Source organism: Pogona vitticeps, chromosome 2, assembly GCF_051106095.1.
Source record: "Pogona vitticeps strain Pit_001003342236 chromosome 2, PviZW2.1, whole genome shotgun sequence".
NCBI lineage: Eukaryota > Metazoa > Chordata > Lepidosauria > Squamata > Agamidae > Pogona > Pogona vitticeps.
Window position 1 is genome coordinate 55288376 of NC_135784.1, and position 72089 is coordinate 55360464.

Sequence of the window (72089 nt, forward strand, 5' to 3'; positions counted from 1 at the left end):
AGCGAAGATCGGCCATAGGAAAGCCGCTTTGCGAACCGCCGATTAGCTGTTTAAATCGCTGTCTTGCGAAGCTTAGGTCCCAAAAAACACCTGTTTGTGAGCGCGGAGGGAGCTGTCAAAATCGTCATCTAGTGAAAATCGGTTTGCGAAGCAGGGACCAAACATTGTCCAGCGAAATTCCCCCATAGGAATCACTGTTTTGCAAATCACTATAGCGATCGCAAAAAGCCAATGTCTAGTGAAAAAACTGTCATGCGGGGTAACTGTCTAGCGAGGCGTCACTGTAATTAATTGCACTTTACTCAAGGCAAATTGCCTAACAAGAGTCTGTCATTAGGTGCCTAAGAATTCTGTTGGTTTAAAAAATGACACCTCTTGAATTAAGGCTATGAAATTTGACATTAGTCCTCTACCTGGTATATTCTACAGCTATGATAAATTTCAATCCAAACTGCCAAAAGTTACAGCAAGTCAAGGGTTTTTGGAAACCGAAACATTTCAATTTTACAAGCATGTAGCATGATATCATACTTTTCTTTGAGGTTTTGCTGAAAACTCGCCAATATTGCCTGTGAGGCAGCATTAAAGACTTTGGCCCTCAGATCAACCCATTCTTAACTAGGACCAGAACACATTGGCTCAGCACAGATGTATTCATCAATGTGTTGCTTCTTTACAACCCTGGCCTGCCTCATCTCTGTGACATCACAGGACTCACCCCATGGCATCACAAAGACCTGCTCCCTGGCCTCAGGTTATGAAAACTAAGAAAATGGGATGCTGTTACCCAGCAAGCCTTTGCCTGCAAGTCACCAGAACTCTACAGCAAACAAAAGATGTGTTCTGTTCTCATTGCCTGATCCCTTCATCAATGAAAACTAAAGTTTTAGAAATGCTTAGCAGAAACTAAATTCTTGAATCCTGCTTACAAACCTGCAAAAAGTGTGCTGCTTATATACCGCTCGATAATGCTTAAATCACTCTCTGGGCAGTTTACAATTTTCTTTTTTATTATGTAGGCTACACCCCCACCTCCCAGCAAGCTGGGTACTCATTTTACCAGCATCAGAAGAATGAAAGGCAAGGTCAACCTAGGGCAAGTGGTCAGATCCGTTGGTATCGAATGCTGACCATGAGCAGAGTTTTGGCTGCAATACTGCAGTTTAACCACTGAGCCATGAGGCTCAAAAAGCATAGTGACAAAAATTGTTTGTTTGTTTGTTTGTTTGTTTGTTTGTTTGTTTTTTATATCCCGTCCATCTGGTCTATTCGACCACTCTGGGCGGCTTCCAGTGAACAGATATACAATAAAACGCAGAAAACTTAGATAAACAATAGTACTGTATTTTTGCAAACAAAATACAGTACTAAAAATAATAAAGAAAGAAAGAATAAAGGAAGTTAGGTATTGACAGGAGGGAAGGCCTGAGTCTACATCCATGTTTTAAGTTGTCTCTTAAAGGTGCCCAGTGTGGGGGCCGCACGAATCACCGGAGGAAGGTTATTCCAGAGGCAAGGAGCCACCACAGAGAAGGCCCGATTTCGTGTCTTTTCCTTCAGGGCCTCCCTCGGCGTTAGGCTCCTCAGCCTCATCTCCTGACTCATGTGGGTGATCCGGGTAGATCTTGGTTGGAGCAGGCGTTCCGCCAGGTATCGAGGTCCACCTGTGTTTCCATGGTGAGCATTGGGTCCAAGTGTATGCCCAGGCTGCAGACCCCACTCTTCGCAGCCAGGGTCACCCCCCTGAATGAGAGAGAGTCACCCAAACCACCAGCCACGGGGGCCCCCACCCTCAGAACCTCCATCTTGTCCGGGTTCAGCCTCAGTCCATTTTCCTGCATCTATTGCAGTACGGTCCCCAGACAGCCCTGGAGGGACAGGACGGCATCACCTGTATCTGGTGAAAAGGAGATGTAGAGCTGGGTGTCATCAGCATATTGATGACACGATGCTCCACACCCCCTGATGACCCCACCCAGTGGCCTCATATAGATGTTGAACAGCATTGGGGAGATAATTGACCCCTGTGGAGCCCCACAATTGAGAGTCCACGGGGCCGACACACTCTCCCCAAGTTGCACTACATGATCAGCTGTCAGAATGCAATGTCTGCCCTTATTCCTACTTCTCTTTGCTGTTTCTATCTACAAAAAATGGAGAAAATATAAAATGTCTTGTTCTTTGCAAAAGAAAACTTTCTGACTGAAAGAACTCCTTCCTGCCTCACACAACCACACCAAGCCTGCTCCTTTCCTCCTAACCAATATGCACCAGTCCTGTTCCCTTTGCAGCTCAGCTGCACCTCCAGTGATGTTCCATTAATAGTGTGAGAGAGCTGACAAATGTAATAAAGCTTAGGTATGAAAAAGAAGCATAGTTGCTTATGTCATCGTTGTATCTCACAAATCCTTCAGCTGGGCAAGGAGCAGTTTCTTATTTTGATGGTTATAGACCCCTTTGGAGTATGTAGAGCAATGAAGATGGACAGCTGAATTAGCAGCCTTGTTCAAACACATTCTTGTGCTTCCTCACACACCAGAATAGGTCAACATCAGCAGAAATGCCACGACTAACATTGCGTGAGAAAGTAATTCTCTCCCCCATCCCGTTAAAATAAAATAAACAAAGCCCATTGCTCCTACAGGCTCAACGTTATCAGGTACACACTAGGTATATCTGGTTTAGTAACATGCTCAGAACTAGGACACCACCTCTATGCAAAACAAATACTATTTACTACAACTGTTCCCAGCAGTTGGGTTACGAAAGAAACATGTTCACATTATGGTGGGTCAATCCACAGGTGGAGCTCTGTTGTTACCTCTTCTGGCTTCGATTGGCAGAAGATTGTTCCTGGGTGTACGTCTGGCCCCGTTGATCTGGTTTTTTTACTTTGTTGGTTGGTACTTCAGTCTGAATATCTTATTTAAATCCCCAAGCGGAGAATCTCTGGGTAACATGTCTAAGTAGAGCTAATTTTATTTTCACACTGTGGTTGGCTAAGTGGGCGGGCAGAATGAAATGGGATACGGAAAATGACAGTTATATTATGATGCCTGCGCGTAACTCCCAATGACCAATCAAAAATCAGAGGAGGCTAATGTGCAAACTACAGGAGGCTTGGAGAGTTCTTGTGATAAAGAAAAGTGATTGGGATGGAATTTGAAGGACTTTCAAATGTTAACTTAGAATTGAGCTTGTCTGTAGCATTGAAAAGTCGCTGAAACTGGCAGACAGAAAACCACAAGTGTTTTGAATCTTAAAATAACAGGAAGTCACAGAAGACATAAAAATTCTAAAATGGTAACAAGAAAGTAACCTTTTCAGCTTTTGAAATAATATATGGAGAGATGTGTAAAGGGGTGGAAAATCCTGCTTTTATCATAGAAACAACATGTTTTGTGAAAAATGCTAACTTTGACAGACTCTCAGTAAAACTCTTGAGGGGTCGTTGCTATCTGGTTTAATTAATTTCCATGAGAGCATATATTTTGCTCCCAAGATGTCTATTGCTTGTAACTTTGGCATAACTTCCTGAATTTTGTGCCTAAAGCTTAAAAAGGCACCGACACAGATAAAGCTACTAGTACCCCTTTAGCCACAGATGGGAAAAGAGCTATATATCTGAGAAAACGTGCAGTGTCTTTAATTTCTTGTGCAAAAGGCAGGATCGGCAGGAAAGTGACCTGAGTAATTTGGAGCTTGGTATGGTCCCAAAAGCCTTTTCTCCACGTTGTTATATAGACATGGAAAGGGAATGAAAAGTATGAATGGTGTGCGAAATAGAGCCAACTATTTCCTGTAATGAAAGATATAACAAAATTGTACCATGAAGATGGAACAGACTGCTAAGGCATTTGCAGAATTTTTTAGTCCCTTCAGTGTATTTTGGTCTGGGCTTTTCCCTACATAATTTCAAGAATCCCGCAGATGTTGCTAGGCTCCGATGGAAACAACTCTGATTCTGCGGCGCGGAGGTAGTGTCTGTTTTGGTGGAAGTGGCAAGGTACTGAATCAATATTGCCTTTGAGAAGTCTCATCACTGACTTAGAATCAACCAGTGCCTCGCAACATGATGTCATCCCTCTCCCCAGAGCCTCTGGCATCACTTCTTCACGGCATAACATTGATTCTGTAAGACTAAGGATGTCAGAGCTCAGGGACAGGTTCAGTTTCAAAAATAAATAAATAAATAAAAAGCAACAGCAAAGGTCCTGACCAAATGAAAGCAAATTGTAATGCCAAGTAGTAATGTAAGACAAAGCATTGTTGGGGGCAAAAACATTCTTCTGTGTAAGACCATTGACAGGAATGGTTCAGTTCTTCAATAAACCTGGGGTTTATGAATGTGGGTCGTTGTGCTTCTGTACCCATAATTCAAAAAGCAGGAAGATGGCTCGGTATTGCTGCACAGGAGCAAGCTGATGTTGCCGGCAGGAACAAGGATGTTAGGCTTCACACAGCAAAGTGCATTTTGAATGTTGACAACACCAATGGCAGCAGCCAGGACTGTCCACAGGATATTCTTTTGTGGTCACTACCATTCACAAAGAGTTGCCAAACAGGAAAAGCTCAGAAGCTGATTCCATTGCCCACCCAGCCTGGAATAAAGAGGCAAGATGCAGGTGATAAGATAAAACTAGGGCCCCACTTTATTAACTTGAACTTATTTAACATAATTTTTTCTGACTAAAGAAAGGGACGGTCATAGTGTGGAATGCCAGTTTGGAGCTGGAAGTCCCACATGATCTCCTCTCCCATCTTACACGGGTAAGTTCCAAGCCCCACAATCATCCTTAAGACTAGACCACTACTCCTGATTCAGCAAGCCTCTTGATCCTAGATGGGGAGGCCTCTAGTGCATCTGCCCCCCAAGCACTGTAATATCGGGATCCACAGCACTGAGATTCAGTGGGCTAGCACCTCCCTTGTGCTCCATCAGTGTCATGAGTGCTTCCAAAGACCTGGACCCAGAAGGGTTAACTGTGGCTGAAGAGAATGTGGAGAGATCAGAAACACCTGAACCACCTCCAGATTCTCCCTCCACAGCAGACAGGCTTTGGGGCAGGCTTTGGGAAAGACTCAGGACAAGAAGATCAGAGGATCGCTCAAAGGCTTTCCACAGAGACCTACGTTTATCTAGTCCTGAGTATTAGCACGATAGAAAGCTTTCCAGCAGCTCAAGGAGCTGTTTCATTATAAAACAGCTTCCAGTGAAGTCAGAAACTTCGTGGAAGCAAAGAGTCAAAACCTTGGCTTGTATCCACGCTTCTTGCATCTTGTTCCTGTCTCTGAACTCTGGACTTTGACCCTGGACTGCGCTGGTATTGGACTCTGGACTTTGGCCCTGGACTACGCTGGTATTGGACTCTGAACTCTGGACTCTGACCCTGAACTACACTGTGTATCGAACCCTGGACTTTGACATTGGACTTCATTCTGTGAGTTGGTTTCTGGACTTTGGCTTTGCATTCTTGATATCTCTGACCCTGGACTGGTTTATCAGACTTCGGCTATTGTAACCCCCGGGAATGTGACAATCAGAACACACTGATACTTGTTCTTTCCTTATATACTCAAAGCACTCTTTTGATAGTTTACAAGTTAATTATGCAATCTACACATTGATGGGGGGAGCACAAGCTAGGTACTCATTTTACTGACCTTGGAAGGATGGCAGGCTGAGTGAACCTTGAGCTAGCTATCTGGGATTGAACCCTGGGTTGTGGACAGAGTAGCTTCAGTACAGCAGTTTAACCACTGTGCCACAGGACTCTTTATGGCTTAGCTGTGCCCCATGTCCCTCACCAAGCTGATAATCTCAGCATGCAGGCCCCTCTGCAAGTCACCTTAAAATATATCCAGTCCCAACTCAGATAAGTGAACCCCACAATCTCTGTATAGTTTTGGTGTGTCCAATTTGATGTCTGGATGACCTACTACTGAACCCAAAACATTGAGGATGGCTCTGCTAACTTCCCTATTAACTTCTTGTGCAATGTGGATCACAATCTGCCCCCAAAACATGCAGCCTGGATTCTATCCACATAAAAAAGTGAGTGGGGCCAACTATTCTCTTTGAATATAAGAAAGATGGGGACATTCAAAGTTCCTTGCTTCTGTATTGGGGGTAAAACAGTGTTACATTTTTAAAATCATAACTTGAAACTTATTTGCCCAAATACCCCCAGGTTTGGCATGGAGCAAGAGTGGACTGTCCACTACTTCTGTTGCAGATTCTGTGTTTCAAAGTTGTAATTTTTTGTTTGAGCTGTTCCCATTTTTCAAATTGCTTTGTAAAATGTCGACTTGCGCTGCTGCATGATATTTCTATATTTGTGTGTTTATATGTTTGTGTGTGTGTGTCAATTGATGGACTTTTATACCTCACATCTAGTTGTAAGGCCACTCTGGGTGGTTTTACAATACAGTAAAACAAAACAATAAAACAATAACACCAACTTTTTTAAAAAAATCTGACATATTAGTTATACAAAAATCAAAATCAAGATAAAAATTACAGTATATCATCACAATAACCAAAACAACAGGAACACAAACATAAATACAAACAAAAACCAAAACAAAAAAATAATTTAAGTGGCAAGACAGCAGAGCAAAAAATAAACGTTGAGACTGCCACTGCATTATCACGAAGTAATCTCTGGGGAAAAAACCTGTCTAAAGAGATCGTTTGAAGATTTCAAGTGAAAGGGCCAGACGGATTTTGGGGTGGGAGGTTGTTCCATAGGTGGGAAACCACTGCTGAGAAGGCCTGTTTTCTAGTCTTCCTATACCCTATGTATATTTATATATTTTGATGTTTTATTTGTGGCTGGTCTTTGACCATAATAAAATTTTATCATTACCATATTTTCTGTTTCTAGGCCTCTCTCAGGATCATTAATTTCAGTGGCCCCACCTGGGAAGATTGAGTAGGTCGAGCAGATCTTGTCGGGAGGAGGCGTTCTGTCAGAGATTGAGGTCCCAAACCATTTAAAGCTTTGTATGTCAAGGTCATCACCTTGAAGCTGGCACAGGAAGAGAATGGTAGCCAGTGCAAGGCAGGCAGTGTAGGGGAGATATGTTGATATTTCTTCACTCCAATCAGCAATCTGGCTGCTATATTCTGGAACTTCTGGAGTTTCCGTAGCTGCCTCATGGGTATTCCTATGTAAAGAGCATTACAGAGTCTAATCTCGAGACCACCAGTGTGTGAACCGGAATAATGAGGGACGCAATAATATGAGGCAAAACACTGTTAGGCAAAGTTATGTTCCTTTGCAAACCCCACTGAAATAAAGCATTTTTCTAGCACCCATTCATTTTCATAGGATTTGCACTGGAGATGTCCCTTATCTATGGTGAAGCACCCATTCAGGTAACTTTCCTTGTGATCTTGGCCAACTTTCCATATGCACTATAACTTAGCTAGTTCACTGTCTCATTGAATTGTACTCCCTGTGAATTGCACCAAATGTGCAAGAACATGCTGTCATATTATGTTAACCAACAGAGGGTTGGAAAGTGTCATATCACCACATCACATCTTAAGTTGATTTGACATTATGATCACAACATGACAGCTTACTAAACAAAGGATAAAAACCTTGTCTCCTGATGTCAAGTTGAATTGTAAATGAGTACTAAGTTATATATTCATTTGTTTACAAGACATGCTGTTCTGTAGGATTATATTCATCTCATATCCTTAGGATGATAGTCCCACTTAGTCTTGGTGTTGTGATTTTTGCTTTATAGAGGTACCTCCAAGAAGTGGTTGCTGAGTTGCTTGTTAAATGATGGTGGAAACTGAACACTCCTTTTCATGTCTGTCTCTACTTGTATTTACCTTTTGCAAGACAAGTGGGAAACTTACATTGGTAGTATGGGAAACAAGACTAAGACCGATTTTTAATGCCATGTATCAACCTTAACTGGACCATTTAATGGCACTATGTATCATTTAGAGTGGATCGCAACTGCAAATTCTGTAGAAAGAATTTCTGGTTTCAGTGCCTCTATTTCATGCAAGTACCCCCTGCAGACTTACAAACGGTGCTTTGCATGCATTACATTGCTTGACTGGCTGTAAAATGCACAAGTTAGCACTGATTTATAATGATGGAATCAGTGCACAGTATGCAGCACCATTGTAGGTCTGACAATCAGTGCATGGAGTTGGCATTGTTGGGAAGGAGATTTGTCAGGGTTAGGATTTTTACTGTCCCTGAGGAACTGATTACCTCAAAATGATCAATCAATGCATACCAACATTATGACCTGCACTTAGTGTAACAGCAAAGCTTAAAAGACTACATTTAAAACAAACCAACAAGCGACATTCCTCATTACTTCTCAGCAGCCATGATGCCACCATTATTATCATTGCTCCAACCACCCAAGTTGTGTTGCGTGATATTAGTGTACTGCATTGCCATTGTCAAAAGTCTAGAAAAACACACAGAATATATCAGTTTAAAGTGCTTCCCAAAACCTCCTACAGTTGTTTAGGGTGGTTATATAGGAAGGTGCACCAGGACACGCATGAAGGCATCAGAAAAATGTCCTTACCAGGATATTAATGCTGCCATTGGAGCAAATTTCTGTGGTGTTCTCCTCAAAATTGAGGAGGAGTAACTCAAGTACCTGGATGAATGGTTTTAGGTGAGGAATCCATTACCAAGATGAAGAATTCAAAATCTAACATACCAGTGTGGCTCTGACATTCTGATGTAGAGACATGGCATAATGAAATGATAAGATGCTCTTTCCAGAGCTTGGTAATACAGATACTTCTGACAACTTGGTTGCTTTTTGAATCTAACAAGTAACATCTACAGTTCACTTCAAAAAGGTTGCATTTGGGAGTATCATTTGGAGTTTGGCCTTTTCCCTACATTCCCCTCCCCCCCAATACAAACCCAAAAAATGAACTGCAAACTGGTTCATTTTTGGGTGGTTTGTGAACGTTCATGGCTACCCACAAACCAAGAACCATCATGAACCACTGGTTTTCTAGTTCATGCCTGTAGCCAAATGCCAACAGGTGACGTCATTCCTGCCTGTCCATCACAGAAGTTCAAGAGGGAGGAGCCAAGGGAGGGCAGGAGGGGCGGAGTTAGAGAGAAAGTTGGAGATGTGGAATGGCAGTTAAGGTTTAGAAGTGAGAAGAAGAGGGTTAGTGAATTGAACTGAGAGTGTTAGGAGAGGGAATTGAGAAGTTTAAAATATATTGAACAAGCAGGAATGAAGTTATAAGAACTGTAAGAGAGACATTGATTAAAAGTATATATCAGTTTGGGATAAAAGTGATTGCATACATAATCCACTCTGTGTTAATACCTGATACAGTTCCTATGTGATTTACTTTTATGATTTACTTGACAATAAAAGAATATTTATTAACTAAACCTCTGATTCCTACGTTCAATAACCCTTAGTTTTGGCAGCACACATGTATAACATAATTGGTATTAGGAGAATACTTGGTGGCAGCTAGAAGAGAAAAAGGACATGAACCTTTGTGAGGGCCCAATAAACAGGGGCAACAAGGTTGATCGCCACAATGCCCATCTCAAGCCTAGGAAGTAGAATGATGGGTATAATAATGGAAAGAGATTCTGCTTAGTTTAGTCTTGTCTCTCTCAGGAAAATATGATATTCACCTGCTGCTTTGCTACCTGATTTGTACTCTGTATATGCTCTAGAATCATACTGAATTTAAATGTAAGTACTATCTTAGGATAGTTAGTTTTCCTATTTGCTGTGGGAACTCTTTTGGAATTGCCCTATCCTCAGGATCTTTTGAATGCTTATTTGCTCCACCACCTTTTGGTATTTTTCAAACTAACTTTTGAAACTGCTTGGAACTTTATTCTATTTTATTGCTTTTTGCAAAATATTCAGTAAAATAATGAAATGTTACAGTAATTTGATTATTTTAGGAAGAAAAGGGGGTTTGTGAAAGCCTACGTTGATCAACTACTGAATACTTTACATTTTGTGGGTATTTTAATATGCCTACCTGGCAGGGTTGGTGTACAGACATAAACACTCGACCTTATGAAATTTTGCTAACTCCCTTGAGCAGTGAGGAGTTGGAGTGACTCAATACATTGAAGGGGTACCAGTTACTAAGATTTGGACAGTGTGGTTGAGGGGTTTGCATGGGCATCTCTGACCCACCCATGATCTTGACGCAGATAAGATTCTTTGGCTGAACATATGTGCAATACTGTGATGAAAGGGAACCCTGATAAGGCAGACCCCTATTAACACATTCATGCAACTACCTAAATAGAATATTTAAAACTTCAGTTATTAAGAAGCAAAAGCAAATAAAGACAACAAATACAAGCTAGGCACTCTTAGTCCTTTGAAGACTGAATTAATAAATTCAGTAAAGTATTTGAATCTAATATATCAGTACTGTTTCCACCATTACCACTTACAGTAAGCTTCTCCCATCTGCCATGTGTGTTTAAATGTAGACAATTTAAATTAGATAGAGCTGCTGGATAGCTCAGTGATTTAGGCATCTGGCTGCAGAGCCAGAGGTTGGGAGTTCAATTCCTCACCATGCCTCTTTGACAGGGACTGGACTTCATGATCCATAGGGTCCCTTCGAGCTCTGCAGTTCTAAGATCAGAACGCTTAGACCAGAAAGGTACAATAAACAGAAGTCTGAGCTACCACAGGATCTTTAAGAATGCTGTGTCTCAGAACACGGGACCTCAGAAACATCCATGACCACCATCACCCCTTTGCTAAAAAGACCTGGCTTCAACCCTCCAACTATCTTGTGAAGAAATGAAGGTGTGGTGTTTGTTTTTCTCTCTCTCTTCACAAAGAGTGAAGGTGACATTAGAAGAGATGCAATGAAGAGAATGAAGATGTCTTGGCCTCTGTAGCACAGAGAAGAATGTTAAGCGTCTCAGAGACATTTGCCTTATGGTTTACAAGCTGCAGTATAATTGTAAATTTCAAAATGTGGGATCTCTCATTAGGGATAAGTGAGAAAATGATAGAAAAATCTTGTTAGTCAAAATACAGAGTTAGGCCTATCCAGTGTTGGCTCACACACTGTGAAGCAAGGATTTTGGAACTAAAAGTGATGTCTTAACAGACAGTTCCTGGGATTAGGGATGATAATGTACAATGTCAGCAATTGTGCTTGAATACAGCTTACCCTCCATGAACCCAAGACTTTGCTTTGATATTTGAGGCCAAATCCAGATGGAAAGTTGAATTGCCTGAGACCAGCAAAGGTGCCACACCTTGTCCTGATCCTGTATTGCCTTATGAATCATCTAAACCTTCATGGAATTAACAACATTTGTTTCATTGTTTATTCCCTGCCAGCTGGAGATGACTTAGTCTTCAATGGGTAACACAGATTTGTTAGTTTTTTTGTGGAAGTAAAATTTTCCAGAGCTGGTGCATTGATAGGAACCTATAGAGCTGCCTATTTAGACTGTCCTCAGGGACACACCATTGCTATTTGAGACTGACATAAGTACTCAAGCCTCAAAATATTATTGCATGTTCACTTTAGATTAGCACTACTAATACCTTTCACAGAACCTATGCGACTTTACTCTTGTCCATATTGCTTGACTCAGAAAGAAGCACTCTTCTCAGGTACAAAGGCCAGAGGTTTCCATAATTTGTTAATATAAATCCTGCAGTTAAATCTTCAGTATATTAATCAACCCAGTTTAGTGGTCAAAACTACCACATTCTCAAAGGCTTTCATGGCTGGGAGCCAATGGTTGTTGTTGTTGTTTTTGGGTTGTTTGGCCATGTTCAGGAGGTTTTTCTTTCTAACATTTTGCCAGTCTGTGGCCGGCATATTTTACAGCCTGCAAAAGGTCAACAAACTCTACCCAGCTACAAGGACTGGTGATCACTACACACAATAGACTAGCTAACAACACCCATTAATCACATCTCTCCCTTTTCACAACCATAACAGGAAACACCCTGATCACCATAATCACTCAATCTCCTGAAAAGGATAAAAATCAGATCCCACAGCTATAAATACACAACTGTCCAAACAAACTGCACCAGAGCACAGACAGAGTTCTGACTCCTGTCCTCTGAAGATGCTGGCCACAGAGACTGGTGAAATGTTAGGAAGAAAAACCTCTAGAACATGACCAAACAGCCCCCCAAAAAACCCTACAACAACTAAAACTACCACAATTTATTGCAGCGTTATATAGAGATGAATGCTTTACACATGAAATCCATCTTTTAAACCAAAGCAAGTATTTTCTCTTTTCTATAGATGTATTACTTTCCTTGGTTTTTATTATTATTATTACTTTCCTCGCTAGGAGACACCTGCCTGTCTGATGGGAAATTGAATTTTCATGCCCGGGTGTGTCAAAAGGTCCACTAAAACACCCTTTGTGACCTTGACGCAGATTTAATCTGTCACAGTGCACACATTTCATCTCTAGTCCCATCTTTTTGCCGTCTGGTCCTATAAAAAGTCAAGAAGATGTTTTTTCATTCACTTGCAAGGTATGGAGTGACCTTGGCAATGGTCTAATCTATCTTGGCAGATTCAAGATACAGAAACGAGCAATAGAGACAGAACTGCTGGGTTTTGCTATTGATCAGACGCTTGACTGAAAGCTCATTATGAGCTGAAGGAACGTGTCAGACACAGGTTCTCTGACACAACAACTGAAAGGAAGACCAATAAACACAAAGGTAGCAGCAATACTTCCTTTGAAAGAGATGACAGAGAAAGGTGGCTGAAAGGAGTTTATTCAGCACAAGAACTGTGCAACAACTGCATTAATTCCACCTCCACCCCATCTTAAAGAGCAGTGGTGGAAGTTAGTGCTTTTGTAACACATTCTAAAATATATGTTCTTCTTGAGGTTATGTGCTTCAAGTTTAAGAAGTTCTAATAGGGTTTCTGAGGTCACTGAAATCATCAAGGAAGAGATTAGCATTACCAGCCACGTGAGATTCTTTGGCTGAGCAGGGATCTGAATCCTACTTTTAACACTCTATCTGCTATGCCACACTGTCTTAATTTCTTATGAAAGACTCAGATATAAAAGAGCATTGTCGTTTGGTAGCACTTCTTCAGAATGATGAATAAATATAAAAGACATTTCAGAAATTTCTAAACCATGACTGATAGCATTGTGCCTGAAACAGAACTTCCAAATTTACTTTTAAAACCAGTTGTTTCCCAGTAATAGTTAAAATGTTCAAAAACCTTTCAACACTGTGTAGCGCCATTGCAGAAGACTTTTGTCATGGTGGAATGGTAGGGGTATATCAATGTTTTCTCTATGATCAGTTTATGATTCTCACAGGAAAGAGAATGGGACTGAGGGTTGCTTGCAAAGGTATGACCTAATGACCTCAAATGCTCTAGACAGAAGTTCAGAGTTGACCATCTGGTGATAAGAGTATTCAAGCAAGACAGCTATGGCATGTGTTTATGCTTAGATATTTTGTTCTTTTATCATTGCACATTCGTGAGGTGCTCTGCTATCATTTTGTCGGCTAATAAAATGTAAATATTTTAAAAAGTTAGCTGTAGATTGGAATGTTTAATGAAGAGGTGCACTTACGATACAGTGGCTCAAAGTATGAAAATGGGGTGGCCCTCTTATCTGGGGATCCTTGGTACAGGTCTAGATCATAGGAAGACACTGTTTCCTCATCTATCTTAAACTGTGATCCAAATGGTTTCCACTTTATATTCCACCCCAATAGGTCAAAATGCATCTAGCACAGGTTATACTCAGTTGATATCCATGTTACAGCATCACAGCCACTATTCCCAGCTTCACTTAGTAGCCTACACTGTCACCATGAACAGTGAGAATTATAGCCTCATGCAAGGAATCCTGACAATATTTACTGTACATATCTCTGAAGGGTCTAGAAATTATTGCAATAGCTTGGTCATCATTATGTCTTACTTCACCTGCCAGGTACTGAGAACTAGTCATCCCATTGCTTCTGTTTTTTTGCTTCCAGTACCATTAGACCACTAAGCATGTGTTGGACTGTTAATTGACTGATTCAAGATATTTCTTGTTAAAAAGGACCCAAGGTGCCTGACATTGTTGAAAGATAATATTTAAAGATGAAAACAGTGAGTATACAATGGTGGTTTATATCATTAAAAGCTAATATTTAAAGCTAAGAACAATGAGTATAAAGAGGCAGCTTACATCATTGTAAGACAGTATCAAAACCAAAACAATAAATAGACAAATATTTAAAAGGAACAAACTTTGAGAGATGGTAAACACAAGTAGTACAAAAGACCCAGTCAGAGCAGTAATGCATAACAATCCATCTAAAAGTCACATCATGTAGCCAGCCACTGAGGGAAAGCCTGCCTGAAGAGAAAGATCTTTGGCTGCTTGTGGAAGGACAACAAAGATGGGGCAAGTCTGGCCTCCTGTGGGAGAGAGTTCCAAAGTCTGGGATCAGCAACAGAGAAAGCCCTTTCCCATATCTCCACGAAACACACATTTGAAGGTGGTGGGACTGTAAGAAAGGCCTCTCCTGATTATTTTAATAGCCATAAGTGTTCCTACACCAATCAGGACATACTGATTATTGGGCAGTGTAGGTTGATACTGGAATGAAAAAAAACATGATTTTTCCTCTTTTCCTTTTTTTATTGGACTCCAGTCATGGTATATCAAATCACATGTGTATATATGGGGAGGGAAAAGTCAGCAGTCCTTCTGTCTTGTTTCAAAAAGGACAAGGCGGATCTTTGGGAACTCAATTACATTTCTGCAGAAAGAATAGCTAGCAAAGTGTTTAAAAATGACACGAAACCAAGGAAACAAAGCGCACATATTATATTACCTGTCACAGCAGGCTCTCATTGTTCCTCTCCCATTCAGTTGAAAGGAATAGAATTCTTTCTTCAGCAGTATTACCAGTGCCAGATGCAACACTAACACAGTGGATCTTTAAATGATCAACTCTTTTAAAATATATATGGTTTTTTAAAAAGAAACAAAGAGAAATTACCTAGATAAAAGTAGGTGGGGAAAAAAACAGACATCAAAAGGAAGAGAACTCGCGGAGCAAAACTCTAGGGACGAGTATCAAGCTTCCAAGTGAGCAGTCAGGTACTGCATGAGCTGCTGATATATCCTGTTAAATGTCAGTTTCATTAAAGGTCACTGGCTGTATTGATTTCTGAAAAGTTTTAACATAACCAACTCTGTCAAGCAATTCCTTCACATGTTGGATCAGAGAGCAAAACCATTTCAACGCAAATGGGAAAAACCAGGTGTGGAATTCAATTTGCTTCTAATGGTTGAAAAAATATTAAAACGTCACACAGGTGGCATATAGGGCGGGATACAGACTGAAAGTGCCTTTTTTATATAAAAATGGAATGCTAGAGACAGGATAAATGTTAAATTACAGAAAAGGCAGTGTTGGGATTAGAGCAGTGATTTTCAAGCTAGGACTTCACACCGCCTTACCGTGTTTCTCCAGTGACAATGCCAGAAATCATGGGGAAAGTGTCCAAATGGGTGGATAATTTTTGCCAGTAAAGGTAAAGGTAAAGGTTCCCCTTGACATTTAGTCAGTCGTGTTCGACTCTAGGGGGCGGTGCTCATCCCTGTTTCCAAGCCGTAGAGCCAGCGTTTGTCTGAAGACAGATTCCGTTGTCACATGGCCAGTGCAACTTAGACCCAGAACGCTGCTTACCTTCCCACTGAGATGGTACCTATTTATCTACTCGCATTTACATGCTTTCGAACTGCTAGGTTGGCAAGGAGCTGGGACAAAGCGACGGGAGCTCACTCCGTCACGTGGATTTGATCTTATGGCTGCTGGTCTTCTGACCCTGCAGCATACAAAGGCTTCTGCGGTTTAGCCCGCAGCGCCACCACGTCCCCTCAATTTTGCCAGAGGAGACTTCAAATGACACCCAAGTAACTTTCAACAGCCAGGCTCCTGTTGGGAAAAATGGAGGATGTCATGGCGATTGTGCAGTGGGTTTCCTCTTCTGGATTGCTCCCTGTCATGTGACTGAGTGCATGACGGGGAGGGGGGACAATCCTTTTCTTGTCCCTGTGAAGAGCACAGCAGACAAACAGCAGCGCAAGTAGGCGTTCTTGCACCACTGCTTACCTATGCTGTGTGATACCAACCAGACTCTGGCTTATGTGCCTAGTTCACAGCAAACCTTTTAAAAAAAACTAATAATAATAACTTTAGTTTGATGTGTACTAAAGCCAAAGGAATGGTATCTGACTCGGTATTTATTACATTACATTAGGTTTGTTCTCTTAAGAATGGGGTTATGGGGTCAGCATAGCTGATAGTGGAAGATAATGAGAGATAGAGAGCAACAGCATCTGGAGGACCACAAGTTCTCTGAACATAAATTACCTCAAAACAAGAACATTCATATTCCTTTCTCATCTATCTGACAAGCATGGAAATGAGTGATAGTAAGAAAAGAAAATACCTCCAAAGCCTTTATTCTGAAAAAAAGATATCTGCACGACAACTATATAGATATTTTAAATTTTAAAAATCTCACAGTTCTCCTGCTCTCTCTCTCTCTCTCTCTCTCTGTATACATTTATACACACACATACACACACATTGTACCTCTATAAAGTATAAACATAGTAAAATCAGAGCAGCCACTGAGGTATTATTTGCTTTAAAAACAATGCCAATTCTTCTGCTTCAGAGAGAGCAGTCCTCCATTTGGAGTCATGTTTGAAAACATTCTCTGTTTCAGAAACTCTCCAGCTCAAATCTGCAGTAAAGGTAAATAAACATATCAAGGAAAACCAGTGTTATGTATCTAGACCTCAAGCCCTTGAGCAGTAGTGGCTACAAGGAGGAGACAAATCCCTTCTCCATCCCAACCCAAGTGGACCCTGCTGGCATAAGATCCCGCACCTGCCAATAGTTGATAAAATCTGTCTTGGTTCCCAAGTAAGAGAATATTGATTGTGGATCAAGAGAGCCCTGCAGGACATTCAGAGGCCTCATAATCCCAAACCTGATAGAACCATCAACTTAAATTGGCCAGAGTGAACTCTAAAGCCCTGGGCATTGTCCACCTGCAAGTAACACCTCTACAATTAGCCACACGTAAGACATCTGGACACAGTTTTCTCCATTATGGTGAGATGTAGTTACGTTGTGCTCATTATTTCTAAGCTTGTATTGATACATATACAATTACATAGGAAAATGTCATTCAGACCTGTAACCTATTTATGGTGATGCAATTTATCTTTTTTTATATAGGCAATACTTTGAAAATTAATTGTGGTCTGTTGAAATCCTTAGAAAGCCTATTTCAATGGTCTTGTGCTACCTAAAGTGTGTGTTTGAGGTTTAGCTACTGTGATTATTATTTTTGTCAGACTCCTTGCCTCCCTATTAATATGAGGAAGTTCAACTGCTCCTTAGAACTGTATTAAAGTTAGATGGCAGAAGGGAGATCATTAAAACCTCAGCTAGACCAGCTAATCTCTTCAGAGGTCAACAACAAAGCAATAGCTATTATATGTAAACTGTGGTGCCTTCACGTGTCCAGAGTTTTTAGGCTTTCTAGATGTCAGAGCAATTCCATGAATTTTTATTTCCTTGTGGAAAGTATCTTTTGACCTTCTTTTTAAAGAAATGACTTAATGTGCTCTTTAATGGTGTAAAGAGCCATACATGGATATTGTGTATGAAGAATACAGTAATACCATAAAGACTACCATTTAATTAAAAGGGACAACAACAGTACCTTTCTGTGTTACAGAATATGCATATAAGCTCGCTCAATGTTCATCTGCAAAGAGTGGTCTAGGGCAGGGGTGGGCAACTTTTGCTCTTCAGATATTATAGGACTTCAAGTCCCACCAGCCCTTTTCAGCATAGTTAATAGTGAGGGTTCGTGGAAGCTGCAATCTAACAACATTGGATGGTGGCCATTGCTTACTCTTAGTCTAAGGAATCTACCTGTTAAATGGAACTGCAATTGATGACACTGAGGACCTCTTCAAAATCCACTGTTCAATATCAAAAGTCTTATTGTAAATGAATAAACACACATGAACGCATGCATACCTACAGAGTGTTTTCCATATTGAAAATCATCCAAAAGAAATCTGCTAGTGACCATTCTCACCAGACAAGCAGTCAAGCACATAGCAAGTACTACGATTGATTGTTAACAAAGATGCAAACAACCCATCCAACATTTCAGATTCTTAAATGTCCGTGAAATAAATCAGCAGTCATTCCAGTTTTATGCAAATTGTTAGGCATCCTTCAGTCTCGAAAGACTATGGTAGCGTGCCCTGTATGGAGGGCTTGGAACAGCGCCTAGTGTGGCTGAGAAGGCCAATTTGAGAGTGACAGTCCCTTCCACACTGAAGACAAATCCAGTCTGTCCCCTGTCCGGCTCCCTGGTTTTGCTGCTTTTGTGACTTCCTCTTTGCCTCGGCCTGCTGGGCAAGGGTCTCTTCAAATTGGGAGAGGCCGTGATGCACCGCCTGCCTCCAGGCTGAACGCTCAGATGTCAGGTTTTCCCATCTGTTGAGGTCTATTCCTAAGGCCTTCAGATCTCGCTTGCAGATGTCCTTGTATCGCAGTTGTGGTCTCCCTCTGGGGCGCTTTCCCTGCACTAATTCTCCATAGAGGAGATCCTTTGGAATCCTACCATCAGCCATTCTCACGACATGCCCGAGCCAACGTAGACGTCGCTGTTTCAGTAATGTGTTCATGCTGAAAATTCCAGCTCATTCTAGGACTGCTCTGTTTGGAACTTTGTCCTGCCAGGTGATGCCAAAAATCCGTCGGAGGCAACGCATATGGAAGGTGTTCAGCTTCCTCTCCTGCCGTGCGCAAAGGGTCCATGACTCACTGCAGTACAGGAGTGTGCTTAGAACACAGGCATATTGTACAATATGGAAAATTTAATGATTTTGAATAAAAACTGGACAGTGTGCAAAGATCATTATTCTTGCCATTTTGAGACCAGTACTGAGAGTATATGAAATTTCTCTTCTGTCCTTACTGGGGAAAGGGAGAATTAGGAAGCTATATTTGTGAAGGCTTTCGCGGCCGGGATCTAATGATTGTTGTGGGCTTTTGGGGCTTTTTGGCCGTGTTCTAAAGGTTGTTCTTCCTAACATTTCTCCAGTCTCTGTGGCCGGCATCTTCAGAGGACAGCCGGCCACAGAGACTGGTGAAACGTTAGGAAGAACAACCTTCAGAACACAGCCAAAGAGCCCAAAAAACCCACAACAACCAATTAGGAAGCTCTTTGTTCTCACTTGCAAGGATTAAAGCAGTCAGAATTTATATCCTAGGTTACTAGGCTCAAAAAGCACATTTCAGCCTTTGCTAAATAAACAACCAATGTCATCACAGTTCCCAATATTGTTGATCAAAATGTGAGTGATGTAGTTACTTTAAAAATTCTGTAGTCATCAAAAGAAAAATGGAATATATAATGGGGAAGAATGCTTGGATCCACAAAATCCTAAAATGTATGGGCAGAACACAATAATTTTTTTAAAAAGTGTGTTGCGGGGGTGATACTAAACCAGGAGTGATGATGTGGAAATGGTTTCTTCTTATTTATGGAAAGTGTCAGGAAAATTCAGTGAGTCAAAAGCATAGAAGCCAGAGTGCTAAATGGGGCTGGAGACAGGGATCACACAACCCCATATTACAGCAACTGCTGGCTGCCAATCGCTTTCTAAGCAAAAGTCAAACTGGTGTTTCTAACCTATAAAGCCCTAAATGGCCTGAATCTAAGCTAACTCAAGAACCAGTCTCCCTTTATGAGCCTGCTTGAGTGTTGAGATCATTAGGAGAGGCTTTCCTCTCAGTCCTGCTACCCTCACATGTGCATTTGGTGGGGCACGGGGGAGAGTGTTTTCTGTTGCTGCTCCCAGACTCTGGAACTCTCTCCCACAGAAGGCTTGACTGGCCCCATCTTTGCTGTTCTTCTGCAAGCACCTTTCTCTTCAGGCGATCTTTCTCTGAGTGAATGGCTGCCAAGTGGATTTTTTAATGGATTGTTGTACCTTACTGTATTGGATGTGTTTTGGTGTTGTTTATGTTTTTTGGGATTGTATTCATTGACCTTTAGTATTGTAACTCGTTATTAATCTTAAATACTGTATTTTAATTGTTGTAAACTGCCTTGAGTCCTTTTTATTTAAACATATTTTAAATAAAATAAGTAGGTAACAGGCTTCCGTTTCTGTTCTTGATCATTCTTCTGGACATAACTTCCACAACTGGGATATGATGGCAGGGGAGATCAGCTGTGGTTGTAGGGTTTAAAATGTAGGACTCATCTGAGGCAGTGTGCTTGAAAGAAAACAACAGGTATGTGCCATGTCCTGGACCCGCTCTTCAGGCCCAGATGGTGAAGGAAAGACCAAAGATTGCAACAGGTTTGCCTTGTTCCCAATAAAGCCGTCTTCATCAGATATGTCTCATCTTTGGAACTTTCACCAGCTGTTCTTTACAGAAAATCCATTTACTCAAGCTTTTCTCATGGAAGGAAGTCATTTTGATCCTCTTGAGGCATCACAGCATTAATAATTTTACAGCTCCAATGAGATTACTCAGAGATAAATCTTATCCAGGGCTGATGGTATTGCTGATGCAATGCATCAGCTGTGATGCTGACAGACTCTCTGATTTCTGATTTTACACAACTGGAAAAATAGCACCAGCAGTTTCAGCAAAAGCATTTCATGTGAGTTTTTGATGGGTAGGATCATAGATCAGTCGGGAGGGTTCATTATGGTGGCTGGATTATCTCAGTAGAAATCAGTGGCACCCATATATTCCATTACAATGTGTATATTTCCCCCTTCTTTTTCTTTTGGTGGGGAGAGTCCTTCTTTCATGCAGTATCAAGTTTTCCACTAAATTACACTAAAGGTCAGCTTTAAAATTAAACCCATAATTTTATTGGACGGCTACTCTCCAGTGCACAGAACCATGTTTCTTTACTGCATCTGTATTATTGGATTTCCTAAATCACACTTCAGTGGTTTCCGAAAACACACATAAGAAATTGTCAAATGCCAGCAACAACTTAAAAACAAAACAAAACAATAACACAGAGGTTATTGAAGAGCCGTAGTTAGCAAGTTGCCATTTTTGAAACCTGGCTGAGTAAATGAACCTGATTTTGGTATAAAGAAACCCAGGGAACTAAGAGTGACCTCTGTGGTGTTGTTCCTTTTTAAACTGTTAACTCAGGCAAGTCTAAGAAATCCTGGCTTGGACTTCTTCCTTGCTCTGTAAAGCATCAGTTGATAATGGAAGGACCTTTTTCCTGTTGAGCTCAAAGCTTGGGTTGTGCATTCAAAACTCACTGGAACATAGACCAGATTTCGAAAGCAAATAACATTTGGGAAGTCTACGTAAAGCTCCTGGCAGCCAGTTTTCCCCATTCCCCAGGCTGTGCTTTGAGCCCAGCCAAAGAAATGATTCTCTCATAATAAACCATAATATTTATCTATTGTTCAGGACTTGTAATAGAGTGCTCAAGCTACAGGAAGCCAGATTTAGGCTGAATATTGAGCAGGAAGTTGGACTTGATGACCTTATAGGCCCCTTCAAACACATTCTATGATTCTCTGTAGTTGCGGAGCTTTAATGAAATGTTGTTCATGATAAACAAGGAATATGAGGAACCCTAAAATTGATATTTCTCAATTCAGTTTTTTTTCAGATAGAGAGAGAAAGGGAGAGAGTGAGTCTGGGCTGGCTGTCCCACATTACAATATGTATCTTTGCTAGTTACTCTGGCATAGCATGGTATAAATTTTGAATGCAAATCACCCCAAGTTGAGGAATCAGTGTATATTTTATCCATTGCATACAGAGTTGTGTAGCTCAGCATGTAGCTAATAATGTCTACAGTGATTTATTACGTTCAGGCAATTTTCTTTCAACAGTTACACCATTGTGTAGCTATGTGAAGGGAACACTGTCTGGTTTCTCCCCCACATTTATTTGTTGTTGTTTAGATATATACCTTATTTGGTTTGCCTGAATTGGCTTCCTGTTGTTTTCTGGGCTAGATTCAAAGTTTTACTCTTAGATTATAAAGTCCTTAATGATCTGGTGGCCCGTTATTTGTCAAAACATCTTTCCCTCCGGCCATCAGCCTGCGCCACCCATTCTCAGGTCTTCTTTTCCTGGTTGCCATGCCAAAGGAGGCAAAAGGAAAAACCTGAAACCAAAAAGGATGCCTTCTGGGTCATGACCCCTACCATACAAAATGGGCTTCTAGCAGAAGTTTGCCAGGTCTCCTTCCTCCCATCCTTTAAGAGGAAGCTAAAAACACTATGGTTTCAAGAAGCGTTCAAGGCCATCCTCCCTTAAGTAAAAGGGGCTGTTTATAAACTGTTTATAGTAGGGCTCTGCATTAAGTCAGCAGCATAATTGAATGAATGAATGAATAAATGAATGAATGAATGAATGAATGAATGAATGAATGAATGAATAAATAAATAAATAAATAAATAAATAAATAAATACATACATACATACATATTGGTTCTTTGCTTAACCATCTGTCTCTAACATGCTCACAGGAAAGCACCAAGGCCCACCTCCTTGGTTGTAATTTCGTTCATGTGGAGAGTGTATGTAAAGAGTCCTGCTCAGGTATAGTTGCTCCAGGACAGCAAACATGCCAGTTTTTCCACAGTTCATGCTCCTATAGAGAATTTATGCATAAGCTGCAGCCTCTTCTCTGCAGAGATATTGTTCTTCATGTAGAGAAAGTGACAGGAGACTTGGTTGGAGAGAACTGGACAGATAACAACCGAATAGGGCCCTAAGCTTGTTCTGGGAGAGGCACACAGAGAAAGGGCCTCAGATGCTGACCACAAAGTCTCAGTACGATCATATAGAGAAAAGTGAACCTCAACATTTTGGAGTCCTAAATCTCAAAGGGCTCCATTGGTTAAAACTAGCATTGAATGTGGAGTGTTGTGAATATGGTTTAATCCACTTCCTTGCAAAATCATCTCTCTCAATATAAAGCCATCCCTGAACTTCATGGAACCTTTTGTGAAAAGGAAATCTTTTAACACCCCACATGGAATCAGGTATAAAATGTTTCCCTTTAATTAGTACCTCCTTTATGTGCAGTGAAATGTGGGATGTACAAAACCTTTTAGATGAGTTTTGCAATTGTTGGAATGCCACTCTGCTTAAATATACCATCCTGATGTATTTCCTCAGCAAATGCCATGCCTGGATTTTCTCCTCTCTTTTTTCCCCTGGGACTGCACAATGTATTAACTTAATAGTAATTTATTTCTCCCAAAAAGGGACAATTTCCTGAAACTATGAATGCAGTGGCAAGGCTTTAACTCCAAAAACAAACTTTTGTCTACATGCCACAGAAAGGTTACTTTCCTGGACTGTATCTTCCCAGATGACTCATCTAATGGTCATGTCCACCACCATGTACTGTGATTAATAATAATAATTGTTGGTCATCAAATCAGGCGTGACTTTATCTTTTCCAGGTAAAGAGTACTCAGAAGTGGCTTACCATTCCCTTCTTCTGTGAGTATCGTAGGATTGGGCAGTTTGCCCAAGGCCACACAGGCTGGTTCATCTAGGATGCACAGTGCAGAACTGAACTCGCAACCTCTGGCTCTGTAGCCACATGTCTGACTTACTGAGCTCTCCTGACTCCGCCTGTACCATGAATTAGTAGACATTAATCCAAAAGGCGAACTGAACCACTGAATATCAGAAAAGCTGAGCTTTTATGTCCTTCATCAGCTTGGGCACTGCAGAGCAGAGGGTAGGAGAAGAAACAGAGAGGTCCAAAGTTCACCCTGGCTAGATGTCAAAGCTGCAGGACCAATAGTTACAGCAAGGTTTCAAGACAGAAAAGGACAGAGAAAACTTGAAGGATCATCTTCAGGAGTGGTGGCACCAGGTTTCATCTCAGAAAGAAACGGTCTCTCTCCATCTGTACAAACAAAGGGTTGTCCTTTGTCAAAACACACAGATGACGTGTGGTATTGCTACCTCAGTTATCACACCTGGGTTTGGAGTTTGCATGTGGACCACACAGCTGTGTTTCTTTTTCACTTCAAAAGAGCACCGGATCATTCCTGTCTGCAGAGGACAAATGACAATAGTAGCAGAAAAGATTGTCTCTGTTGTTGACACAAACTATACTGTGGCATAGAAAAAAGAAGAGCCAAAATCAAAGAAACGGGGTTATCTGCTTTGTTCAGGCTTATTGAGCAACCAGGCCTGTGCATAGCAGACTTTTAGGATAAATTACTGCAGCCTAGAACATGTTTCCATGGAGATTCTCCTTTCCATTGTCCCTTCTAAAATGCTTAGAGTTTGTCCATCAAGAAGCTAGCGCTAAGCTGTCTATCAGCATGTCATCCTTAAAGTGTGCCTTTTGAAAATCTGCTCAGATGCTTTTTCCAGCTCTTGCTTATAAGGAACCTGACTTAAGCTGTGTGTCAACATGCAAACTTCATACAACCTGAATTAAAGTCATTTGGATTTTTTCCAAGCTAATTTTGTTCCAGTGGTAACAACCCTGCAATCTCTGCCTTAGCCTGCAAACTTTTATCATATTCATGTCTCTTTTTTTACACATCTGAATGTAGTAAGGTTTTCAAATAATATTTTAATAATAATAATCTTAGAACTGCAGAGCTGGAAGGGATCCTATAGATCATCCAGTCCAGCTCATGTCAAGGAGGCCAAGTGGGGAATAGAACTCCCAACCTCTGGCTCCGCAACCGGATGCACAACCACTAAGTTATCCAGCAGGACTATGGCCTAAAAACATATTCTAATTATTGCAATCCTTGCTTAGTCCTCATATGCCATTTCAGACTGAAGATGCACACTGGCTTCTCCTTGTTGAGGCTATGCAAAATTTATCTCTCTCCTTGTGTTCCCCACTATCCACCAGCATGCTCATTCTGTGGCAATTCTGTTTGGAATTGTGAGCATTATTTCTTCTTCCCACATGCAAATTCTCCAGAATGTGCATTTCCCCCTCTCCCAGGCTAAAGCAGAGTTGAGATGTGCAGTATGTTTCTGAAATACACACAGGATTCAACACATTTTTTTCCTTCTCTGAAGGGCATCTCAGCCCTTGCAAATATGCTGATGTCTAAATTGCAAACAAACAGATTTCTAAGGCAAGGTGAGGCCTGCTATCATTCTCTGGAGGTGCAAAACTGATATTTCTGTACAAGAACACAAATCCTGTGGGTCTCCTCTCCATATCATACCCTAGCATTCTCTCAGTGACATATTAGTCATCCGAAGTCTGAGAGAGATCTATTCTACCACCCAAAATTAATGCATTCTTTACAAATCACAACATCAAGAACCTGGATTATTCTGGCAGGGAAAGATATTGTGAGTCAACTGCAACTCCTTCTGTACCCAGTGCCAGTTATATGCCTTCCTACTACCTGACTCACTCTCACACAGCCTCGGGCAACTCCAGCTGCTTGACTGATGGCACCCCACCAGCCTTCAGGCAACCATCAATCTTGTATTTAAATCTTTGCACATTGGAAAATGACAATCATTTAGCTAAAAACTGTGTTTTGCAGTCCTCCAGGAAGCAATGAAACATTCTAGCTTCTTCCAAAGCCAATTGTTCATGCAAATGACTCTATTATAGCTACACAATAGGGCAGCATGCTATTGTGCAGCTAAGCAAATCAACATTCTGCAAGGGAGAATTCTAAAAGAAGGGGCAGCCTCTCCAAAATATTACCCTTGAAACAGGACTTCATATCAGCACCAAATTCAGCACAGGTGTAGCAGAAAGTTTGCTTTGGCTTTCTGTCAAATTTTGGGAAGTTTGAACAAAAGGTTTTAACTTTTTAAAGGCAAAACTGTTTCCCCCCTTTCAGAAACAAGCAACTCAAAATGGTCCCAGATTTAAAATAGTTCATATAAATTGAAAAGACTGATACTGCTTATCTTGACAAAGAATGGTTGGTGCCCCCCACTTCTTTTATCTGGAAAGAATCCAGACCACAGTGATTGAAATATTGATTCCCCAAAAAGTCTTTCAATAAAGAAAAATAGCAATTTTGTTATAAACTGAACACGCATGGAACAGGCTTACCAGCAGGAGCCTTACAAAGTAGATACATTATTGCAGTTTTGTGGCCAGGAAGAAGGATGTTTGGAGGACAATAAAAGGTCACAGAAACAGAATCAAAATATCTGTTTCCTTTGAAAAGTCAAAAAGCATGATTGCTGCAAGCAAAATAATGGAGTAGCAGCCCTCCAGAAATGGACATTTTGCCTTGCATCTCCAGGGAAGTAGTATACAATTTTGTAAGGCATATTTAAAGTATTTCTGCATTACAAAAGCACAGAACAATTTTTGTCCTAGCCATGAGTGCTTTCAGTAAACATTGTTTCAGGATTTCTAAGAACAAGCTCCTCACATTAGTCTTCAAAAGGGAAATCAGCTCCAGGTATGGGGCAATCTGAACTTTTGACCTTGGAAGTCAGGACTTCATTTAGGTGACACCCTTTGCTAACTCCCAGTCCCCCCTTATTAAAATTTCAAATGCCCCCTACTGCTTTATGCAGATGATGCAGTTCTTCTGTCCCTATCAAAAATAGGACTTAAACGGCTGATCCGTACATTCATGGACTATTGTAAGAACAACCAACTGGTTATAAACTTTGTTAAAACCAAAATTATGGTTTTCGCTCAATATGTAACACCTAGAAATTGGATAATTAATGGTTCTTGCATTGAGCAAGTAAAACAGCTAAAGTATCTAGGTATCACATTCCACCACAACCTTTCTTGGGCTGCCCATAGACGGTCCATAATCCAAGCAGCCAAGAGCACACAGAAAGCAATCTTGCGTTTTTTCTTTACTAAGGGGGGACAATTTATACCAGCTGTTATCCAAATTTTTAAGCTCAGGATTCTGCCCCAACTGTTATATGGTGTACCAACGTGGATCCTAGGATTTCACACAAGTATAGAGAGTGTTCTCTCAGTTTTTCTAAGATCCATTCTGGGAATGCCAAGATGTGTCCCTGCAGCTGCCTTACGATTAGAGGCTGGTCTAACATCACTAGAATGCAGCGCCTGGATTTTTGCTTTTAGATATTGGAACAAGGTTATACATGCTGATCCCTCCATGGGATATCTAAACCTTCTACAGAAAGATGTCCATAACAGCTCATGGCTTAAAGCTTTTCCATCCAAACTGCATCTATTAGGGTTCTCTTTGGACTTTCTTTATGCCCAGGAACCCAAGGCAGCCAACTCTATCTTAGAAAAGCGGATCAGGGACATTGACTTCCAGTACTCTATTTCAATGGCTCGCAAAACATGCTCCATTTTGCACTTTGGCCTAAACTATAATTTCTCCCAAAGAGCTAGGTATTTAGAGAACATGATTATCCCTAAATACAGGCATGTATTCTCAAGAGCCCGATTTAACTGTCTCCAATCCGCAATCTTAGATGGACGATATTCCGGCACACCTTACAAAAAAAGATTGTGTCCTTGTAAGGACAGAGAAATTGAAACGATGAAGCATGTCCTTTTTGAGTGCAATTTTTACATAAACGAGTGTATCAAATTCCTTAACCCCATAATGAATGTCTTCCCAGGTAGGACTCTGATTTGGCATACAAAATATTTATTAAGTGATACAAACAGGAAAACCACCGTATCAGTGGCCAAATTCCACTTCTCTGCCCAAAGAATACGTAAAACAATCTTGACATCTACCTAACCCTGTCATTAAAAAAAAAAAGAACCATTGTATGGGAAATCTATTTTGTTAATTTATACTATTTTAGCTGTTTTGAAATGTTTTAATAGTTTCTATCCATTTTAAATTTGACATGTATGTATTTTAAGGGGCCCAAGACTGTAAAATAAAGATTGACTGCTGGTATATAACATTAATATAAGAAAACATCATATAGGTAATCTATCTTTTCATTTTATACTGTTTTAATCGTCTTGAAATGTTTTAACTGTCTCCACTCATTTTAAATATTACATGTATGTATTTTAATGGGTCAGAGACCATGAATAAAGATTGTTGTTGTTGGAAAATTTCAAATGATGGGGGGACATCTACACATGGAAAACATATACATAACATGTTTGTAGAGCTTTTGGTCTAATATAGCTTTTTTTCCCTTTGGTTGCCTACCTCAAGGAAAAAATTGGGAAACTGGAAGATAGCTTTCTTATCTTCATTCTGCACAGCAGACAACATTAATTTACCTGTGAGGTTTAAAGCAGTGTATATCTTTCTCCATTGTGTGTGCTGAACTTGCTTACACCTTTGCTTCACCATTTCATTAAATGCAAAACAGTTATTCAAAATAATTTGGCACAGAGGGATTGAAGTAACTTCCCAACATCTTGATTCTGCCCTCCCCCAGCAACCATAGTACAGATCGTGCACTCATCTTTTGGAATTCTATAGTACTGGGTAACTCTATATTTATTTTATTTATTTCTTAAACTTTTATACCACCTGTGGCGTTCACCCCGTGGCCCCTATTTGTTTCACCAAACACAGAGCTCACACAAATATCTCAACATGCCCTTTAACACACTGCCACCAGCTGATCTCTTTATCAACCAATATTTCCTATGAAAGACTGAGGTCCATTCAGTACTGAACTTTTAAACAGAAACAGGTTTATGGATTACAAGTTGTTTTAGGAATAGTTCTTAAGCACATTCTTAAGGTTACATAAAGCTTCAGTATTCTACTTTAACCTCTTCTGTCTTAATTAATACAGGTCACGCTGATTAATCACTGCATAAACACACTCTCTCTCTCTGCCTCAAACCCCAAACTCTTCTCTTCTCTAGCTCTCTCAAAAACTGTCCCTCTGACTGAACTAACTAGACTCTGACTCACCCCTCCCTTCTAGTTTCTCTGGCTCCACCTCCCAACAGCTCTCATTGGTACATGCCAATAATCTTTGACCTGAACCAAAGCACTACATCACCCAATTAGTGCTGGATATTCTATGGGCCGGTAGCAGTCAAATGAAAACAAATACAGGAATATAAAAATAAACAACAAAGGGTAAAATATTAAAATTAAGTCAGACCATCATAAGACAAACATACCAAGAGCAATAAACCACAAGGTGCAAAAATTGGCTGATTCATGTGAGAATGTTGTTGAAAGCCTCCATAAAGAGCATTGTCATCTGGAAGCTTTCCAAAAGGCTGGTGCCACAGCTGAGAAAGCTTGATCTCTGGTGAATGTTTTTCTGGCTGCCCTCAGTGAGGCAACCCAAAGGAGCATTGCCTGCAAGGATCTGGTGGCACGGATTGATGATCTTGGGGAAAGGCACTCAAGGTCCTTAATCGTGGAGGGCTTTGCAAGTAAGCACCTTACATGAGGCACGTTTCAGCCGGAATTCGTGCGTAGTGTACGTATACTTAAACATCCTGTGTAAAAAGACAGGAAACGCTATTCTTCAAAAAGCCACCTGTTTATGAATGTGGGATATTGTCCTTTCGTACACATGATTCAAAATGCCAAGGAATGTCTCAATATTGCTGTACAATATCATGCCCATATTACCAGCAGGAAAACAGGCCTATGATAATGTTGTGTTTGGATGAGATGTACTTAAGTGATGAACAAAAAAAAAAGAGTCTGCTTTTTGGTTTTTGACTTGCTTGGTTTTATTTTGTGACTGGTAGTGAGCAGAAAAGGATATCCCATACACCATCCTGAGTGCTGCAATTGGTGTTGTCAACATTCAGGCTGTCCTTTGGTAAGCAAAGTTTGGCATCCTTTTTTCTACTTGATTTTTTGTTGTTGTTTATTTTTTGTTTTGTTTTTGTATAATGGAATCTATCCTTCCTAACCCTTAAGAAAAAGGGACGTGGTAGCACTGTGGGTTAAACCACAGAAGCCTCTGAGCTACAAGGTCAGAAGACCAGCAGTCGTAAGATCGAATCAGCGCAACAGAGTGAGCTCCCGTCACTTGTCCTGCCAACCTAACAGTTCAAAAGCATGTAAAAATGTGAGTAGATAAATAGGTACCACTTTGGTGGGAAGGAAACGGTGTTCTGTGTCTAGTCATGCTGGCCATGTGACCATGGAAACTATCTACGGACAAAACTGTCTACGTTTCCAAGCTGGCTCTACGACTTGGAAACGGGGATGAGCACCGTGCCCTAGAGTCGGACACGAGTGGACTAAATGTCAAGCGGAACCTTTACCTAACCCTTAAGTTCTTAAGAACAGCCCTGTCTTTTACTCCCATTGTGTCCACAGGCATATTTGATAGGGGCATGAGAGGGAAAGACATGGGGGTGGGTAGAGTGGACTACAAGATCAGGACTACCTGCTACACTATTTCATAGAATCATAGAATCACAGAGTTGGAAAAGACCACAGGGGCCATTAAGTTGAACCCCCTGCTATGCAGGAACTCCATCAAAGCACTCCTGGCAGATGCCCATCCAGCCTCTGCTTAAAAACCTCCAAAGAAGGAGACTCCACCACACTCCAAGGCAGCCTATTCCACTGCTGACCAGCTCCGACTGTCAGAAAGTTCTTCCTGAGATTCAGGTGGGATCCCTTTTCCTCTAGTTTGAAACCATTGCTCCTTCTCCTGGTGTATTTGACTTATGCTACCTTGAAACTCACACTCTGGGGGGGGGGGGGATACAAAACTGACATCATAAATTTACCATTTTGGTCCACTCTCAGACTATAAGACCAACTGTCCAAAGCCAGAAATCAGAGATTGTGTCTAAAGGAGAGAGATCACTTAGCAATTGTCTCACAAACTAGTCCATTGCTGGGGGGGGGGGGGAGGGGAAATTTTGTTTCACAGCAAATATATGAAGCAATTAAAATAAACATGAAAAAAATACCTCTCTGCTCAAGCTGAAACAGAGATTGCTTAAGGTAGTGTGCTGAAAGTAGCAGCACTGATTTCCATGTGAGTGAAACCTGACATTTGTATTAAAGTATAATTAAAGCTATTCACATTGCAGAGATACAATTTTTGACCTCTTTTACTCTTTCATGTGAAAATAGTAAACCATATGTTTTCCTCTCCTAACCTTCAAGAAGATATTTCACAGTGCATACCTTTAAGAATGATTTTTGTGCAAAGTACAGAAACTGCAGAAAAGTGCAGTGGCAACTGCTTTCTTGCAGGAGTTTTTAAACATAAAAAGCTTTGGATGGGTTGTTGGTATCTTTTGAACAATCACCCAGTGCCTCCGTCTTTGCTTTGCACGTGCACTTTGCTTGGCGCTAGTTTTGTGCAGATACAACTAGAGCAAATTTTAGAGTTTAATGAACATTTGTCAGGCTGTCAAAATAATTAAAAGCAAAAATTTTCCACATCAATAGGATAAGGCCTTTTCTTTCCATACTATACATGAAGCAGTTTGTTTATTCCTATCTTGTGAGGAACTCAAGGTAGCATATATGGCTTTCCAAACCATGTCAGTATATACACACAAAATCCTTGAAACCTGAAAAAAATACAAGGAGGAAATAGGGTTATTTGAATATACTTTTGAAAAATGGAACAAGATTGATATTGACTGTATTTTTGTAGTAAGCAAAAATAATTGAATGTGCAAGCCAGATTTCTAGAGACCATAGGCAATGTAAAGAAGTTGCTAAGATGAAAGACTGCCTTAAGAAATCATGATACATTGTGCTAAATTTGAATCCACTTAGCTCAATATAAGAGAAAGTCAAGGGAATAATATCAGAAGAACAGAAAAGCACTTTAAAAGGGCGATGTGTCTTTTAAATGGAAAAAGAACACACCTTTGAAGAATTATTGCTAAATTATATCTGCCGTACTGATGTTTAACTTGCCAGTTAAAGTTAAAATATGTATTAAAGGGGTTCTTTTTTTAAAATGCCAGGAAGAAAATGGCATGGTTGTTCTGGGTTTTTCGGGCTCTTTGGCCGTGTTCTGAAGGTTGTTCTTCCTAACGTTTCGCCAGTCTCTGTGGCTGTCATCTTCAGAGGACAGCACTCTGTGCTCTGGTGTAGTTGGCTTGGGAGTGCAATATTTATGGCTGTGAGATAGGCTTTTGTCTTTTTCTGTAGATGGGTGATTAGTGTGTATTGTTGTGGGTGTATTGTGCTAAGGAGAAGATATTATCTGTTCCTGTGGTTGATGGGTGTCATTAGCTGGTCTTTTGTGTGTAGTGATTCCCTGTCCTTGTGGCTGAGTAGAGTTCGTTGACCTTTTGCACGTTGTGTTTTTGAGAGCTGGAAGCCAAGTTTTGTTGAGCTTCATAGGGAATGTTTTCACTCATGAAAATCTGGGTCCCAGAGTCACTTAGAGTGTGTGTTCTGCCAGAATGGTGACCCAACTAGATGTCAATGGTAAGGGCAGCCTCCTGCCATGGGAACTCCATGTGGCCAGAGCTGGGGAGGGGCTGGGAGGCTGACCGCATGTGACCATGATGGCTGAACCCTTGGACAGTGCAGGAGGACCTGGGGGGGCTTGGGGCTGTCAGGCTGGTTGGGGGAAAGTCATCATGACACACTGCAGCTCTATTTAAAAGCAAGGGACTGCTCCTACTCTTGCTGTTTGATGGCTTTTCCCTCCCACCCACCGTCTCTTTTCTTATGAGGGAATTGTTATGCTATATATATGAACTTGTCATGACGGTGACAAATATGGGCACTCTGGTGTTGGGAACCTATGTGTTAAGTTGTGAAAACAGCAACAATATATAGTATAATTTAGTGATGGTATTAGGGTTCAAAAATTGATTTTATAGGGCGCAAAGATATTGCCCTAAAAATGAAAACTTTTAAAGAATGGCTCAAAAATATGCAGTAAAAGTGAAAGTATTGTTGCAAAACTAGAGCTAGCGGAAATTATTTACAAAACAGCTAATTGTTTTGGTGCAACAAGTAACTGATAAGATAAGGGCAGTAGTTTACATTTAGTTTCGTGCCTGTTTTTGCAATGGAAAAGTAAACAATAGAATGCTTACATTATGTGAACAGAGACAACAGAAAAAAAATGAAATGCATTTTATTTTGCTGCTTGTGTTGCATTTTACATATAATGTAAATTAACTAAGAAGGACCACAAAATAGATGTGAAATCAGAATAACAATATATTGTAAAGGGGAATGTTTGCAAAATAGTGTAAAAGGAGAAAAAGATGAATGCCATATTAAACAATTTGTTTCTTAATAAGCAAAAAGAGAAAAAAAACTAAAGGTGTCATTTATTTTATAAGGCTTTAGCCTCATGATTAATACTAAATGAGTTTTGAAAAGAGTATGAAGTCATAAAATTCTGTAGTATTTATGGATGAAATATGCTATGCATGGTACTATCCCCAATGCATTAAATTGTTATTCTAATGAGGAATGCTGAAAGGAGGGAGAATTTAACTCCGACCTTGAGGGCCAGGAGCAAGCCAGGCCAGGCACTGGGCTCTCTAGGGAGATTGCCAAGCCAAGCATTCGAGATGCTGGAAATTGGGAGAAGAGAGGCTTGAGATGAGAGGCTTCCTGACCTTAAACTTGTAGGCTCCTAATTGGCTGAAAAGTATAAACTAATGATGTTTCACTGGGCTATATGAAGAAATCTGTCACTCAGTAAGTTAAAATGGAGATGCATTCTATCTGAAGGGAATGGAAGACACAGACGGACTGAGAGCAGCCAGGAGATAACCAGGGAAATAACACAGGGACTTATTTCAACTGGCTAAGGCTTGGCGAGAAAATGTTTTTCTGGCGTGTCAACTCCATGCTTGGAGCTAAAAAAATGCTTTTTACTTTGTATATTTTTACTTTTAAAATTTAAATACTTTCTCACGCCAAACACTGAAAGTTATAAGGCTTTTTGCGTTTATAATTTTCTTCTAAAGAACTTTGAAGTGTTCCAAATATGTATTTGCCTTATTAGGCTATAAGTTTTTATTATTCGTTTTTACTCATTGTGATCTCCCAATGAACTGGATCCCTCCCCAATGCTAAGCCAGGGAAGCTGCTGCTGTAATCAGTAGAGCTGTGACCCTTTCTGTCCAAGCAGTGGTGTTGTGTGGTGATTATGCAGGCCAGGCCAGCTCAACCACAGGCCAGCAACGAAGGGTGCAATTCCAAAGTTTGTTAAGGCCATGAAAGCGGTATAAGAGCCATTCCATTGCCAGACAATGCTGCGACTGCTGACAAGGCATTGCCTTTGGCCAAAGCAATAGACCCTTGCTATCCACCCTGGATAGAGCAAGACTGCATTTAAGTCTCATGAGATGGTGCGAGAGGTGGGAAAGCTCTGGGTATTTAAGGACTTTCCCCCTTGCACTGCCCTCTTCCTTTTTTGGGCTACCACCCACCCTCCCTTTTTTCTAGTGTGAGTTTTTCTGGTCGTCTTTCAGGGGCCAGATAGGAATTTTTGACCTTCATCCTGATTGGCTTATGGATGGGGGGATTTTTTTTTGCCTATCCCACACTGGATAAGGGTTGTTGCCATTTTGGTGGTTTAATTTTGGTCACACAGGCGGGTAGTGCAGAAATAACAGGTATTTTCGGTGTGTCCCAATTGTAATCTCTGTTAAGCCAACAGCGCATCCCACTTCCCAGCACTGCGGATCGTGCGATTACAGTGTCTGTGGCGGGAGGATGCGCTGGGCCACTTCTGGACCAACAGTCATCAGCGAAAGATGGCTTGAGGTCTGGGGATGTTTTATTAGTGGCTGGCCAGGTTCCTACTGTCTGGAAACCGTGGGAACTTGGGGCCGAAGACTCGCCCATTTATTGATTAAGGGGTGTCGGCATACCCCTGCCTTTCACCTGTTTCCGCACTACAGCAGGCCCCCTCTTTTGGCAAAGGATTGCCATTATCGTATTTTGATGTTATCAATAAAGTGGCCCATATTTAATCCATATCTTTGTCTCGCGTCATTATTCCGGGGTTGGGATAGCAATAAGACCCTCTGCAGGAGTGGGTTTTGTGCTAGCCACCAGGAAATGCCCCAGGAAATCAAAAAAAAAAAAAAAAAAAAAACCAAACTTCTTTTATACACAGATGCTTCACTAGTGTGTGTGTGCATGCACGGGAACTGTATTGGGGGGATAAATCAGGATAACTAAAGGTGCAGAGCATCATATTCGCGAAAGTGCAGAGCATCCTCTGTCCTGAACTCTCACCTAACAGCTGGAATAGGGAAAGACTTTCCTCCTATTGATTGGAGTAGTAGGAGGGGTTAAAAGAGTAGAGGCAGGGTAAAATGAGAGGTAGGCATTATTTTGCTGGTTGCACTGAGCCAGCATGAATAAATCAGTGGTGGTAGCCCTGTCATGAAATCTTCTCTCACCTCCTACAAGATTTCTTTCCCAGTTACACAAATCAAAGAAAAGGCTTTTGTTGATGAAACACAAAAAGAAATAGTCATGAAAGGGAGGTATAAATAAATTAGCAAGGCTTTCATAAAGCCATCAATATCAGTAAACCTGAAAAAATTGCATTCATAATCAAGTGCATTTGCATTGTAGTGTATGGTTTAAAAGAGGAAGATGTATCTAAAAACCTCAGTACAAAAGAAACTCTTTTCCCCCCAGGAGTCTGCGCTTGCAATGACTACATGTCAAATACCGAAACCTACTTTCTCATCAGAACAGGAATTCATTCTACTGTTCTGTCTAACTGCTAGGTTTCCTTTTAACACCCTCTTTGTAGGGAGAGAAAGAGTTTGGCACCAAACGTTTTCATATGCTTATTGTAAAATGTATCTACACATGCTAATTCATAAAATGGTTGTCTCCAGCTCAGTTAGTACTTATGTGGTACGTATTGGAAGTTCTTTGCTATAATTTTCATTTGACAATTTGTCTGGTGGTGGCAGAAGCTTGGAAACTAGTTCACCAAACTGTTTAACTTACATACAAGTCAAATGTCATGAGAATGATCCAAAGAGTTAAAAAATAATAAAAATTGCTAAGCTACCTTTTTGATGAAATTAGAATTGCTTATGATGAGTATGGGTTAGAGGTGTACGCAAGTGAAAGAATATATAGAGACTTTATAGATAGTACTTTAAAAGCCAGTAAAAAGAATGAAAGAAATGAATTCCTAGATTCACAAGGCTATAAACAATTAAAAATCCCTGGTTTATACATGGAGCAAAGAAATATAATAAAAATGGGGAAGTTACTTGCTGAATGTCTTAAATGGTTGATAAGTATAGGTAATGCTTAAATTAGATTACATATTCTGATCACAATTGTTTAGAAGGTATTGATGATGAGTTAGAAACATGAAGATATTAAGTAACTTGTGAACTATAGTTGGTCTATGCAACTAAGAATGGCTTGAATATAAGATCAATACAGGCTTAAGTTTATATATTAGACAATTTAAGTATCTTAATCTTTAGGGTTTATGTAGTCAGAATTATATATTAAATGGATATGGCCTAAAGATGCTTAGTAGAGCAATATGGTTTATGTGGTCAGGTTTATATGTTAGATGGCTATATTCTCCCTGCATATGTTTTGTGTTTGTTTTGTATGTTTGTCTGTGTTTAATAAAAAAATAATAATAAAAAATTCAATGAAATTCTAATAAAATTCAACCTCTCAGCTGCTCTTCCTCCCCCCAAGGAGCAAAGACCTATTTTAATGGTCTGCCCTCAAAGGCTACTGGATCCTATAGGACTCCATGAGAGGGATTTCAGCTGATCTGACTGGCGCTCCTGTCGAGGCTCTGGTTGATGGCTGGCTTGCCGCCACAATTAGGGCTGTTGCCATGATCGCTCCTAAGTGCTCTCTCCATTGCAGAGCTCATCCAGCGCCCAGGTTTAACCAGCAGCAGCGAGCTATGAAGCAGAATAGGAGAAGGTTAGAGTGCAATTGGAGACAGAACCCAACGGAATATAATCGGAAAGCTTTTAGGATCATGACTAGCCATTACCTTACTAAGGTGAGGGCTGCCAGTCGAGCTCACTTCACTGTCCAAATAAGCGAAGCTTCTAATCAGCAGGTGGAACTTTTCCGTATAGTCTGCGATCTATCCGGAATTGGTCACAGTGATTGGCCTCCCATTAGTATCTCACTTGACCAATTTGCAGATTTTTTAAATCTTAAGTGGAGGCCATGTGCCAGGATCTTATCCCTTATTTGAAAACAGTAGATCGAGCCGAGACGTCCAACAAGATATAAACACTTTCAGCCTGTGACGTCAGATATGGTGGACAAAGAGCTTGATTGCTGTCGTGCCACCACCTCCTCCCTTGACCCTTGCACAGCCTGGCTAATCAAAGCAGCCAGGCCTATAACAACCGAATGGGCCATGGCAATAATTAATGGGTCTCTCCAGGAGGGCAAGGTTCCCCTTGCCCTCAAAGAGACACTCATTAGCCCATAAAGAAGAAACCAATTTTGGCGGCCTATTTCCATCTCTGGTGGATTGCCCAGCTGCGTCCCTGTCTTGATGTTGGGGTGCTCATCACTCTGGTCCATATGCTTGTAATCTTGAGATTAGACTACTGTAATGCGCTCTATGTGGGGCTACCTTTGATATTGATAAGAACCTTCAAATGGTGCAGAATGCGGCAGCCAGACATCTCAATGAGGTGAAAAAATATCAGCATATTTCCCCCACTCTGGTTGCCTTGCATTGCCTGTTCATTTCCACATTGATTTCAAAGGGTTAATGATGACATACAAAGCCCACCCCAGTTAATTCCTAATTTTCTTCGCCTCCTCTTCTGTTATGATTTATTTTGTCTTTCTTTCCATCTTGTAGAACATTTTTTAATAAATAAATAAAATAATAAATGAGAAAATGGGTTTTACACTATTAAACATTCAGCTAAGTCCACTAATGAGATGAACGCACATTAATACTGGTTTCAAATTTAAATAAACAGTGAACTAAAAATCACTGTATAGAGAAAAGGTGTCCTGAGGATTCAGTTGGGATTCTAGCTCAGATAATCAAGCTATTTGGTTAAAATTGATTAGCGATTGAGCTTTGGAGCCAAATAAAACTTGCCTTAAAGAATACATAAGTATTAGAAACTCCAAATTCTAATTTGGTTTGGATTAGAACTCCTAGTTTATCCTCCACTAGAAATATGTGAGTAAATGGTACTAAATTATTTGATGGGAGAGGCTGTTGAGATGTGGTTTTAGTTAACTGGCTGCAGAGCCAGAGACTGAAAGTTTGCTTCCCCACTATGCCTCATGGGAGAAGAGCCAGCCTGTGTGGCCTTGGGCAAGCTGTACAGTCCCAGGGCTCCCCCCAGAAGAAGGGAAGGGTAAACCTCTTCTGAGTACTCCCTTCCTGGAAAACCCTGAAAAGGGTCACCGTAAGTCACTATTGACATCACAAATGTATGATTATTATTAAATAGCAGTACACTAACTTTGGCCCAAGCAGATCATCAGCTCTGGTTTCCTTTTTGCCCCTAGCCAGACATTTGGAGGGTTCGAGCTACTTTAATTCCCTGTCTCAAAATCAACTAGCCATGGTGTCTCCATTTTCTCCAATGAATATATTTCAAGAATCTACTGCTCCCAAGATTACTGCTAGACAGCAAAATCATACACAACATGACTCTCTTATCATACAGTCCCAACAGTAGGCAACTGGATAAGTATCTTCAAATACAAAAATCAAGTAAAAACATTGATGTTTCGGCAGGCCTTCCCCTCTGTCAATTCCTGATCTCCCCCCTCCCCCCCTCCCCTCTCCTTCCACTCCCTAGTGTTTGTCCCATCTTGCTGAAAGTTTTCCTTATGTAAAATTGCTTTTAATTATATTGTTGTTGTTTCTGCTACTGTAAGCCGCCTAGAGTAGTCTTAACTGATTAGATAGGCGGGATATTAAATAAATAAATAAATAAATAAATAAATAAATAAATAAATAAATAAATAAATAAATAAATAAATAAATAAATAAGCACAGTGGTTAATCTGCAGTACTGCAGACAAATATCTGCTGATGACTTCAATCCTGATGTATTCAGGTAGCCAGCCTTCCATCCTTCTGAGGTAAGTAAAAGGAGTACCCAGCTCACTGGAGGGCAAAGTGTTCCTTGCATAATAATGTTCTAAACTGCCCAGAGAGTGCTTTAGCGCTATGGGGTGATATATAAATTGAAACAAGAACAAAAACAACAGGTATCTTGAGAGCAGAGAAGTCTGTCTCCTTTACATTGTATAAAGGCTGCTTTAAAAGGGTGCTTTCCAGGGAAACGCTTCACAAACTGAAAGGAGTACAAATTAACTAAGCTATTTCATAAAAGAGTTGAAAATTATTCACTTCCGTTCTCATATGAATTTTATTTACCATGTCACCTATTAATTTGCATATTATGGCTCAGGCAGAGTGTGAGCTTTCTGCCTTGTGCTGCAGTAATTGGTTACACTTGATTGGACGGCCATTTCTCCCTAAGCAAAAAAGACAACATAATGTCAAATGATTTTTAAAACTTGAGTATTGATCATAAAATATATATGGAGCTGGAAAGAGAACATAGCACTTCCCCTTTGTCAGTTCCCTCACTTTGAAAAGAGTCTCAAAGAGTTTAGCTCCCCTTAGGCATTAATTCAGCAGAATGGAATAAATATTTCTGGTGTGTGTGTGTGTGTGCGTGCGTGCGTGCGTGCGTGCGTGCGTGTGTGTGTGTGTGTGTGTATGCGTGCATGCACCATCAAGTCAATTCTGACTCATGGGGACACTTTTCAGGGTTTCTAGGCGGAGAATAGAAGCAGTTTACCATCCCCTTCTTTGGGGGGGGAGTGCCCTAGGACAGCGGTCCCCAACCTTTTTCAGTCCGGGGACCGGCTGGGGAAGGCGGGGCACCCCCGCACACGTGCGCATGCACGAACAAGCGCTTTCTCTCTCTCTCTCGCATGAGCGCCTGCCCAAGCAAGTGCTGTGCCCATGCAAGTGCCGCACCCGCCCGTGCGACTGCTGCACTGCCATTCACGCATGTGAGTGTGCACGCTTTTGCACATGCTCAAACGTGCATGCTTGTGTGCATGCACAAACACTGGCGCAGCACTCACATGGGTGTGCTGCAGCGGGTGTATGTATGGGGGATGGGGCAGGAGGTCTGTCTCCACGGCCTGGTCCAGCTCAGGCCACGGACCGGCACTGGGCCACAGACCAGGGGTTGGGGACCTCTGCCCTAGGACTCTCCAGTTTGCCCAAGGCCACACAGGCTGGGTCTTCTCACAGGAGGCGCAGCGGGGAATCAAACTCCCAACCTCTGGCTCCTCGGTCAGAGACTGCATTGAACAGCAATTCCTTCCTGTTGGCAAAATTAAAGTCAAAAAGAAAAAAAAGATTTTAAAAACCACTTTAAAGACTGTCGGATTTGTTGCAGGGTGAAATTTCCTGAACCAAAATCTACTTCTTCAGATTTTGAACTACAAAAGCTAACCCTGAAACAAATATGTCTGTTTGGTGGCACAATATTTCGCCTGCATTCCCCAACCCCCTTCTTCCCTCTTTAATTTCGACAAGATACCAAGACAGGCTAACATGGCTTCTTCTCTTCTCTGGAAATAATTCCTCCCAGTAGTAGCTTCCAATAGGGAAGGTAAGTTGTAGCAAAAGTCAATATTGGTTTAAAATAGAATGTCTATTCATTTAGTATTTCTTTTCCTTTAAAATTCAGTGGAATGATACTTTCTAGCAGTATTAGGAAATTACCCAAGCGAAGCAGCCAATAAAATCTTTCTCTCAATAAAGTCTTTTCATTCAGCTATTGCCAATCTCTGCTTATTCTGCTCAAGGAAAATGTACCATATATGATACATTGGGAAGAGTAAAAAATTGGATTGAGCACCATTAGGCACTCACAGCAGCCCTGTGGTGCACCTTTTCAGCCACAGGAGAGATGTCTGTAAGGTAAAGACAGTAGAGAGTGCTATAATATATGAACTTATTAGGAACAGAGTGTATCTGAGCATGTGTAGATTGTCCATCACTGTTTATTTCAGATGGCTTTACAGCCCCCTTCCAGCTTCACTATGATTTACTGTAGAAATGTGATATAGAAGGAATATTACAGAATAAAATTAGTAAAGGCTACTGGTACTTATTCTAGAGCAGGGGTCAGGGAACTTTTTTACCTTCCCCCCCCAAAAAAAAAATTATACATGTTGACATTACCCCCTTGATTCGAAAGGAAGGAAATCATACATTATTTGAATTAAAATATTATCGAATCTACACAGGCTGTGTACTGAACTAGCAGGATGCACCAAATTTGATAAAGATGTGCACTATTTTTGCTGGAACACATTGCACTCCAGCCATGGTGTGGTATAGGGAGTAGTAAGGTGTCCAACGTGCCTAGTAAGTTGCATTCCATTTTTGCTAGCTTGCAGAGGATTTAATCAACATCAGTGGCTGCCAGAGTGGTGACATGCTTGCTAGAGACAGCCAACGCAGAATTGGGGGGTGGGTTTTCCCTACCACTTTAATCATTCTATGTGTGGTGTGCAAAAAGGAACAAACCAGGGTGAAGCCCATGTCACCCACCCTGGAGCCACAGCCCGTTATCAAAGGACCAGTGTGCTTTTTTATCATCATCAATGGAAAATCAGCAGTGGCCAGAGGATTGGAAAAGATCAGTCTACATCCCAATCCCAAAGAAGGGAAGTGCCAAAGAATGCTCTAACTACTGTACAATTGCACTCATTTCACATGCTAGCAAGGTTATGCTCAAAATCCTCCAAGGTAGGCTTCAGCAGTATGTGGACCGAGAACTCCCAGAAGTACAAGCTGGATTTTGAAGGGGCAGAGGAACTAGAGACCAAATTGCTAACATGCGCTGGATTATGGAGAAAGCCAGAGAGTTCCAGAAAAACATCTACTTCTGCTTCATTGACTACGCAAAAAGCATGGCAGAAAGTGAGGATGAATTAAATAACTTCTTAATGAGGGTGAAAGAGGAGAGTGCAAAAAATGGTCTGAAGCTCAACATCAAAAAAGATCATGGCCCCTGGTCCCATCACCTCCTGGCCAATAGAAGGGGAAGATATGGAGGTAGTGACAGACTTTACTTTCTTGGGCTCCATGATCACTGCAGAGGGTGAGAGCAGCCTCGAAATTCAAAGATACCTGCTTCTTGGGAGTAAAGCAATGATAAACCTAGAAGCACCTTAAAAAGCCACCCTTTCCCCCCACCTTAATTCAGTTTCTCTTTTGCTTGACTGCCTATTCATTTTCACAGTTTTGAGCCAGTCTCTCTCTCTCTCTCTCTCTCTCTCTCTCTCTCTCTCTCTCTCTCTCTCTCACACACACACACACACACACACACACACACACACACACACACACACACACACATATCCATCCACCCACCCACCCTCCCTCCATTTCCTCCCTCCCTTCATTTTGTACATTTAAATAAGCTTGATGAAGTCCTTGGTCTCTCACACCTTTCTTCCCTCCTTGCTTGCTTGCACCTTTCTCCCCTCCTCCTGCCTGTTTGCAGTCATTTCCAGAGCAATCAGTCATTCAGAAGCCCCGGATTGATTGATTGCCTGGGGCTAATCCCCAGCTGTAACCAATTAGGGAGGTTTATCTCAACGGAGGATTTAGAAGTGTCCTACTGCAACTAAGGAAGTAACAGGGAGAGGTGGTTTACAATTTGAGTTTTGGCTGCAGAGGGAGGGAGGGGGTAGCATTCTGCTCATTAACCCCAGGATTTTCACTTTTACCCCATTTGGGGTAATTTACCCCTGTTCCCCAATCTATGTTCTAGAGCCAAGGTAGGCAACATGAGTGGTCTTTCAGGATCTTCTGGAGTCAGAAGAACTAAACAAAATTCCAAAGATCTCAAGAAACACACCAGAAGAAAGGGGGCAAAGACTCAAATTTCCAGCTTTTAAAAAAAAAAAACATTATAGGGAAGCTAAACACTGCAGGGGAGCCCTATTTGAGTACTTAAAGGCAAATCACTGTTCCTGGGATCTTTTTCACTGAGGAAAAAATATTTTGGCATGGGGGGCAGGGGCTGCAATAACAGTATATGTTCGTGTCAACCCTGTTCTAGACAATTCATGTGGTTGAGTGGTTAGAATACAGGAAGGTAAGGTAAAGGTTCCCCTTGACATTTAGTCCAGTCATGTCCAACTCTAAGTCGCGATGCTCATCCCCATTTCCAAGCTATAGAGCCAGCATTTGTCCGAAGACAGTTTCCATGGTCAAGTGTCCAGAGTGACGTTACCATCCCACTGAGGTGATATCTATTTATCTACTTGCAATTGCATGCTTTCGAACTGCAAGGTTGGCAGGAGCTGGGACAAGCGACGGGAGCTCACTCCGTTATGTGGATTCGATCTTACAACAGCTGGTCTTCTGACCTTGCAGCACAGAATGCTGGAAACCTTGTCTTAAATTCCTGCTCAACCATGGATTTTGCCGGAAATGCTTTCTCATCCTAACCAAACTCACTGGGATATTCTGAAGATGGAGTTTTGGCAGCAGGGTCAGGGGAGGGAAAGATTTCTGCATGCCTGGAGAAAAATGCAATGAATAAAAGCAATAAATAAACCCTGCCTTGTGCACTGCATTCAAACAAGCACCATTAGCACCATTAGGGTACAGTTCAATCTAGGTGGGTGGGATATAAATTTAATTTAATTTAAATAAATAAACAAATAAACAAATAAAACACAAACAAACAAACAAATAAATAAACAAATAAATAAATATTTCAGCTGCCAGGTCTTTCTTCTCCCTTCTATCTGATCTCAAGAAAGAGATGCAGATCACAGGTAGCACGACTGGTTGGCATGCTAAAACTGCCATTTTCAGATCTAGCATCTCTACATAAGCCTGGAGAAGACTCCTATCTGAAAGCAAAGTGCCATGAAGTGCCATGAAGTGCCATAATGCTATATCACATTGGCCAGAAAATGGAAAAGTTTTTTCTGGGGGAGTACAATCCCCAGAATCCACAGCCAGCATGGCCAAAAATATAACTGTTCCAAAGTCTAAAAGTCTTTTTCCCCCTCTATGCCAATTTATAGAAGAGATTTTGGATGAAAGCAGGGTAGATCAGGAAAGAGTGCTGCCCGTGATACATGTAAACCTGCATTGAGCAGGGGGAGCTTTGGAACACTACACATGTCCCAAACACCCTTACAGATATGATCATGGCATTGGTTGAATCTCATTTGAAAACAAAACTACTTTTGTCTTTCAATGTATTTTGTTTTAGAGTGCATTGTTTGCCTTTAAATAACCCCTTGTGGCAACCCCAGACCTACTGGAGTATCCCACCCTGTAGTTATGCTGCCACCAACCATTCCCTATAAGGAGTCACACAGACCAGGAATGGATTTTAATAAACAAAAGAACAAGGTTTATTGAAACAACAAACAGGGTAAATAAAAGGATCAGGTAAATAGGATACTGGAACAAGGTATAGTCCCAATCACACACATACAACAGATTGGTTCCCACGGAACACTTTAAGGTAACGCACAGACCCTGAACCTATCAGTTCTGGCTACCTAGATAGAAACCTGAACCTATCAGGTATGTACTATCTGACGAACAGTTGTACCCAGTCTGACACACAGACTCCAACTCCACTTCTCCACCTCAGCTCCAAATATATACACAGTACAGCTCCTCCCCCCCTGATGTCCCGCCTTCCACTCCCCATAGGATGGAACTTTCCCTCCAAACCCATGACAGACAGGTACCATCAGTGCTGTATGTGACACCCCTCCACTTTCCACTAAACCCTCACAGATTACTGTATTTTTCTGTGTATAAGATGCCCTCACTTTTCTAATCCAAAATTAAGAAATCTAAGCAGGGCTTAGCAAATGTAGGAGGAAAAGGATCAAAGGGCTGCAGGATTGCTTTGATCCTGCTTTCCCCCTTCATGCTAAGTCCTGCAGGGCTTAGCAAAAGGAGGGAGAAAGGGATCAAAGCAATCCTGCAACCGCATAATCGTTTTGATCCCTTTCCCCCTTATACATCCAAAGGATTGCTTTGATCCTTCCCCCCCTCCTTTTGCTAAGCTCCATGGGACTTAGCAAGCAGAGGGGAAAGTAGGGATCAAAGCGGTCCAACAGTGCTTTGATCCCTGCTTTCCTTTTGCTAAGGCTTAGCAAGTGGAGGGGAAAACAGGGATCAAAGCCCTGCAGGATCACTTTGATCCCTACTTTCCCCTCCACTTCTTTTTGTTCTCTCCTCATATAAGATGTATAAGATGACCCTCGATTTTTAGTCTAAAGATTTTAGACAAAAGTAGTCTTATACATGGAAAAATACAGTAATTTATTTTCCCCAATGCCTTTCACTCAGCTAACACATGTCCTTTAAAAAGGGAGTGGGGAAAGATTTCAAAAGTATTTCATCTGACTCTTCCATGGTCCACACAGTTCTCTCAGAATCTTCAGCCCAAGTGAAAGCTATTCTTATCATGTAACCATTTGTTTGACAAAGATTACAACAAAGGAAACCAGTTTTTTTGGAAACACATCAATCAATATTTTTCATTAGTCAGAACCAGAGTATTGCTGAAGTTATGATATACTATCTCTGCTTAACTACATAAAAATATACTTTTTCAGTGCCTGTTACACTGCAGCTTGGACGCACCAGTTCTGTGCTGAAATTTTCTCCTCTGAGAATGTTGACCATTCTCAATCAATGGAAGATATTGCCTCCCCCCCCCCCAAATATTAAATAATAATTGCATGCTGTTGAGTAAATTTTGACTTATGGTAACCTTTTTCCAGAGTTTTCTAGGAAGAGAATTCACAGAAGTGGTTTTTCCATTTTCTTTTTCCATGGGTATCCTGGGTCAGGGCATCTGCATATGGCTACACTGGCTGTCTCTTCTGCCTGTCTGGAGAAATTCACACAAGTAAGTTCAGGATTCCCTCCCTTACTTGTTAGGTAGCTGACAGATCTATATGCGTATCTTATCTCTCATTGTACAATTCGATCTGTGGTAGCTGGCAGGCTGCATCCCAACTTGGCATATTTCAATTAAATCCCAAGGGAAGATGTTGCACGCATACAGTATGAAGCATTTTGTGCAGCTGAGGAGTTTGGTAGAGACACAAAGCAAGGAAGATTTATAAATGTTACGTTCTGATTTTTACATTTTGTCAGGCAAGTGGGGAGGGTACAAAATGTTGTCTTCTGCCTTCAGCAAGATTTGACTGGAATGCCGGCCAGGCGCAGAACCGTGCAAGAGCCAAGCTATGCACATAAAAAGGGTTGCTATTTCTCTGAAGTGAGAGGTGTGACACAGTCCAGCTGTACTATTGTTGGGAAAAATCATTACCTGCCTAGTTCTTGCTTATCTTCCTTGCTCCAAGGAATAAGCTACCAAGGAAACTGCTTTTATATGACCCGACCAGGCACCTTCTTTCTTGTCATTCAGCCAGCTATATTTTACAACAATCTAAATCAACAGAATATTCTGTGAGGATGCTGAAACACAATGGAGCCAGCCCTGGTGTTTCTCCCTCATCTCCTGTTGCTCCAGTCATTATGACTATCTTTAAGGCAGGAAATCTTTCCATCTCATATTTCTCAAGATTCATAAGTGAGGGTCATTGGGGATTAAGACATGTATCCTTTCAACCCAGATAAGTCATCTTAATTGCATTTGATAATCTGCACTGCGGAGTTAGAATAACAACTAACTCTAAGAAAAAGTAGCCATGATTTACGTATTTGTAAGCTCAACTGTACCTCTGTAACTGTAACATTCTTGGATGACCAAATTCATCAGATTATCGTGGGTCCATGGGTAATTAAAAAAACAGTGATACCAGTTGGATATGATATATTTGAGCCAACCACAGGGAATTGGGGTTGATAGGCACAATACCCCAAAATTATGCAGAACAGGATGTCAGCCAAGTCTAAGAGTGGGAAACTGTTCAACAATAATCATCTCCCAGATGCCTAGGAAGTACTAGCCCAGCTAGCAAAGGGATCTGCTATTTGCATGAGGGATGGTGGTGAGGAATAATTGCATACAAATCAGCCTATTTCATAAGCGAAAATTTCAGCAATAAGCAAAATAAAACTTTTCTGTCAATTGCAGATCACAGTTACAGACATAAACCCAAGCTCCAGACTGTTCAACAAGCCAACATGACAACTGCTCCCATTTACACCCAGCCAACTTTATTACAAGACCTAATAATGTCAGCCACAGTATCAAGGGTTCATTCACCTGCTCTTTTTCCAGTGTGAGAGCTGCCATCATCTGCCAGCAATGCCATTTTGCATTCTACATAGGACAGACAGGTCAGACATTCTACGCCAAAGAATGAAAGAACAGACATCAGACATCAGAATTGGCAATATTCAGAAACAAACAGAAGAACATCCCCGTCTCCCTGGACATGATGTTGCTGATCTTAATGTGGCTGTTCTTTATCAAAAGAATTCCAGAGAGAGAATCTAGCAGGAAACTATTGAACACATATCAAGAAGTTCACTTCTGTCACCACTCGCTGGAAGCAAGATAATTTATTTATTTATTAAAGGAATTTTCCAACTATCTTTCAGCCTTGGCACTGTGCAATAACTTAGCAGTGCTTGAATGTTTATCAACACTATTCTATGAAGGTCACTGCAATTATTTTATTTGCATCTAAATCTTTATTGTCAGCATTGCCTGCATTTCATTCTTGCCTGTCCTCATTGCTAATGCTTTTCTCTTTTTTCCTAAATCAGTTTTATACACATTTTTCATCTCAGGATGACATTCCACATAGCCCATGAAGTGGCCTCTTTTGTAATTATTGCAGCCTCCTATGTGGATTTTAAGAAGTTCTGGCTGGGGGGGGGGACCATTCTGGGCTGGGGTGAATGTCAATCTATCCAATAGGAGCCAATTGTTCCCTTTCTGCCTCAGAGTTTGAAAATAATTAATTAAGCTTTGTTCAGTCACTATTTTTCTACAGAATGCTGTTTGTTTTGATCTATGAAGAACTGTAAGTAAAATAGAACTTTTTATTATTTTCTCACACTAGTGTCTCTGAGCTATTGAAATGTTAAATGCAATTAAATTTATTTTATTTATTTATTTTTATTTTTATTTACTGGACTTGTACCCCGCCCATCTAGATCAAAAGTCTATTCCGGGCAGCAATAAGAATGAAAATAATAAATGAGAAAAATAAACAAAAAGGGGTGGTCTCCTGAGAGGAGAGAAATGTGAAGCTAATTCTGCTCTGTAGGTTCCTGATATATGTTTTTTTTTCCCACTGCATAGCTAGAGGAAAAAAAATCCATGCTCTACCAATAAGATTTTGCCCATGAAAGCTCTTGCTGGATTTTAAGGTAGCAAATATCTGTCTGGTCTTTTACTCATAAGTATCCTCCTGAATATGTGATTACATGGAAGAACAAATTAGCCACAGTAGAAAAGTTTCGACTGTCTCTGGTAACATGTCAACTTTAACTCCAGCAGCTCAGACACAAAAATGTCATCTTTTACTTTATCTATGTTTTGAGATTGTTTTGATGCAACTTTTGAAATCTCTCAATCACACTTGATTGTTCGAATCTTTAATTTTGTCACTGAAAAGTAGCATCAAGAGTAAAGTAGCCAGACCACCATGGTCTGGAACGAGGAATAGAGTAATGGAAGTCTATGAATACTAATGTTGAGTGTCAATATCCTATGTTAAACAGCCTGTAACTGTGGGATCTGGGGACAAAAGGCTGAGCCTGAGGTTGCCTGCCCTGAGCTGGATCTTAAACGTTATGGAGCTGTGCTGCAGGCAGGGATGGACCTAAAATAAGGAACGAGGAATGACATGGTCTCCTCTCCTTGTGTCAGCTTTGCAGGGCCCCCAAAAGGTTTACAGAGCCTGGGATATGTATTTTTGCTCTGTACACAGAGTCATACATATGGGTGGTGGCATGCCAAAAACTATGGCAAGCACAGACTACAGGTGAGAATTCTCACCTCTGGATCCTTCTTGTCTTGAGATCAAACAGAATGAAATAAATTCTTCATTTTTTTCTCTAATGCAGGGATAGGGGAACAGCCATGCTTCTCTGCATGTTTCTTCCCAGTTCTAAGCCTCTTTTGACAGAGGGCATGATCACATGAAGGAAATGTTCCCAGGTTTTACCCCAGTTAGATCATAGCATAAATTTCCAGTCACACAGCGTAGGCATCCTTCAGTCTCGAGAGACTATGGTAGCGTGCTCTGAATAGAGGTCTTGGAACAGCCTCTGGTGTGGCTGAGGAGGCCAATTCAAGAGCGACAATCTCTTCCACACTGAAGACAGTCACACAACACCAAGGCCATTAGCAAATCATTTTGCTGGACAACAGTGTAACTGTAGAACATTTCCCCCTTGCAGGGAGGGTTGTGTTGTTTTGTTCTGATTATGTTTCAAAACAGTCCTTATCAGTATTGTTTGTGTGAACATCCCTATCTCTTCATTTCCTCCTTTTTCTCCACATCCTCCAAAGCTGTCACAGTCTGTCACAGCAAGCAGGGAAAGAGGTGGCAGGCCGACCCGACTTCATTTTGCCACCCCTGGTGGCAAAACTTCCTCCCATGCTCACCTTTCTGGGCTGGGCTCTGCACCCCACTGAGATCCAGGCTCCGGTAAAGGCAATCGCACCCTGGGTGCAGTGATGGGCAGCTGCCTCCAGCAGTCCAGGCTGGCACTGAGGGATCCAGGAGGCCATGGGGGGCAGCAGATAAGGCGGTGCCCAGGTGCCCATGGAGAAGAGGGAGAGGCTAGCCAGTGTTTTTCACCTTCCCTCTCTCCACGATCCCCACTGGTGCAGCCATGGATGATGCTGGGGAAGGGAGAGATGGAGAGTGTGGCAGATCAGCCATCTCCCACTCTGAAGGATGCCTCCTGCCACCACTGCTACGAGAGCCTAGATGGCTGCTCTTTTCTGGCTGGCCTCGACCAGTCCAAGGGGCGGTATTCCATAGGCAGCCAAGAGAAAGGAGAGGACAGAAACCTGTCTTGGTGGGCTGTCGGGACTCCCTGCTGCTGCACCCTCCAGTGCATCTTCATTCTCTTTGCCTGCCCACTCCTTCTTTGATTTTCCTACTCCACCTCAGTGCTGCACTGTCTGTTCACGCACAGACCCCAGTTAAGAGCATGGGGGATTCCCTCAGGAGACATTATTTATTGTGTTGCTTGCGGAGTTGTCTGCTCTGCTCGGGATTTTGTCCTCCAAACCAGCTCTGCCTTATGGGGGGGCATTGTGTGCAAGAGAAATTAAATCAGTTCCACATTGTAGCCAGTCATAGTGCTTTAAATACGAGGAAATGAATCAGTAACATAAAAACAAATGAGAACATTCAACCAGGTATATCACATGACCACGATTTGGTACAACAGAAGTATGGAAGGTACCATTACAACTGGGGAAAAATTCCTTTGTGTGATCAGGCTCAGAATTTTCTTCTATTTCCTGATATTCAGTCATGGGTCTTTTGGTTATATTCTGCTTGGTTTCACAGTATTTTTGTATAAGGATAGAAAGTATATTTACTAAACTCCATGTTCATGGCAATTGGCTATCTTGATATGATAAAACACTTTCAGGAGGAATTGTGAAGAACTAAAAAGCTCTTCAAAATAGAAGGAGATAAGAAGGAGGATGGCTCAGCTTACCAAAAACTAGAATGAGATTTGAACATTTTGTCCCTGCTCTGATCTCTTATCAGTCGTACTTGACAGGTTCAGATGCCACCGGATTCTTTAACAAATTTTGGCACCTGGAACTATTCAGGGTAGGTTGTCCGCTCTTGCCTTCTATGCTAAGATTAATGGGTATCAGCTTTATTCCTCAGATTACTGCATTAAGAAAATGATTGAAGGGTGGTCTAAGGAAAGGGGTATAATTCAGGATACCAGGGCTCCCATATCACCTGTGTTGTTAGAATGCCTCTGTAAGCAGTGGGAGCTTTTTGTAGGGACCAATATGAAATAATTTTATTTAGAACAGCATCCTTGTTGATGTTTTTTGGGACCCTTAGGATTAGTGAGGTAGTTGCTGCTGGTAAGAATGATGAGACTAAGATAGCTTTGTGGACAATACCATTCTAATTTACATTCAATGATCAATCCACTAGCTAGGGGTGCTCAATATACGCTAACGCGTTGCCATATAGAACATGTCTGTCCTATGAAGGCCACCATTGTGTACTTGGAAGTTAGGGGACAGGACCATGGCTATTTCTTTAAGCATAGAGATAGTTCGCCATTAACAAAGTACCAGTTCTGGAAGTTGACAGACGTAGCGTTGGACAGAGTTGGCATGCAGGGATCACATTTTGGCACACATTCCTTTAGGATTGGTGGAGCATCCACAGCTGTGGCCTTGGGATACAATACAGACAAAATTCAGCGTTTAGGTTGGTGGTCTTCATCCAGTTATCATAGGTATATTAGAACACTTCCTAACGTCTAAGCAGGGGCCTGGTTTGGTTATGTCTCTGCAAGTTCTGTGGTGACATTGAGACTATGACACGTTGTGATTTTGGGCCACAGCTATATTTATTGGGCAGCGCGTTATGTGGCTGCAACCTGGGGGAACAACCTGGGCCTGGGAGCCAGATCCCACATCGTATAGAAAGGGCTGTGTGGAATGTTGTGGAGCCCGTTATGCAGAGCTGTGGCCTTTGGCCAATTTCCACCAGATCTATTGGTAATACATCTGTGTGGCAATGATTTGGCCAGGTTTTGTGGAAACGCTTTAATTTTGGATGTTTTACGGTTGAAGGCCACATATCTGGCCATGCGTATAGTATGGTCAACAATTGTCCCTCGGTTGGCATGGAGAAATGCCAGTAATTTTTCCCCATTAACACAGTACACAGGGGTGTTACCCGGGAGTTTTGCAGAGTGGTCTGCACCAGCCTTGGATCGGTGATTGGTCACCAGAGGATCCACTTGGATAGGCCTGAATTTGTGTGTGTGTGTTTGTGTTGGAACAATGGTGTACATCTGTCCGATTTGGGTTTGGATGTCTTCCTTGAAGACATCAAGGAGGGCCTGCTTGCTGAGCTTGAAAGTCTCGATGGCGGGCATGGGACTTAGCATGGCTAGTCCCAATGCTGTGGTGGGTAGTGCAGATATAACAGGTTTTCTGGTGAGTCCCATTGCAAACTCAGATAAGCTATAGCCCATCTGACCTCCCAGCACTGCGGATCGTGCGATTACAGAGCTTGGGGGGAAAGATGTCCTGGGGCCACTAGAGTCCTAGTCCATCACTCTGTCCACTCCACCACACTGGGTATCCCTAAACATGTCTACCCAAAAGGTTTTTTTTAAAGGACTGAATTATCCTAGGTTAAGCATGGGCAGTAGCTTCTAAACAGCCAAACTGTAGCTCTTCTGTTTTCTACTAACTGCTGAAAAAAGGGTAGTTAAATAATTCTGTAAATGTGAGAGACTCAGAAAATGCTGCTGCTGCTTACCCCCCAGTGGTCCATTTTTTTTTCTATATTATCCTATTGCTGATGCGATTCTAGAGCCTCATGTTCAGTTTTTTAAAAAAAAGAGTGATAGGGATGGAGTGTGGGTATCTTAATGATTGCCCAGTTCAGAACAGACAATGCTGGTTTTTACACACACACACAAACACATACACACATTATCCAAACATGACCAAATTTTAGAACCTGGGACAGTGTTTCTTACAGATGTCCAGCTTCTCTTTTCATGAAATAAACTACTATGAATATGGGGGGCATTCTGAGCATGTGGGGTCACGGTGTATGCTCAGTAATACTGCTTCTAAAGATGGGCAGTCAGGAAAGAAAGAAAAAAAGAATCATTCATTTTACTGTCTGCTGGGAAGATATGGAGGGAGACTGGAAGATCTGAAGATCTGGTACCCAGTGTTGACATCCCCTGGAATGCAGCAATTCTTGAATAAGCAGAGTCTATTTATTTCATGCAGTCCAAATTCTTTGGGAAATTGTTGCAAGTACTGGACTGTAAGAGAGCATTAGTGTGGTTTCAAGAATAAGGGAAGAGATTGAGCACAGAGGTGTCATTTCTCATTTGTAGAGCTCAAGTTTTTACTTTGAAAATGAAAGGTTTGCATTCCAAACACTATTTTGGGGCAGACTGTGTCAGCACCACATTGTTCCTCCGCTGGAATTCATATTGACTGATCACAACCATTTACGCAAGCTACACATGCGATGAGCACACCACATCCCACAGATGGATTGTTTGAAAGACCAACCAAGGCACTGACTGCACCAAGAATAAAAATTGATTTAAAGTGTCCTTGGCTGCCAGATGGGAAATAAATAAACAAACAAACAAATAAATAAATAAATACACACACGCGCAAGCAAGCAAGCAAGCAAGCAAGCAAGCAAGCAAGCAAGCAATAAAAAATAAATAAATAAATAAATAAATAAATAAATAAATAAATAAATAAATAAATAAATAAATAAATTTTTTCTATACCACCCATCTGGCAGCCAAGGGCACTCTGGGTGGTTTTATAACAATTAAACAATAACAATAACATAATACAAAGAACTCAGCAATACGTATCCATGAAATATAAAGGTGCAAAATAAAAACCACCATAAAATACAACAAAAATTACAATAAAATAAAATAACATGAAAAGCATGGCGGTCGGTTAGATGTTTGTTATCAGAAGCACTATTACATCAGGATGTTTTTTTTTTTAAATTTGGAAAGGTCTATCTAAATAACCAGTTTTTTAGTAGTTTTAAAAATGTGCCCAGTGAAGGAGCCACGTGCATTTCTGGGGGGGGGGGGGGGAGGCTGTTCCATAATTGCGGAGCTACAGCCAAGAAGGCCAGATTTCTGGAGGTCATTTTCTGGGCCTCTCTCAGAGTTAGAACACTGAACCGCGCTGCCTGAGACAATCTTACTGGACAGGCAGACCAGACAGGAAGGAGGTGCTTGGCTAGATGTCAAGGTCCTAAAACATTTGGTGCCTTAGAGGTTAATACTAGAGATGGGCACAAATATAAAAATGGATTGCCTTTTTCCACAAAAATAGTCAATTCATTAAATATTTGCCCATATTCGTGGGTTCCAGAGACCCCACAAATACAAAGAGATGAATATTTACCTATGTTTATTCATCCTTCGTATTAAAAAACAATAACAAAAAAAAAACTCATTCTGCCTACCGGCCGCCAATCAACTTATCAGAGGCCAATAGGCAGCCATCCCCCTCTCGAAGCCAGCCACCCCAGCAGCCTACCTCCACACCCCTTTCCTTTCTCTACCTTAGCCCACACCCCACCCCCACCAACACCCCCTTTGCTGCCAAGGTTTCCTGGCCTCCCAGGCACACTTGTAAAAAGGGAGACTGGCTACCCTTTGCAAAAATAGCAGTTGCAGTTTCCCTACCCTAAGTGAAGCTGCAGCTGCCATTTTTTACAAAGGGCAGCCACTCTCCCTTTTTAGATGCATGGCTGGGAGGCCAGGAGACCTTGGCAGCAGCAATTAAGGTAAGGGGGTGTCAGTGGGGGTGGGGTGAGGGCTAAGGTGTGGAAAGAAAGGGGGTGTAGGGGTAGTTTGTTGAGATTAATGGCTGTGGGAAGGGGATGTCTGATTAGCTGGTTGGTGGCCGGTAGGAAGAATGGGCTTCTGTGTGGTGTGGTAAACTCTCCTGGGGGGGGGCAATTTGTGGGTGAATAACTCGGATGTCTGATATCCAATCTTCACCAAAGTTGGCAGGCATGTTGGGGAAAGACATAGGAAGCTCCGTTGTCATTCCAGATTCTCTCAAGTACCTGGGAGGAGCTTTCTTGGGGGTGACCTCTTTGTGACTATATAACTCAGGGGTTCATTATCCAATGTTCACCAAACTTTTAGGAAATGTAGCAAAGCATCTGAGGAAGCTTCCCTGCATTTTTTGTGTCTCTAGGTGCTTAGAGGCCACTTTTATATCCATTTAAAATGAAGATGAATCAACAAATCAATTTGTCAATTTGTCAAAGAATATTTGTATATTTGTATTTATTGATCTGTTAACCTTGACGAATTATGAATCAAAAGGAATCATCTTTTTTTTATTATTTGTCCCCAACTCTCGTTAATACTATCACCCTGAAGCTGGTGCGGAAGCAAACAGGTAACCAGTGCAAGGCGACCAAGGTGGTGGAAATATGTTGGTATTTTCAAACCCCACTCAATAGTCTGGCTGCCAAGTTCTGGACCCTTGAAGTCTCCGTAGCAGCCCCAAGGGAAGCCCTACATTGAGGGTATTACAGTAGTCTAAGCTCTGTACTGGAGTTAGTCCCAAAACTGGCAAACAGAGGCTTATGAGAGTATAAAGTGAACCCAGTTGTGAAAGATCTGGAACCAGAGTTCAAAACACTCCAGGCCAAGAATCAAGCAACCAAACAGAGAGTGCTGAAAAGATAGTCAGGCAGTCCAAAACTCATACAGAGCAAGGAGACAACAGCAAAGGTCATGAGACAAGGCAAGCAGGATCAAGAAATAAAAAGGACATTGTCTTCCCTGAAAAACACAGATCAGCCCAAGCTGAAGTTTATGTAATGGGGATGACCAAACCTCCCCCCACCTCAAGTTCCCTAGTCTTCCTGGAAGGAAGAGCTTTCCCTCAAGGGGTTTAGGCTGTAACAAATGAGTGAAACAAATGCAGCTTTATTTACAGTTACCACCTGTAGTTATAGTAACAGGGGAAAAGGAGAAGGGAATGGGGTCTCCAGCATGCAAGGGCCACAATCCAAATGCCAGAGGTGAGAAAAACAATCAAGTTAGTAACAAAGAACAATCACAGTAGTACTGTATGTAAACCCTCTCTCACTGATACCCATTGTTACTGAGGCATTATCTGAATTTCATAGGCCTAAAACAATAATCATGAACTTTGTATGTTAAGATTTTAACAACCCTAATCCAGTAATACCAAGTAAGCCTAGATGCTTTACCTGCCAAGGGAATTTGTTAGCCACTGTGTTTGTTAGAGAGGCAGGAACTCTGTGTATATACACATCTTGCTTCTCAGTCTGCAATCTGGTCCTGCTGAGTTCTGTTGGGTAGATCAACTCAAACAGCCTTTGTACATTTTGGTTACCTATCAAAGCCTTGACAGGTGATAGAGTGCAGGAAGTCCCAATATTTTGCTATTCGTGACTGTTGTTTTGTCATGTCACTCAAGTACAGACAGACATAAATCTACACGGACTCCCAGGACAGCTGAGTGAAGGTTGGTTCTCTTTGCTCTCCAATGAACGTGAAGGTCACCTCATCTTGCTATGTTACCTCAGGTATGGTAATCTTGGAGTAAACAACAGCCATAACCTCCCATGCCCTCTCAACAAGGTGATGCATGACACAACAGCTGACAACCTCTATTATTAGTTTCTTCGAGGTGAGCACTTATTTTTTTTCTGCCACTTTCTGCTCATACCCATGGTATTCCTTGCTCTCACTCAGTTCAGCCACCTACAAAGGAAATGACTCTCTCATATACATTCCTTTCCTGTCTTGCTATAGTCAGAGATCACAGCAGCTAAAAAGATGTGTATATATAACATTAAGCTTGTAATTGTTGTGTTGTGTTGCCTATCTGAACATTATTGATTTTGTCGGATAGCCTGGCATAGAACACAAAATAAATAAATATTATTTTATTATTATTAACTTCTAAAAGAAGAATCAAAGTGGTTGTAACAAATGAGTGAATAAATAAGTATAGTGGATGAATATATTATTACAATCAAATGGATGAGTTTCCCCACCCATATCTTAACAGATGCTTTCCATTTCCTGAAATTTCAGGACTAAAACATGCCACCTTTTATGGTGTCCCAGGGAAGTGAACACTTGCGATTTCACAGGAGGCAACTCCTTGTGTCACAATTACAAAATGGTATGTGTGTCTATGTGCAAAAGAGAGGGGCAATGTGATTTTTCTGTACTCTCACCTAAGCATATGTTATGTTCCCAACCCTTATATAAACACTTTCGCACTGAGCCTGAAAAGAATGGGAAAGAGGTGACAACCAAAGCATCACATCTGCCACACTCAATAAAATCAAGCTTTCCCCTTCTCCAGCACCCCTGGTCCTGAAATTTTGTTTCCCTGTCACGAAACCTATGGAAACAAAACAATTCCCCCAAAATTCAACCTTGAGATATAACCCCACACCCAGGCAACAATACAGAGTCACCTCTCACCATTGGCAAATGAAAATGTATTTTTCATTCATTGTGGCACTGAATAAATGGAGCAGTTTTCCTATCTGGGTTCTTGATTAGCCAATTGAGAATTCACCTTGGGTACTGTGATTAGTAAAGTGATTCAGCAATCAGGAAGACAAGCAAAATTTGATTCCCTATTCCATGCATACCAAGTGACTGACTCTGATGGTTTGATTAAGACAGATGTCACCAAATTATAGTTCATCTGCCTTGGTTAGTTGAGCCTCCCTCAGTCCTTGCTTAGTTTTAACCTGTCCCCATTGGGTGTTTTGTGTGTGTGTGTGTGTGTGTGTGTGTGTCTGTCTGTCTGTCTGTCTGTCTGTCTGTCTTTAGGGCTTTCATTAGGCTAGTTGGTCATTTGCATGTCCATCACATGCTACTGCTCAACCTTAACCACTCTTCTTTCTTCCCACCCTTCACAGTGAATCTGATGGAAATGGTCTTCTTCAAAACCAAAGAATAATAAAAAAAAATACATATTGCTGGGATCTTGGGATCCTGGGATCTTGAAGGGAGCAAATAAGTGGTACAGTGGGGTCTTGACTTATGAACAGTTCGACATACGAACGTTTTGACTTACGAACCGCTCTCATAGGAATATATGGACTCGACTTGCGAACTTAGATTTGAGTTACAAACACTTTTCTTTCCTTTTTTTAAAAGCTAAGTCATCTTAGGTTAAAAGGAAAAAAAGAAAAAATATCCCCCTCTGGTGGCAGAAGGCAGAATAGCAACTTCCCATTAGTTTCTATGGACGAAAAGAGCAGATACGGATTAAATGGTTTTCAATGCATTCCTATGGGAAATGCAGATTTGACATAAGAACTTTTCGACCTAAGAACCACCTTCCAATACGGATTAAGTTCTTCAGTCAAGACCCCACTGTAAATGGTTAGGAAGTAACAGAGGATGTTAATACTGTACAAGGATAAAATAAGTTCCAGATTTCTGACAACTTTGTAAGGAAGAGCCAAGGGGGCGGGGCAGAGAAGTATGTGACACCTCTGGTGCTGAATGTATGAACAGGCATACACCTCCAAACCAAGCTCATCTCTAGTAATATGACACTTTATTCTCATGTATGTTCTTGTCCTGTTTGTGATACTGATATTAAATTCTTTGGGCATGAGGTGCAAAATAATTATTGCTCTGTTTGTTACATCTTTGAGTGCTGATATGTACACACAGGCAGAGAGGCTGAATAATGTCCATTCACTAGGATGTAAAATAAAGCAATATAGGCCCCTAGTTGTTTGTACTATGCAGCTGCAAAGGGAAATGGGCCTCTATATATAAGAAAACACAGTAAGAAATTTAAAAAATGGATGCATCGGGAATATATACTTGGCAGAACATATATTAATATTTCTCCAAAGGAAAAATGGCTTTCTGAAGAGCCTGCATGGTATAGTTGAGGTACATCTTCCTCTCTTTTTATGAAATATGCCTGTACATAAAAACTGATGTGATTACTTGCTAAATCCAATAAGTTTCCCTTTATTTTTCTTTGATGGCTCTTTGCTCCTTAATGTGCTTTAAATGTGCAATAAGAATGTAATGAAAAACATACATTTATTCAATGTGGCAGCTGCTTCTTATTCTGTAAAGGCATGTCGATCCTCCCGCCTCTTCCTTTTCCTTCAGTTCTGGGTGCCTTTGAAGAGATATTAAAATCTCTCTGTTTGCATTTCCCCTCTAACTGGGATTAATTCTTCAAACTCAGTTCTCTTTGGAGCAGAACTCAACAATCATCATAATAATGGCAGACCTTCCCCCCACACATAAATGTGAAGGTCACCTTGTGGGGAACCACAGAGAGGGAGGAAGTATTGACAAACCCAGTAACCATTTTCTTTGCAAATTGGAAGCACAAGCATCCCAATCCAGATTAGCACTTTAACTTCCAGTCTCTTTATCTGTTCCTGATCCAGATTGTCCCCATTTACCAAAGGACCTGCAATTTGCCTGGCGAGGGGACTTCCATTGGAATAAAAAGGAGATTTTTTCCCCAGTGCAAATGGGTAGCTCATTAGAGCCCTGATCCAACCCTGACCTCTCCCCGCCCCACCCAAAGCTGTACATGTGTGAATCAAAAAGCTTGCACTCAGGATCAGTCAGGACAGAAGTCACATTTGGTATACAGTCATGCCCCACTTAACGATTACCCCATATAATGACGAATCCACTTCACAATGATGTTTTTGGATGTTTAGGTGGGTTTTTTTCGCTTAGCGATGATAGGTTCCCTCCCTCGGGAACCGATTCTTCGCATTACAACGATCAAAACAGCTGAACGTCGGGTTTTCAAAATGGCCACCGGCTGCTCAAAATGGCTCCCCACTATGTTTTTGGATGGATTCCTCACTTTACAGGCACCGAAAATGGCTGCACCTATGGAGGATCTTCGCTGGAGGGTGAGTTATTCAGCCCATTGGAACGCATTGAATGGTTTTCAATGCATTTCAATGGGCTTTTTTTATTTCGCTTTACGATATTTTCGCTTTACAGCAATTTCGCTGGACCAAATTAACATAGTCTAGCGAGGCACCACTGTAATTTCACCTCTCAGCTGCTTTTACACCAAAAGGAAGCACTGGAGAAGGTCAAAGATGAGTGCGTAAAGTTGGCCTGGAGATACATAGTTATCCCTGAGGTAGCCCAGTTGTAGGACACAAGCCTGGGGCTTGAAAAAAGTGACAAAGCTCCATGTCATGCCTCTGGAGGAAGAACATATGCATGGCAGAATGTTTGCAGCTGAAAGCCTTGGGTAGCAATAATGTTTTCATGGTCTTTTTCAGCAGGCAATAATAGAATAAAATGGAGTCCTTTGACTCAGAGCTAACCCTGTGAGTTCAAAGAGAATAATCCTATTTTCAGCACTGCCTTGTCATGTCATCAATATAACCCCTTTCTTTAAGAGAACTTCATAGAACTATTGCTGTTAATACACTTTCAGGAACTCCCCCTCCACATTATTCTTGCACAATAACCCCTTTAACCACTAGTCAAACACAGCTTTTCCACCTACACACAACAATATCTGTTTATTTTGATTTTATTTGTGCATTTGTTGTTGTAGCCTCCTACTTATGAGAACCCGATGATTAAGAATTATCCACAATGTCTACCCTCAAATGCCGTGCTCTTATAAACTCAAGTTTGTGGCTTCCTTTAGGGAGTCAATCCATCTTGTATTTGGTCTTTCTCTTTTCCTGCTGCCTTCCACCTTTCCCAGCATTATTGATCTCGGACCCACTTGTTCATCTTTCTGGAAGCCCAATGTATCTGCAAAGCTCTCTTCCAGCACCTTTGAATCAATCATCCCCCCCCCGTCAACTTCTTAACTATCCAGTTTTCACTCCTATACATCAGTAGTCCCCAGCCTTGGACCTCCAGATGTTCTTGGACTACAACTCCCAGAAACCTTCACCACCACCTCTGATGGCCAGGATTTCTGGGAACTGAAGTCCAAGAATATTTGGAGGCCCAAGGTTGGGGACCACTGCTATACATGGTGACTGGAAATATAAGAGTGATAGTGATCCTGGTCTTGATCTCCAGTGATACATCCATACACTTTATAATCTTTTCCAATTCCTTCGTGCTGGCCTTCCTACTCACTCTTCTGGTTTCTTGGCTGCAATCTCTATTTGGCTTGCCAATGGAACCAAGATATTAAAAAAAATTCTATTTCAGTTTTTTCATTGTCAGCACTGAAGTTCTGTAGTTCTTCTATAATCATGACTTTTGTCTTCTTAACTTTCAACTGCAGTCCTGCTTTGCCATTTTCTTCTTTCACTTTCTGCCAGTAATATGGTGTCATCTGCATAGCTTAAATTATTGATCTTTCTTTCATTAGTTTTCACTTATGTATTTAGGGTTCACATTGATTTGTCATCTATCCTTCAAAAATTGGGACCTGCAGGATCATATTGTCCAAGAACTAATGAGCCAGGCAGCCACGTCCTCTTCCAGGGCACACCTCTCCATGCTTGTTTTAGCTTTCAATGTCTCCCCCCCCCCAAGTGGTTTTTGGTGCTCAGAAAGCAGGCTCAGTTCTCACTCAGTTGTTCTAGTTCCTTCTATTTAAATGTCCCCAGTAATGCTTTTTACTGTGAACTTAGGGATTCTGAACAATGCTTGGAACATCTTTCATTTAAAAAGAAGAGGGATTAGTATTAAACTTTGGTCCATTCATTGACCTGACCAGCAAGGAAATACTTTCCAGTTCCTCTGTAGTAATTAATCCTTATATTGTGTCTTGAAAATATTTACGTAGACAAAAGCTGAAATAAAATGATACTTCTTTTGCTATTTAGAACTGATAAGAAAATGGCATAAATTTTTTTTAAATTCCTGTAAAATACATTCAAAAATGCCTTAAAATTACCTTTTAAAACGTTTGAACAAGAAAACATAACTCAATAAACTAAATTATAGCCTTTTAAGTTCTTAAATTTATTAAATGTAACTTAGTTATATCCTTGTAACCTGAAAAATAACTAGCTGCAGGTGGCAATGCTACTTGTAACTATATTGCTACTTTGTATTTCCAAAATCTGGTTCTGAGTACACTTCTTTTTTGTGTGTAGATGATGCTGCTGTAGTTACATAAAATCCACATTTAGAAAATTTGTTTGCTAGCATTATGATAAGGCATATGTTTAGTAATATATAAAAAATCATTTCCAGACTATTCAAATATCAATACCATATTGAGAGACAATAACTCAACTAAAATATAGCTCACTTGTGCATTACATGGTGCCTTAACTTTTTCCAGGCATGCTTTCTAAAACACATGTCAGACACCTAAATGCCGCCCTTTGTCCGAACATGCCTATACCATCTCCAAAGCTTGTCCTTTTTATGTGATAAAGTGAGAAAAACAAGTCTAAATCCATTTCTTTCCCATATATATTTTTGGGTGAGACAACTCAATCATTGTAAGAAACCCACGACATGAACTGGACTCTGGAAAAAATATAATAAATTCAAAGGCAACAGCAGACTTTTAATTATGTGTGCACACAAAAATGAATGGAGGTTATGCAAGTTCTCCGAGACTTGAGACTATAATCAAAATGTCATCAAACTGCTTCTTGTCCTTTCTACCTCCTAGGAAATTGACTCTGCTCGTGTTGCAATTTCAGATTAATTTGAATGCCTCTATCAAAAACGATGGCATTTGGTTAATGTCAGATATCACCTCCACTGTCATCTGATATTTTTCCCTGGGGACTCAATTTGCTAATGACTTAACCAGGGGATCCACAGGAAAAAGCTAAATTAGCTTTGGAGAAAACCACAAGCAATTGCTTCAAAATTGTGAGGACAAAATAAATAACACATTATTCATTTTTAATTGCATATTTATTTTTAAATGATGTTGCACACTACCAGCAACTTTAAAATGTTCTAAGTTAAAGTTACCATCCAAGGACAAAAGGTGGTTGAAAATGAATGTTGATCCTATGTATATTTCTTTAGAAGTAAATCCTACTTTTACTGGGATTATTCATCATTACATGTGTACCATTGCAACTAAAACCTACTATAATCTCAGAGACAAAAGCAATTAAAAATGTTTTTGTTCCATTGTCCTCACATGATTTCACAGAGCTAATAGGAAACATTTGCCCATTATACTAAAATGTAACATTACCTTTGAAAGATAAGTAAGGTACACTGTAATTACATAAACACTAAAATTTAATACATATTTGCAAGATTTTACCTCAAGGATAAAACTTGCAATTGGTTCACCGTACCAGGCTATTGTATCTATTATTGTGGGAAAGAACCCCACAGAAGAAATTGAGTAGCACTCATAGTCAACAAAAGGGTGGGAAAAGCTATACTGGAATACAGTCTCAAAAATGATAGAATGATTTCAACACTAATCCAAAGTAGACTTTTCAACATCACAGTAATTCAAGTTTATGCAAAAACCACCAATGCTGAAGCTGAAATTGAGCAATTCTGTGAAGACTTAACACCTTCTAGAACTGACACCAAAAAAAGATGTTCTTGTCATTATAGGGGACTGGAATGCTAAAGTAGGGAGTCAAGAGATAAAAGGAACAACAGGTAATTTTGGCCTTAGAGTTCAAAATGAAGCAGAGCAAAGGCTAATAGAGTTTTGTCAAGACAACAAGCTGGTCATCACAAACACTCTTTTCCAACAACACAAGAGGTGACTCTACACATGGACATCACCGGAAGGGCTATATTGAAATGAGATTGATTATGTTCTCTGCAGCTGAAGATGAGAAGCACTATACAGTCAGCAAAAACAAGATCTGCAGCTGATTGTGGCCGTGATCATCAGCTTTTTATAGCAAAACTCAAGCTTGAACTGAAGAAAGCAGGAAAAACCACTGGGCCACTCAGGTATAATCTAAACCAAATCCCTTTTGAATACACAGTGAAAGCAAAGAACAGATTTAAGGAACTAGATCTGGTGGACAAAGTGCCTGAAGAACTATGGATGGAGGCTCATAATATTGTACAGGAGGCAGCAACAAAAACCATCCCAAAGAAAAGGAAATGCAAGAAAGCAAAGTGGCTGTCCAACGAGGCCTTAGAAATAGCAGAGAGGAAAAGGGAAACAAAATGTAAGGGAGAAAATTGAATGCAGACTTCCAAAGAATAGCAAGGAGAGACAAGAGAGCCTTCTTAAATGAACAGTGCAAAGGTGTAGAGGAAAATAATAGAAAAGAAAAAACCAGAGATCTATGGAACAACTGAGTGGTCGTAAGACCAGATAGGCAGGATATAAATTAGATAGATAGGCAGACAGACAGACAGACAGACAGACAGACATTGGTTCAAAACTGGGAAAGGAGTACGACAAGGCTGTATATTGTATCCCTGCTTATTTAACTTATATGCAAAATACATCATGCGAAAGGCAGGACTGGATGAATCCCAAACCAGAATTAAGATTGCAGGAAGAAATACCAACAACTTGAGATATGCAGATGATAGCACTCTGATGGCAGAAAGTGAGGAGGAATTAAAGAACCTCTTAATGAGGGTGAAAAAGGAGAGCACAAAAAATGGTCTGAAGCTCAACATAAAAAAAAAAATAGAGCATGGCCAATGGGCCCATCACGTCCTGGGAAATAGAAGGGGAAGATATGAAGGCAGTGACAGATTTTACTTTCTTGGGCTCCGTGATCACTGCAGATGGAGACAGCAGCCACGAAATTAAAAGATGCCTGATTCTTGGGAGGAAAGCAATGACAAACCTAGACAGCATCTTAAAAAGCAAATACATCACCTTGCTGATACGTAAAGGTCCACATAGTCAAAGCTATGGCGATGGAAAGTAGTGGAAAACAGGTGGGCCTGGCGTGCTCTGGTCCATGGGGTCATAAAGAGTTGGACACAACTTAACAACTAAACAACAACAATTAGACAAAAGTACTTAAATCTCATTCTGATTTTCTTTGGAAATTCAAAAACCCAGTGGGCAGAAGCAGACTTTACAGATCGCCTTAGATTAGAGCTGAAGCACATTAATATTGGGGAATTGGGGTTCGGTCAAACGTGCACTTGTGAAATCAAACTTCGAATGAATCCCATGCTGAAGTCCTGAACACTAGTCACAAAACAAGGCAAAGTAATTGGCAAATTACATGAGAGAGAAACATCCCATGTACTCAAATGCTTTCAGCATTTAGGGAATTCCCTCTTCGTATCACAGATTGCCTGTAACTATGTTTCTGTCCATTATGTTTAAAGCCAAAAGAAACATTCAGAAAAAGCTTGATGGATAGCCCTTCTGGGAAGACCTGTGTATGTGACATCTTCCCAACTTTTTTTTTCCACGTTGGAAATGAATATTTTCTCTAAATTGTTACTGAAAAAAATTAGCCAACTGCATAGTTCTCAAGTGCATTACACCATCCACTTTATTATGTGTCCATATTGTTTCTGGATGGTATGGGAAGCCAAGAGACCATGTGGAACCTACAGTTATTTAACACATTCAAAATTTCCAATATGTCTTTAGTTCCTTCCACCTTTCATTCTTATTTTGTCCTATATTGTGTGGGATCTCCAGGGTCTGTGAACATGGCTTAATCTTCTGACAGGTCCTCCTGTCAGATTCATTCAGCTAATGCCTGAACCTCTCTCAAGAGTCCTACAAAATTTCATAGACCTCTTGGGAAAAATCAAAATCCTGTGTTTATCACAGGTGGCATTTTATCTTGGTTAAGAGTTAATTCCAGAATAAAACCAGATATTCATCTGAGTATCGAGGTGTAAGTCTTTTAATTGTTGCAATGCATTGTTTCAGGCAACATCAGCTTGCTTATGTCAACAAGTTATATTTATATTGTTTCTATGTTCCTTCTGTACAAAATTACTTCGGAGTTGCTGGAAAAATCCAAAAACCTTATAGCTATGAAAAAAGCTATAGACACAGATACTTAAAAATACATCCTTGCATCTTTGGAAAAGTTAGAGGTGTGATTTCCATCTAAACAGAGTAGGGTTAAGAAGAGTGCCATTTGCTCTAGCTTGTACATCGCTAATTATTATTACCATAATTACTGCACATGTGGCTTGTATTAATTCACTTTGAATCTGATAAGTGAAGGCTCTGAGTAAGATAAGCTCAAGAGTAAATCAAACACTCGCACTGGCAGGTTAGTTTGGGTGAGAGGGCTGTAGCTTATAAAAATATAGTAAGCATCGAAGAACACTTTTATTTTTTAAATATATTCTGAATTTTAAAATAATGAAACAAAAACCTAAAAGACACAAGTAGAGAAAAGAAAATATCCTTAAAGGAAGAAATGGGGTGTGTGTGTGAGATCTGTTTTTTCGTTTTGTTTTTTGTATGTTTTGTTTTTTAAAAAAAAGAGAGGAAGGAAGAAAATAATAATAATTTTATTTCAAAAGCTCCACCATCCAGAAAAGAAAGAAAAAAGAAAGAAATGTAAGCACAAACTCTTCTGTAAGATGACCAAATATCCAAGGAGATTTCCATGTACTGTCGCCATGTACACCACACCTTCAAATGCTGAAAGAGACAGAAGGTCTTCAATCCACTGATTAATTGAAAGTGGGCTTTTGTTTTTCCAGGGTAGTTGTATCAGTTGTTTAATCCCCATTAGTGAGTGGAGAAACCATTTCTTTTGACCACTGGTTGATTTCCATGGGACAGTTTGATAGTTTAACAGAATATGTCCATCTACAAAATCCGAAAGTTGCTCCAAACCAAAATAGATGTGACAACATCACACACACACACCCAAAGAAGGTATAACTGACTGTATCCAGAGCACTTTCATGGTGAAAAAGACCCCCGATTCACCCATGGTTCCATAGGTGGGAAGGCGAAACAAGCTTTGGTGCTGACCTAGAGTATGTTCCCTTTTAAGCTGGGGTGGGACATGGCATTGGGACACTCTTCCCAAAGTGAAATGCCTAGCCAGGTCAATCTATGATGACATTGGGACTGTCATCGAAGCCATGGGTGGCATAGTGATGGGGAAGCTCCAGTAGTAGCCTGACCTCAGCATGAGAAGCCCCTCTGAAAATCTTTTTAAATAAGGAATAAAGATGGAGCCTGGTTTGCCTGCCTCTGTGGGTCCTGCCTCTCTCTTTCAAGAGAGTGTACAAGCCAAGGGTCTCTGCAAACTTCAAAGTAACTGTGAACGTTTGCAATTTAGATTCCACCATCACCACTTCTTTCATCCTCTGAAAGAAGTTGATACACCTGTTCTGGCTTCTCTTTCTCCCTTCCGTTGCCCAACCTGGAAACACTCTGGAATGCAAATATTCCCTGTTATGTACAAGGATCACATCTCCTCTTTGTGGCTGGGCAATGATGATCAGCCACCAAGCAGAATTTCTGATTCCTTCCATGGCCTCTTAAAACATTTTAAGGCCACAGGAATGCAGGAGAAGTCTGCCAGCTAAATGATGCTTTAACCTAGTCAAACACTGTCTCCCCCCCCCTCATTTCCCAGACTTCTAAGCTTATTTTTCTTTTATCCAGCAATGTCATTCAATAGATTCAAAAGCTCTTTTGTGAACTATCTGAAGGTACAATGGAACTGTGCAGAAACTGTAAAAATAGAAAACTTTTAAAAATGTAAAACATTTTATTAAAGTAGGAAGCTGGCTGCTTTATATAATGGAAGAAAAATATCTCAGTGAGGGGTTATTTTCTTATGCAGTGAATAGAAATGTTTATTAAGAGAGGGTCATTATATACAAAATGTTGACAGCCAGGCCTTAGAAATTCATTGAATACATTTTCCAGTGTTTGAAAGACATTAGCAGTGCACAGGTTCATGCATGTTGCGACAGTTCTTTCAAATATAGAGAGATATGCTACCTAAAAACATCACATTCTTTTTTTAAATCATACTTCCCGTTTTCCCCGAGCAAGGGCTTGTTCTGACGGATTTATAAGGAGTAGATATAAGCAGAGCTGGGTTAGAGGCTCATTGAGTTAGGTATCTGGCTGCAAAAGCCAGATAGATGTTCAGAGTTTGAGGCTGTTCTGTACACAATAGAAGACAAACCAACCTGTATAGCTTTGGGCAAGCTAGTCAGTCCCAGGGTGCCTGCACAAGAAGGGAATGGTAAACCACTATAGAGTGCTTTCTACTGGACTTGATGGTATAGTAGTACCGTAGTAGTAGTATTGGTGGTGGGCAAACTATTTTTGAGTTACAATTTTTAAAAAAGTAAAACTGTCCTCCGCCACCTGCAGACATTGGTGACCTTCTGTGTCTGCAGATCTAAAACTCATCAAATACACTGAAAAGACGAAACTTACTTACCTTGACAGAGAATGGTTATTCCCAGAGTTTTTATTATTATTATTATTATTATTTGGAAGGAATCCAGACATCCATGGCTCTAATACTGATTTTGAAAATAGTCATTTCAAAGGGAGAAAAAGTCTGAGCTTCTGGGTTTCTTAAACATTCTAAACATTATGTGAGCTTGAGAGCCAACCAGAACTCTAAATTTTTGACCCTGTCAGTCAAGGCCAAATTAAATGGCTCTGAGGAAGAAACACTTGACTCCTTCATTGCCAGACAGACATTTAAAAAAGTTTCTATTTCTAGTGTAAAAGATTTTTAAAGATTTTTTTAAAAATAGAGAATAAATATTCTGACACTCACTCATTTAAACTATTAAATTACTGTTTTCTGCTTTGTGGCTGGGGATGGTCTTACTTTACGTTAGCAGAGCTTGAATGCCTATTCAACCCATCTTGTCACTATACCATTGTTTGGTATAGCAACTCCAAAGATGCTATATGCAATGAAGTAACTTCTGATGAATGGTGACTATATGAGTATATTGACTTCCAAAATATTGTGTCATTAATAGCTCTACTCAGATCTTGCAAACCAATAACATCTCATGTTAGGTTGTTTTCTCTTCTTCCTGCAACCCCTTCGTAGCAATATTGTCTTTTCAATGAAGTTCTGTTAAGATCTTGGAAACTAACGACTGTGGCTTCCTTTATTAAGTCAACCCATCTCATGTTAGATAGTCCCCTTTTTCTACTGGTCTACCCCACTTTTCTCAGCAATACAGTCTGTTCTGGTCACTTTTTAATTTCCATTATATGTGTATGGCAGGATAGGCCCCATTTAATGATTTTGCCTGATTGAAAATTTAGGCTTGGCCTGATTGAGCACCTTCTTTTCTGCTTTTCTAGCTGTTTTTTAAGTTCTGAATGGCTCTTTTCCAACAACATATTTCAAATTGCAAATGAGTTGATTTTTGTCCCTGTCTTTTTTTTTTCACTGCCTTTCTTTTGCATAGTATGGATGATTTTGACCTTGGGAATCTATCTTAAATAGCTGCTCAGTCCAACCTTGTCTGTTGGAATCTGGTAATATTTCCAGGTATTTTTCTATAGTTTTGAAACCTTTCTGAACTGACGGGTAAATGGTTTCATTGTATAATTTCAACATGCAATAGTTTTGTGAGCTATCTTGGAAACCCATTGAAGGTCCTTAAAGGAAATTATTTTCTTCAAATTGTTCAGAAACAGGCATTTTTTTCTGAAACCATTGCAAGGCATAATCTTGCCCAGTGAGTATTATTATTTCCTGGTAGGACTAGCAGCATGATATAGAACAAACATAGGTACGAATCTCATACAGTCCAAGTACATTAAGTACCTGCTCAGTCTATGGTAACTACAGATAGACAGACAGACAAAATGATATTCCTCTAAAAGAAAGTTATGTACCTTTTAAAAAATTTGTTTTAATGATCATGTGCTTTTCTGAATGATTAAAACCTATCTATACGATCCTTGTGTTTATATCAAAGAAGCCATTTCTTCATCTGGCCACATTTCCTAATGAAGAGATAAATATCCGCCGGTGCTGAATCACTTCTGCCCACATTAGGTCTGCATAACTTGCTGCAGCTAATTCTAATCAATCGATGAGATGGCAAGGCACATCTTGATGGTGTACTTCTGGGCCTGGCCTGGCACACAGCTAAGTTGCTTCCCAGCAGTTTGTCACTTAGCTACATTGAACCACATGTTGTTGTTGCTTAGTCATTAAGTCGTGTCCAACTCTTGGTGACCCCATGGACCAGAGCACGCCAGGCCTTCCTGTCTTCCATTGCCTCCCAGAGTTTGGTCAAATTCATGTTGGTGGCTTTGGTGACACTTTCCAACCATATCATCCCCTTCTCCTCTTGCCTTCACACTTTCCTAACATCAGCGACTTTTCTAGGGAGTCTTCTCTTCTCATGAGATTGCCAAATTATTGGAGCCTCAACTTCAGGATCCAGTGAACCACATATTTGGTACAAATACCAATAGGATTGATCCCATAATCACTCATGTAGAGAAAGCAACAATGGAGAAGAAGATCAAGAGGTTCCCCACAGGCATATTCAAGAAACTGAATTTTGTTAACACCTAAACATTTATTGATTGATTGATTGCTAAAGGTAAAGGTTCCCTTTGACATTTAGTCCAGTCATGTCCTACTCTAGGGGTCATCTCCAAGCCGTAGAGACAGTGTTTGTCCAAAGACTGTTTCCATGGTCACGTGGCCAGTGCGACTAGATATGGAACACTGTTACCTTCCCACCAAGATAGTACCTATTTATCTCCTCGCATTTGCATGCTTTCGAACTGCTAGGTTGGCAGGAGCTGGGAGAAGTGACGGGAGCTCACTCCATTGTGTGGATTTGATCTTACGACTGCTGGTCTTCTGACTTTGCAGCACAGAGGCTTCTGCAGTTTAACCCGCAGCTCCACCACATCCCTCTAGACAGTACTTAAAAGAAATTAATTAAAGCTAAACAATGGTGAATATGCAAATACAAAAAAGTCAAACAAATATCATACTAAAAACATAAGCAACACCAAAATACGTTCAGAGCAGTAAGAGACAGCAATCCATTCAAAGCTCCTCTGAGATAGCCAGTCAATCAAAGAAAGCTTGTCTGAGGAGCAATGTTTTTGCCTGCTTGTGGAAAGTCAGTAGAGATGGAGCCAGCCTAGCCCCCCATGGGAGGAAGTTCTGTGGGACCGACCCTGATTCCTCTGCTGGTGAGAGTGGGCTTTCCACCTATCCAAGAGTCAGGGTGAGATTCCTGACCCTCAGTTCACCTGGGGCATTGGCAATGCAGACATGGACAAGACCTTGGAGGCCACATATGTAGCCATGGCAGGCAGGGATTTAAGGAGGAGAGCGAGGTGGAGGAGGAAGATTGTTTGGCACACGCCAGCAACTGGGAGGCATTCAAGGTCCAGAATTTACTGTCACTGCTGGAGCAATCAATAGCTGTCTGGGAGACAATCTGTCACTGAGATCCTTATGCTGGTAGGTGTTCCTAGTGTTGCATGAGCATGCAGCCCAGGTGTGCTGAGAGAAGGCGGGACAGCTAGAGAACCAGGAAATGGTGCACCGCCAGCATAGAAATCAGGGGCAAGCAGCCCCACAGCGAGGACCTTCAGAACAGCAGACCCAACACCAGTCTGTCCATCTCACCTCCCACCACACCTCATTACTCCAGTGAGCCCAGCCATGTCTGCAGAGACTTTGGACATGCCTCTAAGGAGGAGTACTGCACATACATGGCAGCCACTGCTAATGGTGGCTACAGAGCCAAATCTGGAGAATATGCCCAGTCTGCGCTACTCCAAGACACTGAGTGTGTGCATACTGCACCCTTGTTGAAACACTCCCTGTTTGGCCCACCGATGAGAAGTTCTGGAACTGGTAGAGACGGGGGGGGGGAACTCCACTCCTTCCAGTAAGGGCCTGTTGTGGTCTTCTTCAGGTTGTTTTGGAGTTTCTGGGAGTGCAGTTAACTCCCTGGCACCCTACCCTAAATGAAGCCGCAGCTGCCATCTTTGCAAAGGGCAGCCAGTGTCTCTTACTGCAGGCCATAGCTCCAGAGGCCAGCTGGAGACGGTGGCAGCGATTACAGTGGGGGGGGGGGCGAAGGTGTGCAGTGGGTGCTCAACGTTTTTTTCTGTCTCACCTCCCCCTCACACACACACACACACAAATTGACAAAAGATCTGTGCTTTGTTGGTTCATGGGAGGAGCTTCAAGTTTCATCAACTTTGACAGACCATGAAGCAGGACAACTCGCCAAAATGGTGAGTCGTCCCCATCTCTATTTTGGACTATAAATCTCATTATGCCTAAACAGCACTATTGAATGAAACAGAACTATTGGAACTGTAGTCCAGGCCAACGAGTGGGCATCACACTAGGAAAAACTATTGCAGAAATGAAAATAACCTTTGATTCCTCAACAGGGAATTACACTCAGTCAGTTTGTTTCATGGGATGTAAGATCATTTG